Genomic DNA, 71,115 nt, shown 5'->3' with positions numbered 1-71,115 from the left:
AGCAATTTGCAGAACCAGAACTGGAATGTAGGTTTCTCTGATCACATAGCTTATGCTCTTTCCTCAGGCCATGTTACTGTATCTTTCTCACTTTTGGTATCAACTAGTTCTACTACTTATTCTCATTTAATAAGGTTTAGACAGCTATGAATAGAAGGGAACTTTCTTAATCTGATATGTATCTACCCAAATCCTAAAACAGCATATCATCTCTAATGTGCAACTTCACAAAAATGTCCTTTATTTTATTTATTTATTTATTTATTTATCCTTTAAAATGACCAACAGGGCACCCACTCTCACTGCATCTGTTCAACAAGGTACTGGCAATCCTGGCCAATGCAATGAAGCAAGAAAAAGTAATGAATTAGTAGCAATTGGAAAGGAGGAAAAAAACATAACATAAACAGAGAATACAAGCCAATCTATTGACTAAGGGACTAATGGATTGAAAAGCCCACACATACACGGGAATTTGGGGATTGGTGAAAAAAGAGAGTGAGCCCGGCAACATGATGTGATGTTGGGAGAAATTACGTTTTTATAATTCTCATTGAACACAGAAATAAATTCCAAACAGATTAAATTCTTACATCTAAAACTTGATAAAACTGTTAGAAGAAAAAAAATAAAAGAATATCTTTATGTCTTTGGGATGGGAAAGAATTTAAGATAAGATCCTTAAAAAAAACTCATTCAGATTTGTAAAGTTGACTGTAAAGATTTACATAGATGACTGTAACAAGGATAAAAATTACGTATGATGAGAAATGCCATAAAATTTAAAGGCATGCAGTAAATAGGGAAGAGGCAGGAAATAATAAATATAAGAGTAGAAGTTAATGTAACAGAAAACAAGCATGAAAGAGACATGCTTGACAAAATTAAAAGTTAGTTCTTTGACTGTTATAACCCTCTGGTAAGGACGATAAGAAAGGGAGAGAGAGGAGTGAGGTAAGGGAGAGGGAGGAAGGAAGAGAGAGAAGGAGGGGAATGTAGTCAGTCCCAGGAGTGAAAATGGGGCATTACTATAGATCATACAGATGTTAACATGATGAAAAGAGAATATCATGAACAGCTTTGCCAATATAAGATGTAAAATTTAGAAGAAATGGAAACTACCTGGAAAATGTAACTTATCAAAGCTGAGTAAGAATAGGACACCAGGAGGGGCGCCTGGGTGGCTTAGTCGGTTAAGCGTCCGACTTTCGCTTAGGTCATGATCTCGCGGTTCGTGGGTTCGAGCCCCGCGTCGGGCTCTGTGCTGACCGCCAGCTCAGAGCCTGGAGCCTGTTTCAGTCTGTGACTCCCTCTCTCTCTGACCCTCCCCTGCTCACGCTGTCTCTCTCTCTCTCCCTCCTAGAAATAAATAAAACATTAAAAAAAAAAAAAAAGAATAGGACACCAGGAATCCCCAAACCATAAAAGATACCGAATTTGTGATTTAAAAAAAAAAAAAAAAAACTTCCTATAATGAAAACTTTAGATCTACATGATTTCACAAGCAGTATCTGCCAAATATTCAAGGGAAATAATTTCCATCTTACACAAGCTTTTCTAGAGACATAGGAAAAGAAGGTATACTTCCCAACTCCTTTTCTGAAGCCAGCATACCCTCAATGACAAAACTCTAGCTAGGTTAACATGAAGAAGGAAAACATAGATCATTCTCACTTATGAATTGTAGATACAAAAATCCCAAACAAAACTTTGGCAAATGAAATGATGCACCATCGCCAGATTAGTTTTATTCCAGGAATGGAGAATTCAATTAATATTAGAAAATATAAACTAGAAAGAAAAATAAACAAATGAACCTGCACTTACTTTGAAAACCTTTGTGGCTGGCATGAGGGAGATGAGAGAGGAGGATTATTGTGTACGATGACTTTCACTATCACTAACGGAATCTCTGCTATCTGTTGGCTCCATGGGATCTTTTTCTTTTTGTGCAGCTTAACAAGAAACCTATCCAGTGACACTTGCTTTTGCTTCCTTTTGAGGATTTCCCGGAAATATGATATTGCATTGATGTTCACCCACAATCCCTCAGCGAGTGCGCGAGAGGAACCATTGGCTCAGTTGTGATCATGTGACATTTGGCATCACGTACTCACATTGTGAAACATTGCTTGCGTATCAAGTTAAAATTTATTAGAAATGTTTGCTTGTCTTGAGGAACACTCGCAGAACAAGTTACTCGCAATCAAGGTTTTACTGTATTTTCTAATTTCCACTGTAATTTCTTTAGATGGTTTATTTTCTTAAATTTCTAATACATGGAAATTTTCTAATGATCTTTTTGTAATCGATTTATAGTTTACTTCCACTCTGATCGGAAGACATATTCATATAATTTCAATATTTTGAAATTTGTTGAGATTTGCTTCATGACCCAGCCCATGATTAATTTTGGTCAGTGTTCCACATGCACTTAAAAAGAGTATATATTTTCCAGTTGTTGGGTGTAGTGTACTATATACGTCAAATAGATCAACTTTGTTGATCATACTGATACAGTCTTTTGTATCCTTCCTGACCTTCTGTCTGCCTGTCCTAAGAGTTACTGAGAGGTATTGTGATCTCTAACCTTTCAGATGAGTCATTTATTTGGATCTGAATTCTTTTCAACAATGTTTGATTATTTTCAGAGTTCACAATGGCACCTTTTTGAATTAAATTTCTTCTTAGATATTTTTACATTTTGATGTTATTTTAAAGTAATTATTTTCTTAATTTCATTTTCAGATTGTTCATCTGAAGTGTATGGAAATACAGGTGATTTTCATATACTGACCTTGTATCCTCAACCTTGCTGAACTCATTCAGTAGTTTTAATAGCTGTGTGTGTGTGTTCTTAGAAATTTTCTAAATACAAGATCATGTTATTTGTGAATAGAGATAATTTTGTTTCTTTCCATTTCAGATATCCTTTTTTATTTTTTAATTTTTTTTCTTAAATAGTTTATTGTCAAGGTTGTTTCCATATAACATCCAGTGCTCATCCCAACAAGTGCCCTCCCCCATGCCCAGATGTCCTTTTTAAAACAAAAATTGTTATTGGGGTGTCTGGGTGGCTCAGTTGGCTAAGTGCCTGACTTTGGCTTAGGTCATGATTTTGCCGTTGCTGAGTTTGAGCCCCATGTTGGGCTTTGTGCTGACAGCTCAGAGCCTGGAGCCTATTTCAGATTCTATGTCTTCCTCTATCTCTCTGCCCCTCTCTCACTCATGCTCTCTCTCTCTCTCTCTCTCAAAAATAAACAGTTAAAAAAAAAAAATCTTATAAAAAAGTTGTTACCTAGTTGCCTTGGCTGGAACCTTTAGTACAATGTTGAATACAAGTGATGAGAACAGACATCCCTATCTCGTTCATCTAACTGATGGGGAGAACATCCCATCCAGCTTTTCACCATGAAATATGAGGTCATCTGTGGGTTGTGCATGTTTGCCCTTTACTGGGTTGAGGAAGTTGCCTTTTATTCCTAGTTTGTTGATTTTTTTAAAAAAATTAATGTTTATTTATTTTTGATAGAGTGTGAGCAGGGGAGGGGCGGAGAGAGATAGGGAGACACAGACTCCGAAGCAGGATCCAGACTCTGAGCTGTCAGCACAGAGTCCAACGCGGGGCTCGAACTCACAAACCACAAGATCATTACCTGAGCTGGAGTCAGATGCTTAACTGACTGAGCCACCAAGGCGCCCCTTTTGAGTATTTTTATAATGAAAGGGTTTTTGATTTTATCAAATGCTTTTTATGTATCTCTTGGGAGGATCATGTGTTTTTCTTTTTGTTATGTTTTTGATATGGTTTATTACATTAATTGATCTCTGGATACTCAAAAAAAATTTGCATGGGATAAATCCCACTTGGTCATGGTGTATGGTGCTTTTTATGTGCTACTGGATTCAGTTTGGTAGTATTTTGTTGACGACTTTCATGTTCATATTCATGTGCTATGTTTGTCTGTGTTTTTGTCTTTGTGATGTCCTTGCCTGGCTTTGATTATCAGGGAACTTTTGTGATCACTAGTTTAATCTGTTTACTTGTGATAGGTAGTTTCAAATACCTGCTCAGGTCATGATCTCACGGTTCGTGGGTTCGAGCCCCGTGTCGGGCTCTGTACTGACAGCCAGCTCAGAGCCTGGAGCCTGCTTCAGATTCTGTGTCTCCCTCTCTCTCTGACCCTCCCCGGCTCATGCTGTCTCTCTCTCTTTAAGCAATAAATTAAAAAAACATTTAAAAAATCCCCATCTCTCTGCATTTTGATTAGAACATTTAATCCATTCACACTAAAAATAATTTTATGTCTTTTATTTTATTTTGAGACAGAGAACGAGTGAGGAAGGGGCAGAGAGAGAGGGAGACACAGAATCTGAAGAAGGCTCCAGGCTCTGAGCTATCAGCACAGAGCCGGATGCATGGCTCGAACCCACGGACTGTGAGATTGTGACCTGAGCCAAAGTCCTATGCTTCACAGACTGAGCCACCCAGGCACCCCTTAATCCATTCACATTTAATTGTATTAATATAGTTAGATTTATGCTTGCTAGTTTACTTTTTGTTTTCTATATTTCTCATCTCTTTTTTGTTCCTCTCTTTCTCCTTTACTCCTTTCTTTTGCATTAATTAATTTCCAATGTAACATCTTATTAAAAATTTATATAATGTTTGTTTATTTATTTGTTTATAGAGAATCCCAGGCAGGCTCTGCGCTGTCAGCACTTCCTCATATGTTACATGAGGGATTTGGACCTGGTGGTGGACCCATGTTATTTTCAGTCTGCTTAGTGTTGTTTGCACTGGGTTGATAGATTCCCTACCTAGTGCCTGCTATCCCTTGCAATAAGAGTAAGTGAAATATTGGGAATATGACCCAGGAAAGGCAATTTCAAATGATTCCCTGGGATTCATTTGTTCAGGCTAGGAGGAAGTGACTCTCTTTCCATCCTGGCTGCTAAGCTGGGTGGATGAATATTAAATATTTTCATCATCTTATGGAAAAGAGCCATTTGTACCAGATGAGAACAAAGCCAGGGGAAGAGGAATAGACATGAGAGAATTTGAGAGAGTAAGAATCTTGGTGACATTATGCCCTTTAATTCTTGATTCCTAAAGCTCGGCCTTGGAGGAATCTAGAACACTTCTCAACTATAGGATCACTCAACTTCTATTTTTGGTTTAAACTAATGTATTAGATTCTAAGCCCTTGTAAAGAAAGTTCTTCACTATTATGTAGAGCACACTAGAGAGAGCCCAGACCAATCTCACCTCTTTGATCTACTCTCTGTATCCACGAATCTCCTTGAATTTCAGTTTCCTCATCTCTACATTACAGACAAGCATCCTAATATTCAATTGCTATGCAGGTAAGTACAGTAATGGGGCAAAGTACTTGGATATGATAGATGCCTGATAAATGGTAGTGTTATAGTATTTCCAATTTAATAATTCCTCATGCTGCGTATTTCTTAGAGTTTAGAGGGCAACTTAAGTAGCAAACACTAAGAAAAATTAAGGTTTGGAAGTAGAGGAGTTGATGCAATTACATTTCAACAGTCTGTGGATATGCTACCTTTATCACCTGGAAGCCTTTAGGACAGTGCCGACTTTAACCAAAGTGACTTGACAAAATGTTCTCTTTCCAGAGGTGGAGTTGGACTTAGAAAATATGGACATGCAATGGTGACAACCCATACTCTCTACATCTCTGCATTCCTCTAGAGCAGAATTTTCATCTGATTCATTTCCTGATGAGATGATGTCTCTCCGGAGCACATGCTCAGCACAATTCCTTGTTCTCATCCAATAGGAAAGAGAATGCATCAGTGCCCAGATTTCTCTACAAGTCTGTCCATTTCTTGTAGACACCTAAATTGGCTTAAGCCAGTCCCATATTTGAGTCAACCACTGCTAGGGGACATGACCTTACCTTAATTGGTTTACTCTAGCTATCCAGTGTGGGTTGAATGGTTAGAAGTCAAAAGAAATCATCCTCACCACTCAGTTTCCCTTCCTGTAAAATACTTAGCTCACAGGTTGCTGAGAGAATTAAACAAGATCACATGCATATAATACTCAATAATATTTGGCATATTGTAACTGTTCAAGGAAGGGAGGATATTATAACTGAAATAATATATCATAAAAGGGGTAGAGGAGACATACTCACCGAACAGACACCTGGGTGCCCAGACCTGCCTGGAACTCCATGTCAGGTTTCCCCTCCTTGAACTTCACATAGTAGTAGGTGCCAGCATCTGCATGAGAGATTTCACTGATGTGGATGGAAAAGTCTGTTTTGCCAGCTTCGGTGGTGCATCCAATTTCTTTTACTCTGGGAAAGAGACCTCCCTTGAAATTGTAGATTAATTCCTGGCTTGGTCCAGTTCCCTTGAACCATAAGACAGATCCTTTCGGGATCGAATCTGGTACACTGCAGCTCAAGGTGATTGTGTCTCCCGTTGATACAGTCTCTGTCATTTCAGCTTGTTGCACCTGGACTATCTCATGCTTGCCTCCTGCAAAGAAACTCAAGATCATTTCCTGTTTCCCTTGCTCTGGCCAAGGCAGGATGGGAGAAATTGGATCCAGATCGTATTTGGGCCTCACTGATTAATTCTTTTAATGACATGTGTGAGCAAACACACACTCTGAGTTTAGAGAGGCCTCTGCAAGTGGTGGAAGCTCTCGACCTCACTGACTGAGGGGGGTCAGTTCAGAGGATCAGATGTATCACCTCCCCAGTTCTGTGTCTCAGCCCCTAACCAAGGTAACAGGACAGGAGGAAGAGGACTGGGACTATAAATTGATAGTGTTCACGGAGAGAGACGAATCCCTCCCCAAAATAAATGCCAAAGATCACATTTGGAGATGGGTCCAAGTACACTCTGCCCACCTCATACTTATACTGCATTTGGGATTGACCTTCATCTCTTTTATTTATTTATTTATTTATTTAGTTAGTTAGTTAATATTTTAGTTAGTTAATATGTAGTGCAGTATTGGTTTCAGAAGTAGAATTCATTGGGGGCGCCTGGGTGGCTCAGTCGGCTAAGCATCCAACTTCAGCTCAGGTCATGATCTCATGGTTCGTGGGTTTGAGTCCCGCATCAGGCTCTGTGCCGATGGCTCAGAGCCTGGAGCCTGCTTCACATTCCGTGTCTCCCTCTCTCTCTGCCCCTCCCCTGCTCATGCTCTGTGTCTGTCTGTCGAAAATAAATAAATGTTAAAAAAATGTTTAAAAAAAAAAGAAGTAGAAGTCAGTGGTCATCACTTCCGTACAACAGCCAGTGCTCATCACAACCAATGCCCTTCTTAGAACCCATCACCCATCTCCCACCCACCTCCCTCCATCAACCTTCAGGTTTTCTCTATCATTCAGTCTACCTTGTGGTTTGTTTCCCTTTCTTCTCTTTCCTTTCCCCTTCCCCGTATGTTAATTTGTTTTGTTTCTCAAATTCCACATATGAGTGAAATTGACTCATTTCACTTAGCATAATACATTCTAGCTGCATCCACGTTGTTGCAAATGACAAGATTTCTTTCTTTCTTTCTTTTTTTTTTTTTTTTTTTGATGGCCGAGTGATATCCCATTGTCTATATACACCACATCATCTTTCTCCATACATCAGTTTGTGGACATTTGGGCTCTCTCCATAGTTAGGCTATTACTGATAGTGCTGTTATAAACACGGGGGTGCATGTACCCCTTCAAATCTGTATTTTTGTATCCTTTGGGTAAATGCCAGATAGTGCAACTGCTGGATCGGGGGTAGTTCTATTTTTAGTTTTTTGAGGAACCTCAATACTGTTCTCCAGAGTGGCTGTACCAGTTTGCATTTCCACCAACAGTGTAAGAGTGGTCCCTCATTTCTATTTACTCGCCAACACCCCAAGTTGTTTCTTGTGTTGTTAATTTTAGTCATTCTGACAGGTGGGAGGTGGTATCTCATTGTGGTTTTGATTTGTATTTCCCTGATGATGAGTGATGTTGAGTATTTTTCATGTGTCTATTAGCCATCTGGATGTCTTCTTTGGAAAAGTGTCTATTCAAGTCTTCTGCCCACTTCTTAACTGGGTTGTTTGTTTTTTGAGTGTTGAGTTTGATAAGTTCTTTATAGATTTTGGATACTAACCCTTTACCAGGTATGTCATTTGCAAATATCTTCTCCCATTCCATAGGCTGCCTTTTTGTTTTGTTGTTTCCTTATCTCTGCAGATTTTTATCTTGATGAAATCCCAATAGTTTATGTTTCCTTTTGTTTCCCTTGCCTTTGGTAACATGTGTAGTAAAAAGTTGCTACAGTTGAGGTCAAAGAGGTTGCTGCCTTTGTTCTTTTCTAGGATTTTGATGGTTTCCTGACACACCTTTAGGTCTTTCATCCATTTTGAGTTTGTTTTGTGTATGGTGTAAGAAAGTGGTCCAGTTTCATTCTTCTGCATGTCACCATGCAGTTTTCCCAATGCCATTTGTTGAAGAGGCTTTTTTCCATTGAATTTTCTTTCCTGCTTTGTCGAAGATGAGTTGACCGTATAGTTATGGGTCCATTTCTGGGTTTTCTATTCTGTTCCATTGATCCATGTATCTGTTTTTGTGCCTGTACCATACTGTCTTGATGATTACAGCTTTGTAATAGAGCTTGAAATCCAGAATTGTGATACCTCCAGTTTTGTTTTTCTTTTTCAGGATTGCTTTGGCTATTCAGGGTCTTTTATGGTTCCATATAAATTTTGGGATTTTTGATCTAGCTTTGTGAAGAATGCTGGTGGTATTTTGATAAGGATTGCATTAAATATGTAGATTGCTTTGAGTAGTATAGACATTTTAGCAATATTAGTTCTTCCACCCACGACCATGGAATGTTTTCCCATTTCTTTTTGTCCTCTTCAATACCTTTCAATGCTATGAAACTTGAAGTCGACCAAGAAAAAATTTGGGAAACTCCTAGACACATGGAGGTTAAAGAACATCCCACTAAAGAATGAAAGGGTTAACCAGGAAATTAAAGAAGAACTTTTTAAAAAGCCCATAGAAGCCAATGAAAATGAAGACATGACAGTACACACCTTTTGGGATATAGCAAAGGCAGTCCTAAGTGGAAAGTATATTGCAATTCAGGTTTATTTCAAGAGACAAGAAAGATCCCAAATACATAATCTAGCCTTACACCTAAAGGAGCTAGGAAAAGAAGAGCAAATAAAGCCTAATGCCAGCAGAAGAAGGGAAATAATAAAGATTAGAGCAGAAATAAATGATATAGAAACAAACAAAAAAACAACAACCCAGTACAGTAGATCAATGAAACTAAGAGATGGTTCTTTGAAAGAATAAACAAAATTGGTAAATCCCTAGCCAGACTTATCAAAAAGAGAGACCCTAAATAAATAAAACCATGAATGAAAGAGGAGAGATCACCACCAATGCCACAAAAATACAAACGATTATAAGAGGATACTATGAAAAATTATATGCCAACAAACTGGACAATTGGGAAGAAGTGGACAAATTCCTAGACACTACCAAAACTGAAACAGGAAGAAATAGAAAATTTAAACAGGCCCATTGCCAGCAAAGAAATTAAATCAGTTATCAACAATCTCCCAACAAACAAGTCCTGGGCCAGATGGCTTCCCAGGGGAATGCTATCAGACATTTAAAGAAGAGTTAATACCTATTCTTCTCAAACTGTTGCAAAAAGAAATGTGAGGAAAGCTTCCAAACTCATTCTATGAAGCCAACATTACCTTGATTCCAAACCAGATAAAATCCCCAGTAAAAAAAAAAATTACAGGCCATTATCTTTGATGAACCTGGATGCTAAAATTCTCAACAAGATACTAGCAAATAGAATTCAATAATATGTTAAAAGAATTGTTCGCCATAATCAAGTGGGATTTATTTCTGGGCTGCAGGGCTTATTCAATATTTGCAAATCAATCAATGTGATACACCGCATTAATAAAAGAAAGGATAAGAACCATATGATCTTGTCAATAGATGCAGTAAAGGCATTTGACAAAATACAGCATGCATTATTAAAACCTCAACAAATTAGGGGCAGGTGGAACATACCTCAACATCAGAAAGACCATATATACAGAAGACCCGGAGCTATTATCATCCTCAATGGTGAAAAACTGAGGGCTCTTCCCTTATGGTCAGGAATGAGACAAGGATGCCAACTCTCACCATTATTATATAACAAAACACTAGAAGTCTTAGGTTCAGCAATCAGACAATAATATATATTTATATAAAGGCCATACAAATTAGCAAGGAAGAAGTCAAACTTTCACTATTTGCAGATGCATAGTACTCTGTAGGAAACCAGAAAGACTCCACCAAAAAATTGCTAGAACTAATACATGAATTCAGTGAAATTACAGGATATAAAATCAATGTGCAGAAATCTGTTGCATTTCTATACACCAATAACAATGCAGCAGAAAAAGACATCAGGGAAATGATTCCATTTACAATTGCATGAAACACAATAAGATACCTAGGAATAAACCTAACTACAGAGGTGAAAAATCTCTACTCTAAAAACTATAGAAGACCTATGAGAGATACTGAGGAGGATATCTCTTTACTGAAGGGTGAACAGCCACTGAATTTGTGGAGATATTAGTGCTGACAAGTGTGGAGAAAGGGGTAGTCAAGAGAGAGCAAACCTAAAGAATTGGGGGAGCATTTAGGTTTACTATATGTGCCTGCTGGCAGGGTATGGTGCCACTGCTTATCACTCAAGATAGAAGAGAGAGACAGTTTCCTCTTCTCAACAAAAGAGAGTAGAGCCTCAAGGGACCTTGTCAATTTTGGGGGGGGACCTTGTCAATTTTGAAGGGGCCATGACTGACCCCCAACACCCATGACCATCAACATCACTACCACATGTTGTGTCAGGTCCTGGTAGTATCTCTCCTTTCAGGTTGACAAACCATCAAAATCGCTAAGGTGAAGGTGAAGGTTAGAGAGACGAGGGAACTCTCTGGCTGGTGAGGCTGGGAGAGAAAGCAGGTAAGCTGCCTACACACACAGTTTCTAGCTTGAGGGAAATATGTAAAATTTCCACGGCCAGTTGGATGGCATAGAATGTGGGTGGACTTGAGGAGAACATTACTGGGGAAGACTGGCTTCCCTAGCAGAGCAGATGGATACCCTAATCTCACTGTATTTAATGGACTTGACTCAGAGAGTAGGAAGGAGCCAGAAACACTGGTTGTCCTCAGAGAATAAGAGAACAGCAGAGCTGAGGGTAGACCAGGGCAGAGCAGAGAAAGATCAAGTGTCAGGACAGTCACTCAACCTCTCCAGGACAGCTTTTCCAAACAAGACTTGGGAGTGGGTGACACACAAGGACCCTCCTCTTGGTCTCCTGGTTCCCCAGAAGCCATAGCAGGAGACCCCACTCATTAATTCACTTCCTGTGGGAGGAGTGATGTCTTGACTGCATTGTCCAGCCTGCCACCAGGCCCCAGTGACATTCCAGTTAGAAATGGGTGAGTGGAATTGTGCAGGCTTGTAGAGGTTGCCTCCTGTGGATCCCTTTGTTTTGGCTCAAGAGATTTTGGGCTAAGGGGGCAAACTTTGTGCTGTGTTGAGATTTTATCCCGGGTCTAGAAGATAAGATGTGGCTGCAAGGGTCAGTGAATGGAAATTGGGTCTCAAAGCATAGGTTAAAAGAGACTCAGTGGATTACTCTCTTCCCAGGAATATCCCCCAAACCTAGAAAAGCCAGTCATCCATCTAGCTCTTAGTTTTCTCACTTTTGCATCATGCAGTGCACACCTGTAGTTGGGCTTTGCCTACCTGATGTCTTATGTGGGAGTTTCCCTTGCCAAATGTCACCAGTTCTTTTTTGGAGCTAACTGTCAGGGAATTGCACGGCCTGTCAACATGACTTGATTCAATATTAGGCACAGGACTGTAGAATGGTTGATCAGTAGGGCCATCTGTAGAATACTAGCCTACAGGGTTGTTTGTGGATGGAGGGCCACTGTATCCAGCAGGCAATAATGATTTGGTGCCTGTTGTATGTTTTTAAAAGTTGAGCGAAATAAGTCAGGCAGAGAAGGACAGCTACCATATGTTTGCACGTATAGGAGGATTAGGAGGAACTTAATGGAGGACCGTGGGGGAGAAGAAGGGGGGAAATAGCGGGGGAGAGGGAGGGAGGCAAACCATGAGAGACCCTTGAATGTTGAGAACAAATGGAGGACTCATGGGTATGGGGGGAAGGAGGTGATGGGCATTGAGGAGTGCACTTGTGGGGATGAGCACTGGGTGTTATATGGAAACCAACTTGACAATAAACGATTAAAAAAAAAAGTTGATCTCTACAAACCCAGATGTGTGTCAGACTGTATCATCATTTACATATGCGTGGGTGTCTGAACCAGTCATATTCTCATCAGGTTGCTGGTTTCATAATTTGACACAGTAGTAAGTGCCAGAATATCCAAGCAGCACGTCACTGATGCAGATGGACTAGTCTGTTTGGTTGGCCATTGTGTTTTCCACTTGGGTTACTCTGGGGAGGTGGCTTCCATCGAAGCTCTAGATTGTCATTCTTGCCCTTTCTCCCAGAACCACAAGATATTTGCTGCTGGGGAGTAGAGTAGACATGTTGCAGTCAAGAGTTACAGCATCTCCCGTGTTGACAAACACAAACTACTCAGTCAAGTTCACCTGGAGCTCTTCACCTGAAACTCCTGGAAAGAAACTTAGAATCACATACCCTATTTTAGCCCAAGGTAGTCTGAGGTTCTTGTACTACAGCAAGGTGGGGTCTCATTACATACTCTTTCAGCAACATGTACTGGCACCTACTGTATGAAAATTACAAATTTCGTTGCCATAGGGATGGAGGGAAGGAAACCAGCATGCAGAGAGGAGGATGGCACTTTCCTTCTGCATCAGGATATGAGGATGGACTGGAACGTGGTGGGCACTAAATAAACATATTTTCAATGAATAGAAGAATAGAATTTTATTAAACAGAAAATTTAAAATGGAATTTGAGGCGGATTTTCATTTATATCCCAGAATTAGGTATAAGACCCCAAGCCAGGGACAGTGTGCTGACAGTCCACATACTGAGTTCAAAGAATGACCTGCTGATGGAGGCATCTCCCATTTTCAGTTCTTCATGGTACAAAAGCCAACTCATTCAAGTCTACTCCACTAAACATGGAGGCATGCATTTTCAATGAAGTTGGTATTTTCCCTAATGAGTGAAAATTGGTTCTTTGGGTGTTAAAACTTTTTAGATAGTATGGTGGTTTGCATTTCAAAAAATTCAACCCTCCCCAACAAAAATCTTATTCTTTAGTAATTCGTTGTTCTTACCATGTTTTCTAAGGTAAGCAACACTGACATTGAGTTCACAATGTTCTGAAGACCTCTGAGGGGAGCAAGTGTGAAAAAAAACAGTGTGGTAAACTTTGAAATAAAGGGGAGCAAGAGAGAGAGGAGGAAGGGCAGGGTCCATGGAGAGAATCACCCTTCATTTATTTCTTGGGGGCTGACAAATAGTTGCTCCTGTGGAGTTAGAAATTTGGCTTCTAGGGGCGCCTGGGTGGCTTAGTCGGTTAAGCGTCCGACTTTCGCTTGGGTCATGACCTCGCGGTTCGTGGGTTCGAGCCCCGCGTCGGGCTCTGTGCTGACTGCCAGCTCAGAGCCTGGAGCCTGTTTCAGTCCGTGGCTCCCTCTCTCTCTGACCCTCCCCTGCTCACGCTGTCTCTCTCTCCTAGAAATGGATAAAACATAAAAAAATTAAAAAAAAAAATACGTCAATTGCAATGCCCAATAGAAATATAAAAAAAAAAAAAAAAAAAAGAAATTTGGCTTCTATTCCTAACAGTGGGTGAACTGTGAACTTGTAGACAGCTAAATGGCATTAAGACATGAAGAAAGGGGCACCAAGGAGCTGACCAAGCCAAAATCGGGGTGGCATGATTAGCCTGCCTGCCTTTTTGGGCCTAACAGGACTCATGAATGATATCCCTGGGGTAGTAGACAGCCAGGAAGGAGAATGGGAGTGAAACTGCTTGGGAAGCTCAGCTTTCTGAAATCTCACAGTATTTCCTGATGTGAATTTGAAAAGGAGGGTACAAGAGAGGTTTGCTGAGAGAACAAAGAGAACCGCATTATTGGGTTTGGTGGTCTCAGTTCAGACCCCACAAATACTGGGGAATGTGAAATTTTTATAAGTGGAACCCAGCTCCCTTTGCCTGGGATCCAAGAAGCAAGGTTTAAGGGTAGGTGATAAACAGAACTGCGTCTTAATTCTGGTATCCCCCAAATACAGCTTAAGGCTATGACAGGAGACCATAACCACTCATTGACGTCCAATGTGGGGAATATGGTCCCAGACTGTGTGGCCCCTCAGGTCCCTGCTTGCAATCCCAGTCACACTCCAGTCCATAGTGGGAGATAAGTGTAGGCCTGGAAAGACTCATTTTGCTTAGGGGTAGAATGACCTCCCTTTTGTGGAGGAGATAAAGGGGGTCTGGGGACAAACCTCATCTTTGCTGAGACTCTTTTCTGGATCAGCCAGAAGCTAAGGTTTTGGCCATCAGAGTCAGCAAATGGGAGGTGACTTAGGCATGGCAGACACAATAGACACCCTCGTCCCTCACATTGCTTGAGTCAGAGAACCTCCATGGAGAAGTTTCTAGGGCAGGGCCCTCTTATTGTGTATCTATTCCTCCCTTCAATTAGGTCAATATTTGCATCCAAAATTTAGAGATCTGATGTGTGGTGAATAAATATTTTTATATACTTTTGGTTGAGTCAACCTTTTTATTATTACCTAATGTCCTTTTTGTTAGTTGTATCAGATTTTTTATTTAGAGTCTATTTTATCTGATATCAGAATAGCCACTTATGCTTTCTTTTGGTTATCATTTGCATAGAACATCTTTTTCCCTTTCACTTTCAGCCTATGTTTTTAGATGTAACATGAGCCTTTTATAGATAGCTTATAGTTGGATCCACATTGAACAGAAAATCAGTTAGCCAATTTATATCTTTATTAGGAAGTTTAATCCATTTACATTCAAAGTAGTTACTAATAGGGAAGGACTTAAGCGTAGTCATTTTGTTCATTGTTTCCTGCATGGCTTGTACATTTTTTGCCCTTTCCTGTCTTACTGCCTTCTTTTGTTTTTCATTGATTTTGTAGTGGCATCCTTTGATTTATTTTTCATTTTGTTTTGTCTATATTTATAGACCTTTCCCTTGTGGTTACCATTGCAAAAATACCTTAAAGTTAGAGCAATGTATTTTTTTTAAATGTTAAGAATTTTTAAATTTATTTTTGAGAAACAGAAGGAGCAGGAGAGGATCAGAGTGAAGGAGATACAGAATCTGAAGCAGGCTCCAGGCTTTGAGCTAGCTGTCAGCACAGAGCCCGACATGGGGCTGGAACCCACGAATCCTGAGATCGTGACCTGAGCCAAAGTCGGACGCTTAACTGACTGAGCCACCCAGGCGCCCCATAACAATGTATTTTAAATTGATAACTTGAATTGCATACAGAAATGCCACCACTTACATTTCTGTCACCCCGACTTTGTTACTAATGTCACAGATTACAAGTTTATATATCGTATACTCATTATAGATTTATAGCTTTTTATGTTTTTCTCACTTAAATTGTATACAAGAATTGAAAGTGAACTTATGCACCAAAATTACAATAATACAGATTACTATATTTGTACATGTACTTTCCTTTACTGGAGAACTTTATATTTTTGTATAGCTTTATTTTGCTGTCTAGTATCTTTTCTTCAAAAAATTTTTTAAAAATATTTTTAATGTTTATTTATTTTTGAGAAAGAGAGAGGCAGAGAGAGAGGCACAGAATCTGAAACAGGCTCTAGGCTCTGAGCTGTCAGCACAGAGCCTGATGCAGGGTTCAAACCCACAGACCATGAGATCATGACCTGAGCCGAAGTCCGACACTTAACTGACTGAGCCACCCACGTGCCCCTCTTTTTAAAAAAAAAATTTCAAAGTTTATTTATTTTTGAGAGAGAGAGACAGAGTGAGCGGGGAAAGGGCAGAGAGAGGGAGACATAGAATCTGAAGCAGGCTCCAGGCTCTGAGCTGTCAGCACAGAGCCCCATGCGAGGCTGGAACTCACAAACTGTGAGATCCTGACCTGAGCTGAAGTTGGACCCTCAACCGACTGAGCCACCCAGGCGCTTCTGCTGTCCATTTTCTTTTCATTTAAACTTGAAGGATTCCCTTTAGCATTCTTACAGGGCAACTCTAGTGGTAATGCACTCTTTCTACTTTTGTTTAACTGGGGAAGTCTCAATATCTCTTTCGTTTTTGAGGGACAGTTTTGTTGGATATACTGTTTTTGGTTGACAGATTTTTTTCTTTCAGCAATCAGAATATATCATCCTAGTGCCTTCTGGGTTGCATGGATTCATCCAAGAAATTCACGAATAATCTTACAAAAGCTTCCTTGTATGTAATGAGTTGCTATTCTCTTGATGCTTTCAAGGTCCTCTCTTTGTCTTTGACTTTCAGTTGATTGATTATAATGTTTCTCCTTGTGGGTATTTTTGGATTTATTTTAGTTGGAGTTATTTTAACTTATATGTCAGTTTATTTCCTCAGATTTGGAAAGATTTGGGGCCATCTCCCCCCTTACTCCCAACTAAGTGGTCTGCTTCTTTCTCTCTCACTTCTCGTTCTGGGATTCCTATAATGTGTATATTGATCTGTTTGATGATAACATAAATGTCTTAGGTTGTCTGCACTTTCTCTACTCTTTTTTCTTTTGTGACTCAATGATTCCAAATGAATTGTGTTCAGGTTCTCTGATTGTTTTTCCTACCTGATCAAGTCTGTTGTTTAACCTCTCTGGTAAATATTCAGTTCACTATTGTATTTTTCAGGTCCAGAATTTGTTAGGTTCTTTATTATCGTTTCTTTTTTGTTGATAATCTCATTTTTCTCATATGCTGTTTTCGTTTCTTTTTTTAAAATTTGTTTTCTTGATTTCATTTCATTGGTTATCTGTGTTCTCTTGTAGTGCACTGAGTAGCTGTAACATAGTTGTTTTGAGTTAGTTGGCAGGAAGTCCAGCAATCTGAGTTTCTTTAGGGGTGGACTTCTGGAGTTTTATATTTTTTCATTTCATTGGGCCATGGTTTCCTGGTTCTTTGTATGCCCTTTGCTCTTTTTGTGAGATTTTGGCATCTGAAAAACCATGTTTGCATCCTCCCCCAAATTCGTATGTTGAAATTCTACTCCCCAAAGGTGATGATATTAGTAGGTGGAGCTTTCAGGAGGTGCTTAGGTCATGAGAGTGGACCCCTTATGAATGAGATTAGCACCTTATAAAAGAGACCCTGTAGAGCTCCCTAATCCCTTTTGCCATGTTAAGCTACAATGAGAAATTTCGTGATCCAGAAAGAGCCCTCACCTGACCATGCTAGTGCCATAATCTTGAACTTCCAGCCTCCAGAATTGTAGGAAATAAATTTCTATTATTTATAGACTACTCAGTCTGTGGTATTTTGCTATCACAGTGTAAGATAACCACCATTTTGGGGACTGGCTTAATGCAGGAGAATACCTTCCTCAAGTTAGCCTGGCAAGTAGTTCTGGGACCTTTCAAGCGTTTTGGGGGGGAGGGGAATGTAACTTCTCTGGGCTTGTGTATGGTTTTTTCTAGCGGTCTCAAATTCTCTAAGCAGTTTGCCTTTTCTTCTCAGGAGATGACAATCTCTTAACCCCCCCTGGTGTCTTCTTGAGGAACTGCATCACGTGTGTAGCTCTAATAAGCCACTTGAATGGTCTCTGTTTTCAGCACTTCTAAACTGCACTGCTGTCCCTTTTAGTGCTCTGAATCAGATGAGAGGGAAACCATCCGCTTGGACAGCCCCCAGACAATCCAGAGTGTTTGATGTATGATCTGTTCTATTTCCTTCCTGATGGTGAAGCGTGTATGGGAGGTTTCCTCCTTCATTGTGCCACCATACCAGCCTGGGGTAGGGTATGAGTGTACAGACCCTCGCAAACTTTCGTACAGCTTCCACTGGAATCCCTTCCTGGTTTTCCATTGGCCTGGGGCTGCTGCTTCTCACCTGGTTTCTATAACGTTCTTACCAAGGTATTGTGGCCCATAGACAGTTGCTGTTTGGTTGTGTCCATGGGAAAGGAAGGGTTGGGGACTTCCTAGTCTGTTCATCTTGCTGATGTCACTGCTCTAAATGATTGAAAGAAAAATAATTTTCACCAGTATCACTGGGAGTAGAACCACAGAGCTCCTCACATTGTCATACCACCCACGTAGGATTATTTCTGTTGTAAACCCTGGAGTGTGTGACAGTTACAGCAACCACAGCAAACTTATCCTCAGCTCAGCATTTCAAAACTGTGTGTATATGTGCTTTTTATTTATTATGTAGAAATGGTAGAAATGAATACATTTCTGACTCTTTGGCTTTTAATAGGGAGATTGAACTCATTCACAATATTCTTTTTTCCTAAATCATCTTTATGCACATCTATAGCCCCTCTTGAACTAGAATCTTCTTATTAGGAAGAAGATAAAACCTTTAACCCAAGGATTATGGGAGTAAGAGATCTGAGTTCTATTAACCATTGCCTGTGTGGCTTTAGGTAAGCCTAGTCTCTGGGTCTCAACTTCTTTTTTTAAATTTTTAAAAAATGTTTTATTTATTTTTTTGAGAGAGACAGACAGCATGGGCAGAGGAGGGTCAGAAAGAGAGGGAGACACAGAATCAGAAGCAGGCTCCAGGCTCTGAGCTAGCTGTCAGCACAGAGCCTGACGTGGGGCTCGAACCCACGAACCATGAGATCATGACCTAAGCCGAAGTCGGATGCTCAACCGACTGAGCCACCCAGGCGCCCCTCAACTTCTTCATATGTTAATGAAGGGCTTGGACCTTGGGATGGACGTACATTGTTTTTAGTCTGTTGAATATTCATTTCATTGGGTTGATGGATTCCCTACGTAGCACCTCCTCACCTTTGTAATAATGAGTGAGTGAAAGGCATAAGCCGGGCGATTTCAAATGATTCTCTGGGATTCATTTGTGGAAGCTGGGAAGAAGAAACTCTCTTCCCATCCTGACTCCTTAAGATGATGTAATGAATGTCAACATTTTTGATACTTACCTCTTCCATTATATAGATAAGGCCTGTGTGCATCAAGAGAGACAAAGCCAGGCAGAGATGAATAGAAATGAGAGAATTTAAAAGAGTAAGAAACATGGTGGCACTGAGTCCTTATTCCTAAAGCTTTGCCTTGGGTGCTGCGAGGAACCTAGAATGCTTCTCAGCTACAGGACCCCTTTAAAATAATGTTTTAGGTTTGTATCTCTTGTAAGGAAAGGCTCTTCACTCACACGTAAAGTGAAGAGAGAGAGCCCAGACCAACGTCACCTCTTTCTACTACTACCTGTACCCCTGATTCCTCTTGAGCCTCAGTTTTCTCATCGATACAAAATGAAAATATTTCTTACACTCAAGTTGCTAGGTAGGTAAATACAATAATATGGGAAAGGTAGACGCTTGGTATATAGAAGATGCCAACAAATAGGGTTGTAATGTCACCAATTTAATCATTTCTCACTCTGGGTATTGCTCAGAGTTCAGCGATTATGACAAAATAGAAAAATAAAATTAAGAAGTAAGGCTTTAGGAACAGCAAAAAACATGATTTGAAATTGTACTTTAGTGCCCTGTGGATGTGGAAACTTTATCACCTGGCATCCCTTAGGATAGTGACTTTGAGCAAACTGGCTTAACAAGGAGATGTTTTTTCTCCCATAACATGGAGGTCCAGAAGTGGGGTTAGAACCAGGAATGGTATGGCCGCGCCATGTTGTCAACCCACATTCTTTACATCTTTGAACTTCTCTAGAGCAGATTTTTCCTCAGCTTGGTTCCCCTCATGGTCATAAGATGTCTCTCTGGAGCACCTGGGCCAAAATGATTGCTTGTTCCTAGCCAACAGGAAAAAGAATTGCATTAGTTTCCCAGGTTTCTCTGCAAACCTGTTCTTTTCTCTTAGGTACCCAACCTGGCTTAAGACAGGCTCATATTTGAGTTAATCACTGGTAGAGAGTCATGAAATTAACCTTAATTGGGTTAGTCTAGCTATTGGGGATGGGTTGAATATTGGGATGTCACCCAAAATATCCTGCATCACTCAATTGACCTTTCTGAGTCTGTTTCTCTTCCAGGAAAACACTTAATTCACAATTGCTGAGAGCATGACAGAACAATGTATTCTGCACCTTCAATAATATTTAGCATAATCTAGTTGTTCAATGAATAGAGGACTTGGTTAACTGAGACAGCAGCCCATAACAGGGACAGACAGGAAGAGACAAACTTACTGGTCACAAACACCTTGGTGCCTGGACCTGCCTGGAACTCCATGTCAGGTTTCCCCTCCTTGAACTTCACGCAGTAGTAGGTGCCAGCGTCTGCATGAGAGATTTCACTGATGCGGATGGAAAAGTCTGTTTTGCCAGCTTTGGTGGTGCGTCCAATTTCTTTTACTCTGTGAAAGAGACCTCCCTTGAAACTGTAGATTAATTTCCGGCTTGGCCCAGTTCCCTTGAACCATAAGACAGGTCCTTGCGGTAATGAATCTGGTACACTGCAGCTCAAGGTGATTGTGTCTCCAGTTGATACAGTCTGTGTCATCTCTGCTTGTTGCACCTGGGATGTTTCACGTGAGGATCCTGCAGAGAGACTCAAATCATTTCCTGCTTCCCACGCTCTGGCCTAGACAGGATGGGAGAACTTGGATCTAGATCTTGGTTGGACCTCATTCATTAGTTCTTTTAATGACACATGTGAGAACACACTGACTGAGTTTAGAGAGACCTCTGCAAGTGGTGGAAGCTCCCGATCTCATTGACTGAGGCGGGGGGGGGGGGTTGTCAGTGCAGAGGATCAGATGTATCCCCAGTTCCGTGTCTCAGGCCCTGACCAGGTAACAGGACAGGGAAGAAGACTGAGATTATGAATTGATAGTGTTCACGGAGAGAGACGAATCCCTCCCCGATCTAAATGCCAAAGATCACTCAATACATTTGGAGATGGGTCCAAGTACCCTCTGCCCACCTCACACTTACAGTGAGTTTGAGATTGATCTTCCTCTTTTTTCTGAAGGGTGAACAGCCACTGAATGTGTGGAGATATTAGTGCTGACAGGTGTGGAGAAAGGGGTAGTCAAGAGAGAGCAAACCTAAAGAATCAGGGGGCATTTAGGATTAATGTATGTGCCTGCAGGCAGGGTATGGTGCCACTGCTTATCGCTCAAGACAGAAGAGAGAGACAGTTTCCTCTTCTCAACAAAAGAGAGTAGAGCCTCAAGGGACCTTGTCAATTTTTTTGGGGGGGGACCTTGTCAATTTTGAAGGGGCCATGACTGACCCTCAACACTCATGACCATCAACATCACTACGACATGTTGTGTCAGGTCCTGGTAGTATCTCTCCTTTCAGGTTGGCAAACCATCAAAATCGCTAATGGGGTAAGGTGCAGGTTAGAGAGACAAGGGAACTCTGGCTGGTGAGGCTGGGAGAGAAAGCAGGTAAGCTGCCTACACACACAGTTTCTAGCTTGAGGGAAATATGTAAAATTTCCACGGCCAGTTGGATGGCATAGAATGTGGGTGGACTTGAGGAGAACATTACTGGGGAAGACTGGCTTCCCTAGCAGAGCAGATGGATACCCTAATCTCACTGTATTTAATGGACTTGACTCAGAGAGTAGGAAGGAGCCAGAAACACTGGTTGTCCTCAGAGAATAAGAGAACAGCAGAGCTGAGGGTAGACCAGGGAAGGGTCAAGTGTCAGGAGAGTGACTTGACCCCTCCAGGGCAGCTTTTCCAAACAAGACCTGGGAGTGAGTGACACACAGTAACCTTCCCATTGGTCTCCAGGTTCCCCAGAAGCCATAGTAGGAGACTACTCTCCCTCGAGGACTTCCTGTGTGGGGAATGAAGTCCCTGACTGCATTGTGATGGCTGCTCAGGGACCTGCCACCAGGTCCCAATGACATTCCTGTTAGAAATGGGCGAGTGGAATTGTGCAGGCTTGTAGAGGTTCAGGAGATATTAGGCTGGGGGCTAACTTCAACCGTGTTGAAATTCCATCCAAATCTAGAAGCTAATATGTAGTTACAACTGTTTGCGACTGATGCTTAGAGTCATGATATCAGCCACAATAGACACAAAGCATATTCTTGAGCTCAAGTTTGTCACTAAACCTCAGAAAGGCCACTCAGACTTCTAAGCCCATTTCACCAAGTGTTTGGACCACGAAGTGAACACATGTAGTTGCATTTTATCTATTGAATATCTTTTTATTTTGGAGTATCTCTGTGTTCAGGTTTTGGTGGCTGGGCCATCAGTGAAGGACCTGGTCTCTCACATGGCTTGATTCAATAGTGGGCACAAGACCCCAGACTGACAGAAGGGCCATGTGTAGAATCGCAGCCTACAGGGCTATTTGTGGATGAAGGGACACAGTATCCAGCGTGTAGTGATGATTTGGTACATGTTTCAGATATTGAAGAATTTAGTTTTACAAACCCAGGGGAATGAAGTTGTCAGACCGTACTCACCATTCACAGACACATAGGTGCCTGAGCCAGATACATACGCCATGTCAGGGTGCCCTATTGTTAACTTCACACAGTAATAGGTGCCCCCATCCTTGGGTGACACATCATTGATGCGGATGGAATAGTCTGTTTGATTGACCTCTGTTTTTCCCACTTGGTTTACTCGGGGGAAGTGGCTTCCATTGAAACTGTAGATTAATCGTCGTTCTGGCCCATTCTCCCTGAACCACAAGACAGGCCCTCCTGGGGAGGGAGCAGACACGTTGCAGCCCAGTGTTAAGATGTCTCCAGCTCTGACTGACACTGAACTCTCAGGCTGGTTCACCTGGAACTCTTCACCTGAAGTTCCTGGAAAGAAACTTTGCATCATTTCTCATGTTGTCTTGGCCCAAGATGTTCTGAGGGTCTGGTTCTAGGTCAAGGTGGAGTCTCATTACATACTCTTTTAGCGTCATGTATGACATACTGACACCAAAGTATGACAATTACAACTTGGGTTCCCATATGGGATGAGGGGAAGGGGACCGATGTACAGAAAGGGGGCAGATACATTCTTTCTGCATCACGATATGAGGATGGGCTGGAGCATAGTAGGCTCCAACAAACAAGGGAGCTTTCTTTTTTTTTTTTTTTTACAAATAGTTTATTGTCAAATTAGTTTCCACATAACACTCAGTGCTCATCCCCACAAGTGTCCTCCTCCATGCCCCTCCCCCCTCCCCCCCACATCCATCAGTCCTCAGTTTTTGTCAGCATTCAAGAGTCTCTCATGGTTTGCCTCTCTTCCTTTCCCCCACCATTTCCGCCCTTCTTCTCCCCCTTGTTCCTCCGTCAAGTTCCTCCTAATACTCCTATATGTGCAAACATATGATATTTGTCCTTCTCTGCCTGACTTATTTCTCTTAGCTTAACACCCTCAAGTTCTATCCATGTTTCTACATATGTCCAGATTTCATTTTTTCTCATTGCCATGTAGTATTCCATGGTATAGATAAACCACATCTTCTTGATCCATTCATCCGCTGATGGACACTTAGGCTCTTTCCATGTTTTAGCTATTGTGGAGAGTGCTGCTATGAACATTGGGGTACGTGTGCTCCTATGCATCAGCATTTCTGTATCCCTAAACAAGGGAGCTTTCTGAATAACAAATGACCACAAACCTAGTGGCTTAAGAAAATACATATTATTTCATAGTTCGTGTGATCCCGGATTGAGGCACAGCTTAGCCTATCTGTAATGCACAGAGGGAAGATGATGTGAAGTCACAGGGAAGATGCCATGTACACTGTGAAGACCATCTGAGGCTACCAGAGGTTAGGAGTGAGGCCTGGAACAGATTCCACCTCATAGTTTATAGCATCTCTATTTATAATTGCTGAGCTTGAAAGTAAACCAGGGTGACCTTCAGTAGTTAAATGGATAAAGTAATTGTGGTACATCCAGTCAGTAGAATATTATCCAGTGCTAAAAGGAATGACCTTTCAAGGCCTGAAAAGACATGAAAGAACCTTAAAAGCTTATCATTAATGCAGGAAAAGCCTTCAGACTACATGACTCCAATCAAATGACATCCTGGAAAAGGCAAAACTATGGAGACTGTAAATATATCAGCGATTGTCAGGGGTTAGGGTGGAAAAACGTAAATAGAGCACGGAGGAGTTTTAGGGTAGTGAAACTATTCAGTAAAATACTAGAATGGTGGATATTACTATACATTTGTCCAAACCCATAGACTATACACTACTAAGAGTAAACCATAATGGACACTATGGACTTTGGGTGTTAATGACATATCAGTGCAGGTTCATTGTTTGTAATATATGTAACACCCTGGTGGAAGATGTTGATAATGGGAGAGGATGTGATGTGTGGGAGCAGGGGATAGTAAGGGAAATCTCTGTACCTTCTGCTCCATGTTGGTGTGAACTTAAACCTGCTTTAAAATATGAACTCTGTTTATAAATAAAAGTCATTTCTGTATCAAAGATCGTCTAGATTTTCTTCTATGATATCTTCTAGGAATTTTGTAGTTTTGTGTTTTACATTATTTTTATGAAGGCTGTATCTAGAATCTTTTTTTCTTTTTTTTTTGCACATGGATGTCCAGATCTCTAATTGTTACAGCAATATTAGTTGAAAAGATTATCTTTGTTCCTTTCCAAAAGATCAGTTGGCTGTATTTATGTGAGTTTCTTTCTGGGCTTCCTATTCTATTACATTGTTCGGTGTGTCTATTCTCTCACCAATGCCATTGTTTCTATTACTGGAACTTTCTAGTAAGTCTTGTAGTAGAATAGTGTCAGTCCTCTCACATGTTCTTCTCCAGTGTTGAGTTGGCTATTCTGGGTCTTTAACCTCTCCATGTACACTTTAGAGTCAGTTTGTCAATATCTGTACTTTGCTGGTATTTTGACTGGAATTGCATTTATCCATAGATCAAATTGGGAAGAACTGATATCTTGGCAATATTGAGTCTTCCTATCCATGAACATAGAATGTATCTCTATTTTTTCTTGATTGCTTTGTTCAGTTCTCTAGCTTTCTTTATATAGATCTTGTATATAGATCTTCCCATATTATATGAAATTTGTACCTAAGTATTTCTCTCTTTTTTGGGGTGCTAATATAAATGGTCATGTGTGTTTTTAGTGGATGGGAATATACTGATTTTTGAGTGTTTCCTTGCTGAAGTCACTTACTATCCTGAGTTTTTTTGTTTTTGTATTTTTTTTAGTAGATCCTTTGGGATTTGCTATGTAGACAATCATGTAATCTGTAAACAAGGAAGTTTTATTTTTTCCTTTTCAATTTACATTCTTTTCCTTTCCCTTCCTTCCCTTCTTTTCCCTTCCTTTCTTCCTGTCCCTCTTTCTGCTACAGCTTTCAGTACTATTTTGTTTTTTGTTGTTTTTTTTTTTTTTTACAAATAGTTTATTGTCAAATTAGTTTCTACATAACACTCAGTGCTCATCCCCAAAGTGCCCTCCTCCATGCCCATCCCCCCTCCCCCCCACATCCATCAGTCCTCAGTTTTTGTCAGCATTCAAGAGTCTCTCATGGTTTGCCTCTCTCCCTTTCCCCCACCATTTCCGCCCTTCTTCTCCCCCTTGTTCCTCCGTCAAGTTCCTCCTAATCCTCCTATACGTGCAAACATATGATATTTGTCCTTCTCTGCCTGACTTATTTCGCTCAGCATAACACCCTCAAGGTCCATCCATGTTGCTACACATGGCCAGATTTCATTCTTTCTCATTTCAGTACTATTTTGAATACGAGTTGTGAGAATGGACATCCTTATCTTAGGAAATACATATACAGTCTTTCACCATTAAGTATAATGATAACTGTGGGTTTTTTTGTAGATGTTCTTCATCAAATAGAGTAAGTTCCCTGCTATTTATAGTTTGCTGAGAGTTTTCATCATGAATGGATTTTGGATTTGTGAAATATTTATTGTGCATCAATTGATATCATCATGCAATTTTTCTTCCTTAACCTACTTTGATGTGATGGATGACAATGACTGATTTTCAAAAGTTGAAACAGCTCTGCATGCCTCGAATAAATCCTACTTAGCCATGGTATATAATTTTATGCATTGTGAAATTCTATATGCCAACATTCTGTTGAGGATTCTTGCATTTAGATTCATGAGAAATATTGGTCTGTAGTTTTCTATTTTATGTAAAGCCTATCTGGTTTTGCTATCAAGATAATAATAACTTCATCAAATGAATAGGGAAGTGTTTCCCCCTCTTCTATTTTCTGGAAGACATTGTATAAAATTGGTATTAATTTCTCTTTAAACGTTTACTAACATTCTCCAGTGGACCTGGGGGTCTCATATATGTCACTCTTTCCTATCCAAGTTTTTTTCCTCTTCCTTATATTCAGGTAATGGTCTTGGCTTCCTTTTTCATGTGATCTGAACCCCTGAAGCCATGTGCTCTGGCCTTGGGACTGAAACCTCTGCTAAGATGAACCAATGGCCTTGGGGAAGAGACTTCACATATTTGCTTAGCTTTTTCAGCAAGCAGAGGCAGAACTGTCCAGCCCTGTTTTTTTTTAAAATATTTTTATTTATTTCTAGGAGAGAGAGAGAGAGAGACAGCTTGAGCAGGGGAGGGTCAGAGAGAGAGGGAGATACAGACTCTGAAATAGGCTCCAGGCTCTGAGCTGGCAGTCAGCACAGAGCCCGATGCGGGGCTCGAACCCACGAACCGTGAGATCATGACCTAAGCGAAAGTCGGACGCTTAACCAACTAAGCCACCCAGGCGCCCCAAGTCCAGCCCTGTTGTTGAACCTTCAAGTTTCAGCTTCCATCAGTGACCCAGAGAGACTTCTTTCTAGTGACCACTTGTGGTTAAATTCCATAAGCATGCATGCCTCTGCAAATTTCTAACAGTGATTATCTTTGGATGGGAGGACTGTGCTTTCTTTCCTTGCTTTATAATTTCATGTTTTCCAACATATTTTTCTCCATTGAGAGGTAGCATCTGCGTAGTGGTAATACGTGTAAAACTCAGGTTCTCTGATCCTAGGGGCTAAGGGATGAGAACTCTCATATGTGATGTGCTGAGCCCTATGACCATGGGGGTGTAGCCATTACCTGAACAAAAGGGCGTGGAACAGACATGACCACTGGGAGACTTTGTGAGCTGGGAGCCTTTCCAATCTAGTTTTAAAAATTCTGGCTGGGACAAAAAAACCCTCCCTCAAGAAATTCTGGGGTAATAGGTGAGAAGAATACAGTAAACAGGCCTAGGGGAGCCCCCACAAAACACATCTGAGGTTCCACTCACGTGTGAATCCCAGAAGCAGAGTCAGCAGGAGGGAGGGCAGAGGTGGGTGTGGTGGAGAGGAAGGGACAGGCATCCTCATGGCCCCTGGAGCCTTCTCTGTCTGAGTGTTGTCCTGAGAGGCCTGCTCTGAGGAGAGAAGACACTCCCTGCTTCCATGATGTCAGAGGAAGGGGATTGTGATGAGAGGAAAGACCATAGGACTTTTTTTGTTTGGTTGTTTTTGAGATTTGTTGGCTCAATCTGTTGAACAGACAAGGTGGCTATAAGCTGAGAAATGGCTGGCAATGCCTGGGGTTTCCAGAGTTAAGAGCATGAAACCCACAGACTTGTGCTCATTCCTGAGCCTCGTCCCATCTGAGGTTCTCCCCAGCCTGCACCCCTGCCACTTTTGAGGTCCCAGAGACATGGTGTGGGAAGGAGGTTAGAGTTTTGGAGATTGTGAAGATTTGTCCTTTAGAAGATGGAGGGGGCTACAAGGAAGACAGGCTGGGGCAACGCTCTCCAAGAGGGAAAGCAATACACCTAGACACACACCTGGGAAGCGGAGGGCTGTCTTGCTGTCTGTGCTGGGTCTTGGGTCAGCTCTGGAGGAAAGGAGTGGAGGGACACAAGAAACACTTTCAGAAAGAGAGAAGCAGCAGCATGTTTGCTTCCTTCTCTCTCACCTCTGGAATGGGCTCTACCCAAGCACACAGATTGTCTCCAGGGAGTCTCAACCCACACTCAGCCGTTGACCCTTTAATGTCCAGGAATCCATATTCACTGACTGCTAGGGGTATTTCACTATTGTTTCCTTGTGAGCCCCACCTCCTCTTAAAGATCAACAGGATGTTAAGGCCAAGAGAGGTGTTAGAACAAGAGGAGAATGCGGAGGGGGATGGAAGTGCCTGTATGAGGTGGTAAGACTCCCTGTCCTTTGTGATGTCACCATTGTATCACATTGTTCCAGAATGATGAATTCCTTCCTGGGAGACCATCCATGGTTCCTGTTGAGGACAGAACAGGATCTTCATTTTCCAGCATCTAAACCTTCTGTTTACCTCCGGTGGACTTCACACTTTACGTCAGACTCTAAGCTCTTCATTGACTAGGATTTGTAGTGCCTTGATGGTCAAGAGCACTGGATTCACAACCAGATGCAGTCAAGGTTCCAATCCTGAATCCGCTTTTTGGTGGCTCCCCTATACATCCTTTGACTTTGAAATTTTCATTTGTATAGCTCAAATATTCAAAACTGCCTGAACCTGGGCATTCTCTTATCCCCCTCGACCCTGTTCAGTATGTGGTACATCCTCTACCCATTTGGTCAAACCACAAAGGGATCCATGTTCTACACCTTCACTTGTCTACTCTTGTCTGCCTCCTACAGGCCCTGTTTTACCTCCTAAATACCTGTTGAATCTATTTGTCCATCTTCATCATCATCTCTTGCCTAAATGAAAACTATGACTTCCTAATAGGCTACCTCCATCTTGTTTTACCCAGTCTAAGCTCTACATTCTCCTTCATCCATGGTGGTCTTCTACAACACAGATCTGATTATATCCCTTTTTTTGCATAAACAGGTTTGTGGTTTCCCATTGCTCTTGTGTAGTCAGAGTGTTTGGTATATGATATGCAGTATGTGGTACATGGCATATGGTATATGGTATGTGGTATATGGCATATTGTATATGGTTTGTGGTATGTGGTGTATGGTATATGGGTTGTAGTGTACGGTATATGGTATGTGATAATGTAAACAATCCATCCTTCCATAACTGGCTTGGCCCCTGGGGACAAAGGATCCCACCTTTTCTGGCACCGACAACAGCCTCTTTGTTCCACGTGGGGTACCTTGGGAAATAGGTATTGATATGAATATTAACAAGCAGGTTATTTTCAGGGAGTACTTTTAGGATCAAACCCATGGAAGGGAGAAGGGAGTAGGAATGTTTAGAAGAAGTTGAACTGCGTTGAGGCCCCAGTGAAGATTCAGTGGATCTTCTGTGTGATCTGGTGCTAGGACGATAGCTCAGAGTTATCCTGCGCTGGGGTGGGAGGGCTGGGCCTTCACACCCCCATGTTGAGGAGCCATTGGATGTGGCAGGTCCCAGGTGTGACTTTGGGTGTGGTAGCTCTTCTCAGCTAAGGCCATTCCAGAGAGGGTGACAGCTGAGGGCCACCTCCTGAGGCCACAGCATCCACCATGTATAGAGCTTGGGCTCAGCACATGGATTAACTGCCTTCTCTATTGAGGTCCTTAGAACCACTCCGCCTCACCTAGGGGCCCAGAGTTCTCTGACCACCCGTGAACTAACCTGGGCTTTACCACTTGGAAGAGTTTAGGATGAATGTCCTGGGGGACTGAGAAGCAGCTCCTTCTCAGATCTCTGAGCCCCTGTTTCTGGAATGACTCTGGCAGAGGACAGAGGAAAGAGGAAAAGACATCCCAGACCTGAAATGGGATAAACACAAAGTCTCCCCACCACTTACATCTTTGCAGTTTTCCCCAAGGGGCTGCAAGAGGCAGAGATCAAGTCGAGGACAAGCCGTTGAGGTGGGTTTTTTTTTAATGGACTTAATTTTTTGAAACATTTTACAGGTTAGAGGAACTTGTGACAATCATACACAGCTTCAGTACACAGCTGCACACTGTTTCTTCCTTATTAACTTCTCACGGTAGTGTAGTGGATCTGTTATAATTAATGAACCCATATTGGTACATTATTATTAAACAAAGTCCGTAGTTCATTTAGGTTTCATCTTAGCTTAGGCTGCTATAAGAAAACACCTTACACTGGATGCCCTGTACACCAGGAACTTACTTCTCACAGTTCTGGAGGCTGGACGTTGAGATCAGGTTGCTAGGAGACGATATTGTGATTAGAACACTCTTTCCATTTGTAGAGTGCCCACTACAGGATTCTCACGGGGTGCAGTGGGTGAGCTGTCTGTCTGGTATTTTTCAGAAGGGCACTGATCTCATTCTTGAGGACTCTACACTCAGGACCTAATTATCTTTCAAATACCCACCTCCAGATCCAACCACCCTGGGAATTAAATTTCAACACCTGAACTTTGGAGACACACAAACATTCAGTCCAGAGGAGATTTCCTTAGTTTCTAACCATATGTCCATGCAGGATCCCACATTACACTTTCTTGTCATGTCTCTTTAGGGGCAGTTTCTTAGACTTTGCTTGTTCCTGATGGTCTGGAAGTTTTTAGGAGCGCTGCTTGGATATATTGTGGAATATCCCTCTTTGCAGTTTGTCCAATACTTTTCTCTCATGTGATGGACTTGGGGAGGAAGCTCAAAGAGGAAAAGTGCCATTTTCATCACATTACATCCAGGGTGCACAATGTCGCTGCAGTTTATGACTGCTGGTGAAACCATGATCACCGGACTGAGCTTTATTTATTTGTCGGCTGTCTCCACTGGAAACATTCTGTCCTCTTTGGCAGGGAGTCACGGCAAGCAGCTCACACTTCAGGAATGGGGAGTTAGGCGTTCTCTCCCTAGAGTGAAGTATCTGCATACATTATCTGAGACTTTTTTTTTTTTTAATGTTTTATTTGAGAGAGAAAGAGACAGAGTACGAGTACGAGCGGGAGAGGGTCAGAGAGAAAGGGAGACACGGAATCCGAAGCAGGCTCCAGGTTCAGAGCCACCAGCACAAAGTCCGACGTGGGGCTCAAACTCGCGAGCCACAGATCATGACCTGAGCCGAAGTTGGGCGCTTAACCGACTGAGCCACCTAGGTGCCCCATGATGTAGTTTTTAAACACAAAGAAGACAGAGTAATATTTAATCACATGGTTTTAGATACATGTACCAGCTGATTAGAGAAAGAAAACTTTTAAAATCTGACATCTAGTAGAAACTGATGTCTTCAGTGAAGTATTTACTAATTTATTTACTTTGTAATGTGATGGCTAAGACATGGTAGTCATTGTTCTGAGACCTGAGGACACAGAGGCCCTTCTCTGTCAGAGTTGACATCCTACTTGAGGAAGAGGCAGTTCTCACTTTGTAAGTAAGGTGTTGATGTGCACAAATGTCAGTTGCCACAGGTTAGTTAAATAGCATCAGCCCCCCAACACATGGTTCAAATTTGATTTACCGTGGGGAGTTTACCACGAACAATCGCATGAAGTATACACTTAGCTGCCAGGTCTTCTTTCATCCACAGATCCCTACGCAACTACAGATGCACATGACATAAGTAAGCATCATGTCTCTCAAAGCCTGTAGGGGAGATCACTGTGACTCAGGTACTCAGTTTCCCACAACAGCAGAGCAGGTGATCGTGTAATCTGGTCTCCCAGCGACGAACCCGGGTGACATTGTACAACAGCAAATAACTGCAGAAAGGGGATGGGCACAAAGTAGGAAGTGCAGTGGAGAAACAAGAAGAGATGAGGCTGGAAGGGAAGTTCAAATGGAATGTGAGTGGGGTACGTGAAGGCACAGAGACCTTCATGGGAATGCTGCCGGGGATACTGTTCCCAGAGTCTAGATATGCAGGCAGAGGAGAGGAGTGAACATAAATTTACCACGTCACTGAGGAAAGTGTCGGGGGGGAGGGGCGCGGGGAGGGTGACAATGTCCCGGAGGAAGTGATGCCAGAAAATATTCACCTTAATGTCAAGATTTCACAGCATTGGAAATGCAAAGGGCAGAATGTTGGAAGGTGATCCCCATTGAGGGAGGAGGGAGATAATCCAGACACTTGCTCTATATCGTCAACTGTGCGGTCAGAGGAAAGCAAGCCCTCTGTAAACTACTACTTTTTTTTTTTTTAATGTTTTATTTATTTCTGAGAGAGACAGAAACAGAGAGAGAGAGAGAGACAGAGACAGAGACAGCATGAGCAGGGGAGGGTCAGAGAGAGAGGGAGATACAGAATCTGAAATAAGCTCCAGGCTCTGAGCTGTTGGCACAGAGCCTGACGCGGGGCTCGAACCCACGAACTGTGAGATCATGACCTGAGCTGAAGTCAGATGCTTAACTGACTGAGCCACCCAGGCGCCCCTGTAAACTACTCTTGATAAGTCTTTACAGACAAGTAAAAACTCTTCCCTTTTCAAAGTTTCTTTCTTTTTTTTTTTTTTTTTTTTACAAATAGTTTATTGTCGAGTTGGTTTCCATGTAACACCCAGTGCTCATCCCCACAAGTGCCCTCCTCCATGCCCATCCTCCCCTCCCCCCCACACCCATCAGTCCTCAGTTTGTTCTCAGCATTCAAGAGTCTCTCATGGTTTGCCTCTCTCCCTTTCCCCCTCCATTTCTGGCTACACATGGCCAGATTTCATTCTTTCTCATTGCCATGTAGTATTCCATCGTATAGATGAACCACATCTTCTTGATCCACTCGTCCACATGGAAAGAGCCTAAGTGCCCTTTTCAAAGTTTCTAATGTTTCAAATGACCGTATACCAAATGAATAATAGTTTTACTGTTTTTTCATGTCCCTATATATTTGTAACTGACAGCGGGAGGGTTTCCAATGTGTTGAAAAAAGTTTTTTAGGGACACAGAAAATTGTTATTCTTCCCACTGATTATTGAGCTCCTTCCCATGGTTTCAGCTGCACTGTCATTGCTTTGGTCCTCTGAGCTCTGTCTCCATTTATCATGTCAGCTGATCTTAAGTTTTAGGGAAACAATTCAATTTGGGGATGAGCTGTGAAAACAGAGTGAGAGAGTGGAATTGATATATTATGTGGGTGGTTTATGGAAGGTGCTTTATTTTATTTATTTATTTTTTTAAAATGTACCTCTATTTTTATTATGCTAAATAAACCCTTTAGCATATTATAAAATACATGTTATAATAATAGGTTCCCATTTACCAAGTTAATACATAAAATGTTAACAATTTTCTATAATACTCAAGACATGAAAAGGTAGAGATATGATGAATAAAGTCTTGGTTTTATTATTATTGTGGCTGTTATCTCCATCTCAGAATTTATGGTACTTTTCTCAGGAACAGCAGCCTGTTTAAGAAAGTGGATCCTATCTGCCATGAACAAAACAATCATTTCTAATCCATGTCTAGATTTCTTTTTTTTTTTTTTTACAAATAGTTTATTGTCAAATTAGTTTCTACATAACACTCAGTGCTAATCCCCATAAGTGTTCCTCCCTGCCCCTCCCCCCCTCCCCCCCACATCCATCAGTCCTCAGTTTTTGTCAGCATTCAAGAGTCTCTCATGGTTTGCCTCTCTCCCTTTCCCCCACCATTTCCGCCCTTCTTCTCCCCTGGAAGGTGCTTTAAATAAAATGACATATCAGCAGATCCTGAAAGAGGGAGAGCCTGAGGCATGCACATCTGTGGGGGGAAGAAGCAGAGGAGGGATACAGTTTGACTTCCACTTCCATAGGATTACTGTGGCTGACACCGGACAGCCTGTTAGGGATGTAGTAATGGTCCAGGAAGGGATGCTGGTGGCCAGGACCAGGGGGAGCAGCCCGGGAGTGAGCAGATTCTAGATGGAGTTCACGGAGCCTTTCGGGAATTTTTCAAGCTAGTTGTTCAACTGTTGGCAGCTTGAAATTGACCATATTGGGAGTGTAGACACCACAGATGTGGACAAGGACCACAAATGAGGCTTCTTTTTCTTTCCGAGCATGGATTATTTAACATTTTCCATCTCACCACTGGATAGAGCATTATGGAGGTGGACTTGAACATGGGATATAAAAGGAAATCAGGGAAGGGTCCAGGTTTCTGGACTGCCAGCACATGTACATGAGAAGGAGGGATCGGGACAGATGAAGGTGACAGAAAGCCAGTGTTCCCATCGCAGGGAGGAGGAAAACTTCTCTCTGATTTAAGAATAGGACATGTAGGCAAGAGAAAGGAGAATGCTTTCTCTTTTTCATTCCCAGATGGGATTCATTTGCATTCAGGAGGCATTGGAGAACCTCATCCAGGCTGGGGAGTCTGGGGGTTGGCAGCAATGACACATGAAAGCATGCCCTTAAGTGTGAAGTTCATGGCCATGGTTCCCAGGAAATGGATGAGAGATAGCCTGGACATGAACATGTGACTTGTTTCTCACATTCTAGGGAGATATCCGTGTGTATGTCTCCGGAGACATTCCCATGCCCCCTGCTCAGGCCCAGGTATGAAGACCCAGCCCTGGGGGCGTCAAGGACGGTGAGAAGGAGCAGCAGGAACTGTGGCAGGTGGGTCTCTGGGGAAGCAGGCATTTGGGGCAGAGTTGTGGAAGCTTCTAGGTGTTCCTTGTCTTAGGCTGGGCCCCTCATGGAAGGAAGGAGGCAGCAGAGACTGAGGGTGGCATGTAGCAGGGGAGGAAGGAAGGAGCTGTGGACCCATGGTCACATTTTATGATCTGCTCACCATTCCAGAAATGTTCTCCATGTGTCTCCTATGTCCTCGGTGCTGTTTTCTTCCCAGGACACCTGTTGTGAGGGGACAGGCAGCCTCTGACATGGACTCTGCCTCCTCAGCCTTCCTCCCTAGGTCCTGATCCCCCTTCCTGACCCCACCATTCTGTCCCCCAGAGGGTCAGAGCAGGAGCTGTCCCCAGAGCAGCCAGCGGGCACCCATCAGCATTCCTCTGTGGCCTCTTTGTGCCCAAAGAATCTAGAGATGGTCTCCAAGGGGTTTCCCACCCAGCTGCCCTCATTCAGCCTCAGCCATTTCCTTACCAGAAGCCCTAGGACTCTGTTTGTCCTTTGACAGCCCTTGCCCCAACACAGTTCGTGAGGACCCCACACTCTTTCTGGGAGTTGGGAACCTCTCAGAGGGATCCCTGAGGCTCCAGAGGGTACGAAGGGAGGTGCGTCACCTGCTCTTACTCCAGGTGGGTGCTGACCCTGTGTGACTACTGGGCCGCCCCTCCTGCTGACCTGGCTCCTTCTGGAACTGACCTTGCCATGCCCTCCTCATCCATAACATAACACAGTCAATCCCTTGCTTCCTGTGGACATAGATGACAGAGGCACTGATGAGGAGCAGCAGCTTGGGGCCCAGGCAGAGAGCCACCAGGAGTGGAGTGGACAGTTCTTGACCTGGAAATGAAGGGACAGGACGCACCATCAGAGAAGGATCCAGGAGTCCACTCCTATGGGCCTCCACTTACTCCATCTAAGGAGACATGGACCCATCAATGCTCTGAGAGCTCATGACTCTCCCTGCTAGAGGCGAGAGGCAGATCTCAGGGTAAGAAGTACCTCATCTCCCTCACCCCTTCCCAGGCTACCAGGTGTCCTTCCTGAGGGAAGGGGTGGAGACATGAGAACTCAACAACATGCAAGTGAGCTTTACTGACTTGGTCGCCACACCCAATGGGGTGGGTCTTATAAATTTTATGACGAGGGAACAGGCTCATAGTTTACAGAAGGTCAAAGATGACTGGGAAATCCTTCACTGCTGTCCCGTAGGACAACTCTGAGATTTTGTCTCTGGACCAGGACATGTCCAACCTCTCAGGGTCATAGGGATGAATGGCAGCCGGCCCCTAGTGCAGTGAGGACTGTGTCATGGTGAGTGAGGTGCAAGGCTGCCTTGCTTGTTTCACACACGGGTGTCCATGACCCCGTGTTCTCACGTGCTGAGGGCACTCCTGCTGGCTGGATAACACCTGAGGGAGGCAAGGAAATTCTCAGGAGGGGTTTCAAACATCACCCAGCCCACCCGGCCCCCAGTGCCAACAACAGGTAGGACACCTTTCTGTTGGACATAGACCATTGTATCTGGAGGCACGGCTTCAAATTCTTTGCCTTTTCATAATGATTGATTTTGCTCTTAGATTTACATCAAGAAATTCAAGTAAGTGGTGCCTGGGTGGCTCAGTCGGTTCAGTGTACGACTTTGGCTCATGTCATGATCTCATGGTTCATGGGTTCGAGCCACGCAATGAGCTCTGTACGGACAGCTAGCTTGGAGCCTGGAGCCTGCTTTGGATTCTGTGTCTCCCTCTCTGTCTGCCCACCCGCCATGCACATTCTGTCTGTCTGTCTCTCTCAAAAATAACTAAAGATTAAAAAACTTAAAAATATTTCAAAAAATTGAAATATATGGGATAATCTTAGAGGTAGGAGCAGAGACCCACCATTTTTACCCCTGCTGTGTTGGAGGACAGCAGCTCTCTGCTAGGTGGCCCTTAGCAGTTTTTCTCAGTTGAAAGAGCTGCATTGCCCATGTTTGCACCTGCTTCTAGAAGGGAGGGGCCTGGAAAAAGAGCGGGTACAGAGGTTTCACCCCTCCACCACATTTCAAAAAAGTAAAAAATGGCATCCAGCTTGCCTGTTCTCTGTCCAAGTAGGATTATTCTGGGTTACATTGTTCAATGTCTTCCTTTGCCAGTCTTGCCTCCTTCCCTGTCTCACACGCGTGTGCATGGGGCAGCACACCACAGGGAGCTTGCCCCGTCTCACATAACTTAGAGGCTGCTTCCCAAGGCAGTTGACCTGTGGCGTTTGTCTGGGAGGGGTCTGGAAACCCAGCTCTCATGTGCAGATACAGACCTGCTCTCTGGCCAAGCGGTCCCCAGCCTGGTGGGGGGTGGGGCAGGGGTAGGTCCCAGCTTGCCCTGCGCTTGTCAAGCTAGAACCTCACATTGGTGACCTGGGTGGAGTCAGTAGAGAAGCAGGGTACCCTGGTCATCTGGAAATAAACTGGTCATTATCATAACTACAGGATTGAGTGGCTGTTGCTGGGTATCAGTCCATCGGAGAAAGACAACGCAAAAAGAAACCAATAGATCTCACATGAAAAGTTCTGGGTGAAAGTCAAAGGAATCCCAGGCAAGACTGTAGACTCTTCCCTCCTAGAGCCAGAGAGCAGAAAAAGCTCAGGACATAAGTGGGTCCATCATCCTCAAAGGAGCATCAGTGCTACAGAGAAGATTGACCTCTCAGCTTCAGCGCACCTGCTTTGCCAAAATCGGGCCCAGGGAGGGAAATTTGAGATACAGATACTGAGATATGGGACAGGGACTTTGGGGACAAGGCATTCAAAGCCCTCAGGGCACTTGTGTCTGCTGAGGACAAGGCAGCAGCTTAGTTACCGGTCCCTGAATACAGCTTCTGAACACAAAGCAAAGGCAATAAAAGGACGGTAAATTCTATGGAGCACTGGCTGTCAGTGACCCCTGAAGAGCAATCCCATCTTGCAAAATCTTTGGGAGACAAAAGGGAAATACCGCACAATCCGGAAGACTCTGAAAGGTGGAGGAGGAAGGCAGGCAGTTAAGTGTCAACAGACTGGAGTAAGAACAGAGTTTAAGTATCCTGGCTTCTATTTTTTGGAATAGGTTGAGAAGAATAGGTATTAGTTCTGTTTTAGATGTCTGGTAGACTTCCCCAGGGAAGCCATCTGGCCTGCAGCAATTTCTTACTTGACACAACCCCAAAGGCAAGGGAATGAAGAGCAAAATGAACTACTGGGACCTCATCAAGATAAAAAAACTTCTCACAGCAAAGGAAACAATCAGTAAAACTAATAGGCAACCGACGGAATGGGAAAACATAGTTGCAAATGACATATCAGATAAAGGGCTAGTACCCAAAATCTATAAGGAACTCACCAAACTCCACACCCGAAAAACAAATAATCCAGTGAAGAAATGGGAAGATGACACAAACAGACCTTCTCCAAAGAGGACATCCAGATGGCCAACAGACACATGAAACGATGCTCAGCATCCCTCCTCATCACGGAAATACAAATCAAAACCACACTGAGATACCACCTCACTCCAGTCAGAGTGGCTAAAATGAATAAATCAGGAGACTATAGATGCTGGAGAGGATGTGGAGAAACGGGCACCCTCCTACACAGTTGGTGGGAATGTAAGCTGGTGCAGCCCCTCTGGAAAACAGTGTGAAGGTTCCTCAAAAAATGAATAGAACTCCTCTATAACCCAGCAGTAGCACTGCTAGGAATTTACCCAAGGGATATAGGAGTGCTGATGCATAGGAGCACATGTACTCCAATGTTCATAGCAGCACTCTCAACAATAGCCAAAACATGGAAAGAACCTAAGTGCCCATCCACTGAAGAATGGATCAAGAAGATGTGGTATATTTGTACAATGGAGTACTACATGGCAATGAGAAAGAATGAAATCTGGCCATGTGTAGCAACATGGATGGAACTAGAGGGTGTTATGCTGAGTGAAATAAGTCAGACAGAGAAGGACAGATACCATATGTTTGCACATACAGGTGGATTAGGAGGAAGCTAATGGAGGACCATGAGGGAGAAGAAGGGGAAAAATATTTGGGGAGAGGGAGCCAAACCATGAGAGACTCTTGAATGCTGAGAACAAACTAAGGGCTGATGGGGGTGGATGGGAGGGGAAGGGGGGTGATAGGCATGGGGAAGGGCACTTTTTGGGATGAGCACTGGGTGTTATATGTAAACCAAGTTTACAAGAAACTATTTAAGAAAAAAAAAAGTACCCTGGCTTCATGTTCCTGAATCCCAGGAAACAGAAGAATGCCAAGGTGTGACATTTGAACAAAGAAAAATCCAGCATCAATAATCTCAATCCAGTGAAGCCATCCAGTGAGGAAATGGGGGAACCAAATGAGACTCTTAAATACAGAGAACAAACTGAGGGTTGTTGGAGGGAAGGTGGGTGGGGAGATGAGTTAAGTGGTAATGGGCATTAAGGAGGGAACCTTTTGGGATAGGCATTGGTGTCATAGGTAAGAGGCACATCACTGGGTTCTACTCCTGAAGCCAAGACTACACTGTATTTAACTAACTTGAATTTAAAACAAACAAACAAATACTGGGCAGAAGACACTAATAGACATTTTTCCAAAGAAGACATCCAGATGACTAACAGACACATGAAAAAATGCTCAACATCACTCATCATCAAGAAAAACAAATCAAATCCTTGGTGAGAAACCACCTCACGCTGTCAGAATGGCTAAAATTAACAATGCATGTAACAACAGGTGTTGGCGAGGATGCAGAGAAAGGGGAACACTCTGGCACTGTTGGTGGGAATGCAAACCTGGTGCAGCCACCCTGGAAAACAGTATGGAGTTTTCTTAAAAAGTTAAAAACTGAACTACCCTATGATCCAGGATTGTACTACTAGGTATTTGCCCAAAGTATACCAAATACAGATTCAAAGGGATACATGCACCCCAGAGTTTATAACAACGTTATCAACAATAGGAAAACAATGGAAAGAGCCCCAATGTCCATTGACTGGTGAATGGGTAAAGAAGTCGTGGAATCCATATACAATGGAATATTACTTGGCAATCAGAAAGAAAGAGTCTTGCCATTTGCAACAATGTGATGGAGCTAGAGTGTATTATGCTAAGGGGAATAAGTCCGTCAGAGAGAGATACCATATGATTTCACTTGTATATGGAATTTAAGAAGCAAAGCAAATGCTCCTATGGGAAGAGGGGAAGAGAGAGGGAACAAACCATAAGAGACTCTTAATGGTAGAGAATAACCTAAGGGTTGATGCAAGGAGGTTTGTGGGGGTAAGCTAAGAGGGTGATGGGTATCAAGGAGGGCACCACTGTTAACCACTGGATATTATAGGAAGTGATGAATCACTGAATTCTACTTCTGAAACCAATACTACACTGTATGTTAACTAACTAGAATTTAAATTAAAAAAAAAATCTCAGTTCCAATGTCAAAAAACGAGGAGCAAAATCAATTCAAAGGAAGTGAAAGAATAAAAGGAAAAAAGCAATGAAATTGAAGACAGAAACAATTGAGAAAATCACGGACACAAAAGTGGGTTCTTTGAAAATATTAATAAAATGGAAAATCTTCTAGCAATTTTGACAATGAGAAAAAGAGAAATAACACAAGAATGAAACAGCATATCACTACAGACCCTACAGACCCCAACAGGCTATCGGGGTAGTATTATGAGCAACTCTGTGGGCAGAAATTTGACAACGCAGAGAAAATGGAGCAGAATCCTCAACAGCACAACTGGCCCCAAGAATCCTATATAAAATGATGAATTTGAGTAGCCACTCAGATTCTTTTCCAGTCACTGAAAGAACTGTGGAGCTTAGGTGGTTTCACAGGAAAGTTCTTCCAAGCATTGACAGATGAACTAAAACTGAGTTAGGGACCCAAAATGAAGTTACAGGAGAAATTTTCAAAAATCTGAATATAGACTCCATTTTAGATGGTAGTAGGAAATTATTTTATGATGTGTGTAATGGTATTGGTTTTGTAGAAAAGCCAGTGTCATTACTCACATGACCACACACATGGACTCCATTGGCAACTGGATGTGTATCTGTGACTAAGCCATTAGTGGACACAATTCTGCAACTTCTGTATACCTCTAGTTTTAAAAGAAGTTATTTGTTCTTCTCTTCTTATCTATACTTTCCCGGCTGGAGGGGCATGGACACTGAGTGACCCATTGTTGTCCCAGCAATGATGGTGATGTCATAGTGCATATAGAAGGAACATAGGCCTTTGAAACGTCTTTTGGAGCAAAGACTCCTTGGATCCTGGCTCTGCCTCCTCCTGATGCTACATGAGAGAGAAATAAGGTATACTTTGGTCATGAAAAGGGGACTCTGTAGGTCCTAGGGACAATGTCCAGATACTATATCTGATACATGTACAGGCTTGTGGTCCCTGTCCTCAGAGACTCTCTCTCTCTCTCTCTCTCTCTCTCTCTCTCACTGTCTCTGTCTCTCTGAAAATAAATAAAAAACTTTAAAACGAGAGCTTTCTGTATAAAAGCAGAAAAGCAAATCCTCCAGGTCCTCTGGACTTTACTCCAGAATTTGAGAGTGTTGGATGCAGACGTTTGCTGTGGTGACAATGGAATGTTCTGAAGGAATATAGATTAGACAGGTGAGAAAGATTGGGAGGAGGGGATGGCTGGCCTGGCATGGCAACTTTTCACTGTCAGGTAAAGGAACAGGAGACAGACAGTAGCAACAAGATCCCTCTCCAATTTCCCTCCCTCTATTCTTTCTTTCTCTTACCAGTGGTCATTCTTGGAGTGTGGGCTTTGCGGGAAGGCACCTCACAGCAAATTTCACTTTCATGTCTATAGATATCTAGATTATTCTCCAATGAGCATGACTAACTACTTTTACCATGAAAAAAGAAAATATAAAAGTTAAATGCCAGTTAGTTGGCATCAAACCTCACCAGAGTTTCCATCTGTGCACTGGTCTTTTGTGCGGCCAGAGGTCTTGAGTTTACGGCTTTTGGTGACTGCCCGCTGCCCATCGTGCTGCACCTGGCAGGTGAGCACCACCTCCTCTGTGTGGGCAGATACGTTCACCAGGAGCCAGCTCGTCCAGCTATAGGTCCCATCCTTGCTCTCTATGAGGCTCAAGGCTGTCTCTGTTTTGCATACGTTTCCGTTCTCCAACCAGGTCACCTGGAGGCGCTGAGGGTAGAACTTTTTTGCTTGGCAAGTGACCTTCACCTGGTCCTCTGTCACAGGTTGCTGGGCAAATTCCAAGGAGGATGGAACTGAAACAGCACAGAGCAGAAGCTCTGACCCCATGGAACAGACACATCACAGGGGAGGGGCTCGTGAACTTAGCTCCCCCCAGACAGCAAGGGAATTACCCAGAACAGTGCTAGGCATGCAGTGGGTGATCAAAGAGTGAGGGTAGTCTTTGCATGGGAATGAAATCCCTAGCACACTGCCCAGTACACAGTAGGTGCTCAAGGACTGGTAGCTCCCATTAGGGTAATAATGAGTGAAATCCAGATTCGGGGTCCCTGGCATGCAGTTGGAATAGAATAACTAGCAAAATACATGAAATCACCAAGCTCACACTGGTTGGATTACAGTAGGTGCTCAATAATGGAACGGCTATAGGAAAGTAAATGAAACTACCTAGCACAGTGCTTGGCACGTGGTAGGGGTTCACCTGGAATCTGCCATATAAAACAGTAGGAGGTGACTCTGGATGCCCGGTGATGGGGAGGGTCTGTCAGGAGTCAGGATCCAGGGGGTGGAAGGCTGCGAGCACAGAGTGGGGAAGGGGCAGGCTGGGAGGCTTGGGGGCCAGGCGTGGGCTTGGGCTGGGGGTGACGGGCATCTACCTCGCAGGGTGTCGGACAGGTTGGCCGTCCCACGAAGGGGAGGGCCCCCCTGCAGCGTCTCGTGGGCCACCTCGCAGATGAGCTGGGAGCGGACGTCCCCCGGGGCCAGCACCAGCGTGGCGCTGCTGGAGACGCTGTAGGAAGCGCTGTCTCCCTCTGGGTCCACGGTGGTCCGGGAGGCTGGCAGCTCGTTCCCGTTTTTGAACCATTTCAGGGTGACGCTTCTGGGGGAGAAGCCGTGGGACTCGCAGGTGAAGTTCACTGGCTGCTGGGGCGCGACCCTGGCCGTGGGGCCCGACACCACGGGGGGAGAGGGTTTGGCTACGAGAGGAGCATTTATGAAGGGTAAGCACGACCGTGGTCATCGTCCCCAACGACAGGTGTGTGACACTGTGCAGAATGTCACACGGATTCTTTTTCAGCCCTTCTGATAGTGCTGGGAGGGCGGGGTCAGAGATTGACCAGGAGTCGGGGGCAGGGCCCACGGGCAATTCCAGCCTGAGTTCCAGGTCCCCGTTGTCGTCCCTGCCAGGGGACTTCCCACCCATGTGGGCACAGGAAGGACATTTCTGGTGGGTGTCACTCTTGGTCTCCACTGTTCTGAGCTGCCTTCCCAGACACCGTATGGAAGTCAGAGAGCATGTGTGGCAGTCAGCACAGAGGTGGAGACAGACAGGGCCCCCATCCCCATGACAGCCGTAACCAGGTGGCCAGCTGCCTGGAGGTATAGACGTGACACAGCCCAGTGCCCACTGTGAGGTGGGACAGCAGGCCTTTCTCCTTCCGGATGGGAGTGAGTGGCAAACAATGCAGACAGTTTTACTTTGAATTTAACACTGAAAATGCTCCTCAAACCAAAATTAATTTATACCAGGATTTCTTTTCAAGTAATTATGGATTTACTCAGTTTTTCACTCTTTCCAAAAATATTCCATAGGGTCTAGTTGTGTCATCCCTGAATCTGAGAGAGAGAGTGAAGGGTTGTTATTCTGAATCTGCGTTCTTCTCTTGGGTCAGTGTTGGGTTGAAAACCAAGATCACTGAGTGCTATGATATCAGTGGTGGTTAAGTTCTTCAATGTGAAATAATTTCAAGGCAGAGACACCGGTCTATGGAGCAGGCAGAAGCGCTCCTTTGTTTTGGACACACACACATCAGTGACTTGAAAGGGAGGGAATTTCACCTTTAGAAGGTCCGATAAAGTGTCTCCAAATTGTCACTTATTACCCAACACTTTCTATAACAGTCGGCAGAGGGCACATTTATACATACGTGTATTTGTGAATACTTTACTTCCTGTCTTAATCTCAGCGAACATTCTGTGGACATAGGTAGGAGGTGTCACATGAGTAAGTCAAGTCATGAAAACGCCAGCAGTCTTGACACCGCTGGTAGAGACAAAGTGCTGTTATTGGTTTATTCAGTGTCCTGGGCCCCCGGTGCTAGGCTGAACCATCCTACCTCTCAGCTCCTTCATCCCGCGCCTGCACTGTGCTGGGGTTTCTGCTGTGTCCCCACCATTCATGAGACACTGACCATGTGCCAAGCCCTGCTGTAAGCTCCTTACATGCATTCACACACTCAGTCCCTGCAGGGGCTCTGTGGGCCGTGTGGTCACAGATAGACAAGGACTCTGGGCCCAATGTGGGGATGACTCATCGAGGTCATAGAGTCAGGAAGGCAGAGTTGGTTGGGAGCCTAGTGAGTAGGATCAGCCACACTCAGTTGTTGCGTGTGGACACTCAAGAATCACCTACCTCCCACATCCGGGGCTTTCTGGGCCTTCTCTGCAATCCTCGGACCCCTGACCAGCAGCCTGATTATCACCGTGGCACAGATGGGACAGGGAGGACCTGAGAGACACTGAGACTAGCCCAGGATCGGACAGGTCTGGGAGGGGCACCCAGGGTTCACTGAGGGTCTGTCCTCTCACATGGTTCACTGTGTCCCCCTAACGTCCTTCAAGGCCGGAGTGATGACTCACGTTCTACAGGTGAGGAAACGGAGCCCAGCAAAGGGAGCCGGGTCACAGCCTTGAGGAAACCCTGGATTTGGGCCACTTCTTATGTGTAAGGGATGCAGACAGAGCACCTCAATTCTTTCCTTCTCTCCTAGGAGGAGTCTGTGATTATCACCATTTTCAGATGAGGAGACTGAGTCTGAGAGAAACAAGGGGCTGCTTCTCTCACTGGACTGCATCCCAGGGGGCTTCTGGTGGCCTCCAGCCCTCTCGTCACAACAGAACAAGTGCTCCATTTTCTAGAGCCAACAGTGACTGCCACCCTCCTTTTCCCTCTGGGACTCTCCACTGCAGGCAGTTCTGGGAAGGGTCCCTGCAGGTGCCCAGGACTGCGGACCCTGTAGCAATAGAGGAGGTGTGGAGCCCGGACGGCTGAGTCTAGAGAATGAACCCTTGCTCATGGGGCTCTAGACGCTCTCTATGAATGGCCTCCTTGTTATCCTCAGTCTGCAGAGCCAGGAACAGGGTGCATGGGTGGTGGGGCTGGGTTTGTGGCAACCCCTCTGCTCTGCCCAGGCCCCCTCCCAAGGCTGCTCAGCTAAGGAACAACATCCCACAACAGGAAATGACTCCAGCTGCTCTTCCATGCTCCAGGATCAGGCCCAATACAACCTGAGACGTTTGCGTGTCTGTCTGATCCGGGGTGTAATGCTAGCCCTGCCTCCTCCAAGGACTCGGTTTTATTAACACTTATTGCTCAAGAATAGAACAAAGCAAGATTTTCAAGGAGAGGCTTGCAGCTGTCTCCCACTTTGACCAGAACAGTGCCGTGACTTCAGTGTCCCCACCTGTAAAAGGGGCAGAAATGGCCCCTCCCCACTGGTGATTTGAGAAAATGCCATGATGAAGACACAGCGTGTGGCCTGAGGCCCTCCCTGGTCCCTCTGTCTCCATCCGTTATCTTCCAGGGCATCATCTGGGTGGGCAGACAATACAGATCTGCCTGGCGGTGGAGCCGCATACAGCTGTGGTGACCAGGCAAGGGACATACCACTGGGACCTTCTGTAATACCTGCATAATCAGGATCAAGCCACCTTTCCTCCCTATGTCTGGGGGTATGAGGAGACTCAGTTGCTACTGTTAGAGTCAGTCCCTAATTCACAGGAACATTTTCCGACCATACCCTCAGCGAATGACCAACATCTGGCATCTCTTCTACCAGGGGCGGCAGAGTAACCAGGGCTTCTGTGTCCCTTCTCCCTGTGATATCCTGGCTGTTTATAAGGAAATTCATCTCCCCCTCCCTGCGCTGGGTGCATTTGTCCTCACAGGAGGGAGGGGAACGTAAGCTTCATGAGTGAGGAGGCCTTGCGTGTTTTGTTTCCTGTTCCTCCCACAGCACCCACAGCAGAGCCTGCACGCAGTAGGTGCTTAGTAAGTGCTGAGTAAAGGGAACACTGGCCACATTGATGTGAGTGCTGACTGGGGGCAGAAGTGAGGTGAGGCCTTGTGACTGAGCGAGTCACTCAGACTTTCAGTCCCTCATTCTGGAACCAGAGGGCTGGTCAGATTGTAGAAGGGAAGAGATGGGAACTGCTGACTGAGGTTCCAGATCTTGTCACTGTTTTTCAGCCGTGAGGCCTTGAACAAATAGCACAACCTCTCCAGGCCTCAACTTCCCTGATCCAAGGAAGGGGCTGATTCAGGGGCACTCATAACAGCACCTTATCTGTATCTGTTGCTCAGACAGTGGAGGGCATCCTTATTGACTTGTCATCACATCTAGGGAACGAAGGAGGCCCACACCACACTCACCACTCATGATGACCTGGGTGCCTGATCCAGACTTAAGCTGCACACGAGGGGTCCCTTTCAGGAACTTCACACAGAAGTAGGTTCCCATGTCTGCTGGGGTGATGTTGCTGATGCGGATGGAAAAGTCCATGTTGTTTCTCCTTGTGATGTCTGCAACATTTCTTACTCGAGACGGTGGGTGGTATCCTGCTCTGAAACTGAAGATTAACTTCCGGTCTGGCCCTGTCCCCCTGAACCACTCAACCATCTCAATGGGGAGCAGGGAGGTTATGATGCAGCGCAGAGTGACAGTCTCTCCGGCTTCCAAGGCCACCAACTTCTCAGGCTGGATCACCTGTAGCTCTGCCACACCTGCCACACCTGGTGGGAACAGAAAGCAGGTGTTTCTCATCCTTGTGCGATTCTGTCTGTTTTTCAAGTGTTTATCCGCAACAGCTTTCACTGACCGAGTGCACACCGTGAGTGAGCCTTGAGCTCAGCACGCTGCATGTATACGGCAGGTAACCCACACGATGAGCCTGGAACACGGGACCCTATTACAGCTGAGGACACTAAACCACAGAGAGATTGAGTGAAATGGCACCCGGCAGGAGGGAGTGCCTCAGCCCTCTCTGAAAGCCCCGTGCTTCCCCAAATAACTCTGCATGTCTACCGTCTGGCCCCTTCTGGTGTTACACTTTCTGAACCCCTGCATCATTGGGACCATAAGACTTCTTTAGACCATTGTGTGTGAGTTACAGTGATGGATGGATTAGTTTTCTGGGCTGGGCATTTAACTTCCAGAACCTTCTATGGATGGACAGCATTTAACTTCCAGAACCTTCTATGGATGGACTTCCTGCTCCACAAGCACATGCATGTTCCATCAGCCTGGATAACTGAGTGGCAGAGTTGGGCCGAGCTTTCAACACACCATAAACATGTACTTGAATGAGAAGTAAAGCATTCAAAAAGAGGGTGACTCTCTGAGAGCAAACGTGTTCAGTGCACGTTTCACATAGAGGGGATGTGATGTGAAGACATAAGAAATAAGGGAAGCATTTTCAAATATCCCATGTGTGTGTACCCACAAGTGTGTGTACCTTTCCTCATGTGCACTCATACGTGTACACCTGTACATACACCAGTGCATTGCCAAGTATAATATAAAGTATGGCCTAGCATGCATTACATGAAATTGTAATACATTTTAAAGCTCAGCAAAGATTTGCTACATAAGAAACATCCAACACATCAGTAAGCAAAGTTTGGGAGTACACATGGCTGAATTGGAAATCTGAAGACCTCAGAGAATGATAAGAGATGCCTCTTCTTCTGTTTCCCATTTGGTATTTTAGATGTTCCTGCAGTTAGTCTCCACTGAGAAACCAAACCACATTACACAGTTAAAAGAAGGAACGTGGAGCTGAGTGGCCTGGACATGAACCCCAGCACCTGCACTGACTTAAGTAGCCGACATTTGGCCACTAACTCTCTCTGCCTGAATTTCTCTATCTGCTGATCAGGAGTAACAGTCCTAGCTATCAAGCAGGGGTGTCGTGAGGATTAGATCATTTAATACGTACACTTGTCCTTGTGGCAGATTGAAGCATCCCCTGTCTGGCTACCGCTGGTAACCAGCTGCAGGTGATGGATCCAAAGAGGAAATGCTCATATTCCTGATTTCATGCTCTCAGATGACACCCAGTCGTTGGCCTTCTGTGGCAGCCCTGGCAGCACACCTGGGCTTACCTGGAGGCCCCTAATGTCCAGTACAGGGGGAGGTTGAGGGGCAGGAAAGGGATTGTACCCCAAGGCAATGCTTACCTGTGAGTCCCATCAGCACAGCCAGCAGCAGGTAAGGAGGCAGTTGGGGCCCGGAGGTGGGGCCCAACATTGTAGAGGCCTGGGACTCTCTCTGTGCAAATGTGCATCCTGGGGAGAATGGACTTCTGTTCTATAGAGAGGAAAGCCTGCCTCCTCCCATGGTTAAGAGGAAGTGCCTATGATGGGGTGACGGGGCTGTGAGGCACCAATCTGCTTCTAGATTGTGAAATATAAGTCAGGCAGAGAAGGCCTCACTTGGTGAGGGGTCCTCTTACATTTCAGAGAGAGTGGAGCAGCCCAGGAGAAATACTGCTTCCTCCCTGCATGGGCCTCTCTCCCCTCCTGTGGGCTTCCTCCCTCTTGAGGCCTCAGGTTTGGTATAGAGATTACAGAAGTCAAATGAATCAGTGTTTTCTTTTATAGATTGTGCTTCCTGTGTCTTATCTAAAATGTCTCTGCTCACCCAATACCATTAAATTCAGTTTTTTTCCTACAGTTTCTTCTAGAAGTTTTACAGTTTTAGCCTTAAATTTAAGTCTGATCCATTGATCATATTAAATTTGTTCTTAGTATTTTTGTGTATATTGTACAATAACATTACTATAAGGTAATAAAATTTTTCACAATAACAAATTTTGTGTGTGGTACAAGGAAACACTCAAGATTTTTCTTCTTTTCTTCCTCCTCTTTTCCTCTTTCACCTTCTCCTTCTATTCTCCTCCTCCTCCTCTTCCTCCTCCTTCTTTCTATGTATGAAGATCTAATTGTTTCAACACCATTTGTTGAAAAGGCCTTTTCACATTGAGTTGCGTTGGTACCTTTTTCAAACATCACTTGACCAAATACGTGTCATGTATGGGTCCAATTCTTTTTTTTTTTTCCTACCAGGACAAATTTTATTTTTAAAGTATTTAAATTTTTATTTTTAGGGTTGACATACAAGGCTATAATATTTTTTGGTGCACAACATAGTAATTTAACAATTCTATGCATTATGCAACACTCATCATGGCAGATATAGTCACTATCTGTCACTATACAGCATTATTCAAGTAGTGTTGACTCTATTTCCCTGTGCTGTACATTTATCCCTGGGATTTATAGTAAAAGGTAGGGTTTTTTTTTTCCAAAGCTTTATTAAATTCTAGTTAGTTAACATACAGTGCACGATTGGTTTCAGGAGTAGAATTCAGTAATTCATCAATTCCATTCAACCCCCAGGGCTTATCATAACAAGTGCCTTCCTTAATACCAAAAACCCATGTAGCCCACCCCAACCCACCTTCCTTCAACAACCTTGTGTTTGTTCTTTATCATTAAGAGTCTCTCATGGTTTAATTCCCTCTCTCTTTCTTTTATCCTTCCTCCTATATATGTTCATCACTATTATTTCTTAATTCTACATATGGGTGAAATCCTATGGTGTTTGTCTTTCTCTGACTTTCTTTTGCTTAGTATGATACACTTCATCCACATCATTGCAAATGACAAGATTTAATTCATTTTGATCACTGAGTGTGTGTGTGTGTGTGATCTTTTTTTGCTTATATTTGCCATTTATTGTATCAAGTATTTACAATTAATATTGAAGGATTTAACACAAATACAGGCTCCCTACCAGTTTATCAATCCCAGAAATGATAAAGGCTGATGGAATAGAGGAGAAATTATTTTCATATATATGTATGTAATGTATAGTTATTACAATGTTGAATCGTTTATTACTCAAAAACAGTTACTGAACTCCTTCTATACCTAGACCATGTACTAGATTAACAGATACACAGAGATAAATTGAAAAAGTTCTATTCTAGGGGCGCCTGGGTGGCTTAGTCGGTTAAGCGTCCGACTTTCGCTTAGGTTATGATCTCGCAGTTCGTGGGTTCGAGCCCCGCGTCGGGCTCTGTGCTGACTGCCAGCTCGGAGCCTGTTTCAGTCTGTGACTCCCTCTCTCTCTGACCCTCCCCTGCTCACTCTCTCTCTCTCCTAGAAATAAATAAGACATTAAGAAAAATATTTTTTTTTAAAAAAAGAAAAAGTTCTATTCTATTCTCCAAAAGAATCACAACCAAAGGACATACTTCCAAGATATACCATTATATTTCTCTATTGGCTCTTTGTCAGTTTTCAAGCAACCTCATCATCCCTGGAGAAGTGGCATATACACGATGACAGAGGTAGACAAATAGATTCAGCCATATGTTTGGCTCAAATGTGGATAGAATCTCCCCACATAGCAGATAGAGCCACCAAGTCTGAGGAAGGTGAAGACTGGGACACTGTCACTGTAGTGGGAACTGACACAGCCCAGAGAAAGCAGACAATTACTACAGGAAGTCCACGGTGGGAGTCAGGGAGCTCCTTGAAAATAGTCATCTGCCCAGGGGCTGCCTCAAAGGAGGATTCAGGTACTTGTTAACAGGTTCTTCCATAGGTAAATGCGTGGCTGAATGAGAGTGTGCATTGAGTGAGTGAATGCTTGATGCATGATTGGATGGGAGAATGCATGGATGAAAGAATGAATGGGATCGATGAAAGTCTCAAAATCTTGCTCTCTCTTTTTTTCCACTTTGGCCATGAAAGATGCAAAGATGAATATTAAATACCATTTAAGAACCTACAAGTCAGTTGACTCACTCAATGAATTGATAATTCTAAGATTTTAAGATTCACAGACTCTACATCTTTTTGACTCCAAGATACTGAGATTTTACATAGGAAGGATCTTCAGTCTGGAGAGGTTCAGTAATCTGCCCAAGGTCACAAGGGACAAAACTGGGATTATGACAGACACAGCTTATTTTACTGTCATGCGAATTGGACACCCCAATCCAAGGGTATATGCATTTATGATTCCTGGCTCCTGAAATTATGGTGTAACGACTTCCAGAGCTCTTTTCACGTGGATTTTCAACTGTGCAGTAGAATGTGTTCATAATGAGGAAAAACTGCAAGATAAATTTTATAAGATGTTATATATTTCAGTAGAGTTCATATGAAGACACAGTATGATACAATCTAATACCAAACCAAAGGCAAGGGGATCTGACTGTGTTCCCTACACTGGCCCCACAGCCAAATGCAGGAGAATGGCAGGTAAGCCACCTGTACTCACATTTTCCGGGTTGAAGGAAATATGTAAATGTTCCATGGCCAATGGATGGCATGGAATATGGCTGGACTTGAAGAGAACATTACTGAGGAAACTAGTTTTCCAGAAGACAGATGGATACTCTAATCACACTGTACTTGATAAAATTAATGCAGGAGTGGCAAGAAGCAGGAAACACTGGTAGTCCTCAGAGAGTAAGAGAAGAGCATAGCTGAGGGTAGACCAGGGCAGGGCATGGAAAGATCAAGTGCCAGGAGAGAGACTCAACCCCTCCAGGACAAGTAATCTGAAGGAGACCTGGGAGTGGGTGACTCACAGGAACCTTTCTGCTGGTTTCTTGGTTCCCCAGAAGTCATAGTAGTAGACCATAGGCACTCATGTATTTTCTGTGTGGGGAACGATGTCTTCACTGCATTGTGTTGACTCTTCAGGGAGCTGTCACCAGGCCCCAATGACATTCTAGTTAGAAATGAGTGAGTGGAATTTTGAGGGCTTGTAGAGGTTCTATCTGTCTGTGGATCCCTTTGCTTTGTCCCAGGAGATATTAGACTTGGGGCTAACATTCCTCATGTTGAGATTCCATCCCTATCCAGAGGCTCTTATGGGGCCACAGTGTCTGTGACTTATGTTTGGAGACAGGAAGTACTTCAAAAAGACACACTGCATATTCTTGAGCTCAGGTTTGTCCTTAAACCTCAGAAAGACCAGACAGACTTGTAGGCTCAGTTTAACAACTTTTTGGACTGTTCAGTGCACACATGCAGTTATATTTAACCTATTGAGTGTCTTTTGATTTGGAGTTTTTCTTATCCTGTGTTCAGGTTTCGTAGCTGGGTCATCAGATGGTCTGTCACATGGCCTGATTCAATATTGGGCAAAGGGCCCTAGACAGACAGAAGGGCCATGTGTAGAATCCCAGCCTACAGGGTTGTTTGTAGCTGAAGGGGCTCGGTATCCAGTGTGTACTGATAATTCGGTACATGTTTCCAATTTTGAAAAATTTAGTTTTACTTACCAAGGTGATGGACATTGTCCGGCTATACTCACCTTTCACAGAAATAAGGAGCTTGAAGCAGATACATACGGCACCTCAGGATGCCCTAATGTTAAATTCACACAGGAATAGCTGCCCATGTCCTTGGGTGACACGTCACTGATGAGGATGGAATCGTCTGTTTGGTTGACCTCTGTGTTTTCCACTTGGTTTTATTGGGGGAAGTGGCTTCTGGAAGAAGGGGGTGGAGGAACTCAAGAAATGCTCTCAGAAAGTGATGGAACCAGCATGCGACTCTGACCATGTCACACTAGAGTGGGCTCTTCTCACACACAATGGCTGTGTCCAGAGTCTCTCTGTCCACACAAAACTGATGACCCTTAATGTCCGCGAGTCCATTGTCATGCACTTAATGCTAGGGCTATTTTGCAACAGATTCCTTGTGAGCCCTGCCTGTTCTTAGGGATCTACAGGATATAGAAGTCAGGAGGAGTGTGAGAGCAAGAGGAGAATGCAGAGCAGGCCCAAACTGCCTAGAGAAGATGACAAGACTCCCCGCTTTCAGTGATGTCACCATTTTATCACATTCTTCTGGAAAGATGAAATCCATCCTCTGAAGCCATCCATGGCCCCTGCTGAGGGTGGAACAGAATCTTACCTCCAGTTTCCAGCATCCCTCCTGTGTTCCCACCTCTACGGGACTTCACACCTTCCATCAGACTCTAAACTCTTCAGAAACTGGGTGTTTTAGTGCCTTGCTGGTCAACAGCACTGGATTTGTAACCAGATGCAATCAAGATTCTAATCCTGAATCCACTTCTTGGTGACGACGTGCATATCCTTTGACTTTGAAATTTTCATTTGTATAGTTCAAATATTCAAAACTGAGTTCATAGTCTGCACTTGGACATTCTCTTGCCCCCTTCGACTCTGTTCAGTATGTGGCATATCCTCTATACATCTGATCAACCAAGAAGAGGCCCTTGTTCTGCATCCTCACTTGTCCACTCTTGCCTGCACCCTAGAGGCCTGGTTAATTTGACCTCCTAAATACCTGTTGATTCCATTTCTCTACCTCCATCACCATCTTTTGCCTGGACAAAAATTATTGCTTCCTAATAGCCTGGTGTAAGCTCTACTTTCTCCTCTATCCAAAGTCATCTTCTACCACACAGATCTTATTATACCTCTTTTTGCATAAACAATTAGTGGTTTCTAATTGCTTTTATATACTCAGAGTTTTTGGTATATGATATAGGGTATATGGTGTATGGCATATGGTATGTGGTATATGGTATATGCATGTGGAATATGGTATGTGGTATATGGTATATGGAATGTGGAATATGGTATGTGGTATATGGTATATAGAATGTGGTATGCAGTATATGTATATGGTATGTGGCAGTGTAAACAATCCATTCTTCCATGACTGGCTTGGCCCCTAGAGACAAAAGGATCTCTTCTTTTATCTGGTACTGACCACAGTCTCTTGTTCCACATTGGGTTCCCTGGGAAATGGATGTTGAGATGAATATTAACAAGCAAGTGATTTTGAGGGAGTACTTTTAGGATCAAACCTGTGGAAGGGAGAAGAAGGGAAAAGATTGTTTAGAAGAAGTTGAGCTGCAGTGAGGTCTCAATGATAACCTCAGATGATCTCCCATGTGGTCTGGAGCTAGGATGTTACCAGGCATGACCTTGGGCACGGTGACTCTCCTCAGCTGAGGCCATCCCAAAGAGGGTGACAGCTGAGGGCCACCTCCTGAGACCTGGTACATCACAGCATCCACCATGCTCTGCAGAGCACCTTCCAGCTGTTCCTTGGGCTCAGGACAGGATTAACTGCTCCCCATTTGAGGTCTGAAAACTACCCCCAGGGGATCAGAGTTCTCTGTTCACCCTTGGACTAACCTGGGCTTTCATAATTGAAAATATTTGGGATGCCTATCATGGGGACTGAGAAGCAGCTCCTGGGATCCCTGAGTGCCTGGCTCTGGAGTGAGCTCTGGCAGAGGACAGGAAGGAGAAGGAACCACAAACCTGAAGTGAGATAAAACCTGAATAATAACACCAAATCTCCCCGCCATTCATTACCTTGCATTTTCCCCCAAGGGGGTGCAAGAGGCAGAGATTCAGCTGAGCACAAGATGTTGAAATTTTTTCTTAATAGATTTAATTTTGTGAAACAGTTTTACATTTAGAAAAAATTGCGACAGTCATACAGCGTCCCAATATAGCCATGCGCCCAGTTTCTCGTCTTATTAATGTCTTACGGTATATGGTACATTTGTTATAAATAATGAATCAACATTGGTTCATGATCAGTAAGCAAAGTTCATAATTCATAAGATTTGGTCTTGGCTTGGGCTGTTGTAAGAAAACACCCAAAACTGGATGCCTTACACAACAGGAACCAATTCCTAAAGTACTGGATCCTGGAAGTCTAAGATCAAGGTGCCAGGATATTGGGGTTGTGATGTTTCTTTACCACAATAGCAAAGTGGGTAGTTTTGTTGTCTCCTGGTCTCCCTGTGATGAGCCTGGGTGACATTGCATAAAAGTGGGAAAATGGTGAAAATGAATGGGCACCAAGCTGAAAGTGTGCAGGTGAATCGTGAAAAGATGAGGCTAGAGGTAAAGTTCAAACTGAATGTGAGTGGGGTTCATGAAGCAATGGCAACTTTCATGAAAATGCTGCCAGGGATATGGTTTCCAGAGTCTAGATATGCAGGCAGAGGAGCAGAGTGAAAGCAAACCTATCACGTACCTGAGGATGGTGTGGGGACGGGGGAGGGGGCGTAAGGAGAGTGAAAATGTCCCAGAAGAAGTGACATCAGAAAATATTCACAAATATGTTGTTCACAGCATTAGAAGTACAATAATGTTGGAAGCTGATCCCAATTGAGAAACAAATGAGATAATGGAGAACTTGTTTTATTGTAAACTGTGCAGTTACAAGAAGGCAAGCACTCTGCAAACTTCTCTAGATCAGTCTTTAAAAAAATAAAGCACTTTACATCTCAAGGTTTCCTTTCTTTAATTTAAAAAATTTTTTAATGTTACTTCTTTTATTTTCTTTAAGAGACAGAGAGCAAACCAGGGAGGAACAGAGGGAGGGGGAGAGAGGAATCCCAAGCAGCCTCTGTGCTCTCCAGGCAGAGCCCAGCAAAGGGCTTGAAACCATGAACTGTGAGATCATGACCTGAGCCCAATCAGGAGGTGGATGAGCCACCAAGGCACCTCACCCTGCCTTTCACCCTTTCTAATGTTTCAAATGACCATTTACCAAGTGAATCATACTATTACTGTCTTTTCATGTCTGTATCCATTCATAACTGGCAGTTGGAGGGTATCCAGTATGTTGAACTAAGATTCTAAAGTTCACAGAAAAGTTGTTACTTTTCCCTCAGATTATTCTGATCACTTCACATGGTTTCAGATGCATCGTCATTGCTTCGGTCCTTCACCACCGTGCAGACAAGCACTGTCTCCATTTATCATGTCGGCCGATCTTAACTTCCAGGGAAAGAATTCAGTTCAGGTATGAGCTGTGGGAATACAGAGTGAGAGACAGGAATTGCTATTTTATGTGGGTGGTTAATGGAAGGTGTATTTAATAGAGTGACATGTGGGGAAAGCTTGAAAGAGGGAGAGACTGAGGCATGCACATCTGTAGTGGGAAGAAGCAGAGGAGGGATACATTTGACTTCCACTTCCCTAATATCACTGTGGCTGACACTGTAGAGCCTTTAGAGACATAGCAATGGTCCAGGAAGGGATGCTGGTGCCTGTGACTGGGGAGCAGCCCAGGAGTGAGCAGAGTGCAGGTTCTGGTTGTAGCTCACTGGTGTGCAGGAGGAAGCTTGCACTCACACATGAGAGCTTTTCAGGAATTTTTCAAGCTAGTTATTCAACTGTTGGCAGCTTGAAATTGGCCACATTAGGAGTATCGACACCACAGAAGTCGGCAAGAACCACAAAGCAGTCTTTTACTTTCCAAGCATAGAATGTTTAACACTGTCTGGTTACTGGACATACATTATGAAAGCAGAATTAAATATAGGATATAAAGAAGGAAATCAAGGAAGGTTCCTGACTTCTGGACTGCCAGCATGTGTACATGAGCAGAGGGCCAAAAAGGATGAAGGTGACAGTAGAGTTAGTGTTCCCATCACAGGGAGAGGAGGAAATCTTCTCTCTGGGTTTGAGGAGTAGGACAGGTAGGCAAAGAGGATGTGAGTCCTTTATTTTCCCTTCAATCCAGGAGAGGATTCATTTGTATTCAAGATGGATTGAAGCACCTTACCAAGGCTAGGGAGTCTGGGGGTTGGCAGCAATAACCCATGAGAGCATGGACTTGAATGTGTAGTTCGTGACCACAGTCCCCAGGAAATAGATGAGAGATAGCCTGGTACATGAACTTGTGACTTGTTTCTCACATTCTAGGAAGATATCCATGTGTATGTCTCTAGAGACATTCCCATGGCCTCTGCGCAGGCCCAGGTATGTAGCCCAGCTCTGGGGCATCAAGGATGGTGAGAAGGAGCAGCAGGAACTGTGGCAGATGGGTCTCTGGGGAAGAAAGCATTTGGAGCAGTGTTGTAGAAGCTTCTAGGTGTTTTCTGTTTTAGTCTGGGCCTCTCATGGAAGGAAGAAGGCAGCAGAGACTGAGGGTGGCAGGTAGCAGGGGAGGAAGGAAGGAGCTATGGACCCATGTTCACATTTCATGATCTGCCTTCCATTCCAGAAATATTCTCCATGTGTCTCTTACAACCTCAGTGCTATTTTCCTCCCAGAACACCTGTTGTTAGAGAGTAGGAAGCCCCTTACATGCACTATGCCTCCTCAGCCTTCCTCCCTAGGTCCCTATCCCCCTTCCTAACCCCTTCAATCATCCCACAGAGGGTCAGAGTGGAAATTGTCCCCAGGGCAGCCAGCACACACTCGTCAGCTTTCCTCTAACTGCGGATTCCTTGTGCCCAAATAATCTAGAGATGGTCTCCAGGGGGTTTCCCACCCAGCTGTCGCTTATTCAGCCCACTCCCTTCCCAGAAGCTGTAGGTATCTCCGTACATCCTTTCAAAGCCCCTGACCCCATCCACCTCTTACAGAATCCAGTAGTCTTTCTGGAAGTTGGGATCCTCTCAGAGGGATTCCTGAGGCTCCAGAGGATATGAAGGGAGGTGTGTCACCTGGTCTTTACCCCAGGTGGGCGCTGACCCTGTGTGACCTGTAGGCTGCCCCTCCCGCTGACCTGGGTCCTTCTGGGATGGACCTTGCCCTGCCCTCCTTGTCCATAATCCACAGTCAATCCATTGCTTCCTGTGGACATAGATGGCAGAGACAGTGACGAGCAGCAGCAGCTTGGGGCCCAGGAAGAGAACCACCAGGAGTGGAGTGGACAGTTCTCGATCTGGAAATGAAGGGACAGGACAGAACATTAGAGAGAGATCCATGAGTCCACTCTGGAGGTCTGGGGCCTCCACTTACTCTATCTGAGGAGACCTGTACCAATCAATGCTTGAAGCTCACGAATCCCCCCCATGGAAGGCTCCAGGCAGACGTCAGGGTAAGAGATAATTCGTCTCCCTCATCCCTTCTCAGGCTATCAGGTGTCCTTCCTAAGGGAAGGGGTGGAGACCTGAGCACTCAGTAACATGTATGTGAGCTTTACTGACTTGGTCCCCACACCTTATGGTGCAAGACTTCCATCCTCTTTCAGATGAGGGACCAGGCTCATAGTTTACAGAGGGCCACAAGGTGAGTGGGGAATCCCTCACTGCTGTCCCTTAGGATGAATCTGAGACCGTGTGTGTGGACCGGGATAAGTCCATCCTCTCAGGGTCATAGGGACGAATGTCAGTGTGTCCTCAAGTAGAGTGAGGACAGTGTCATGGTGACATCACACAGTGCATGAATTCCTTTCCTTGTTCTGCATGTGAGCCTCTACGACCCCAAGTTATTGTGCTGAGGGAGCCCTCAGGGTAGCCTGTCCTCACAAGATCTGCTGGTCATAAAACACCCTGGTAGGAACGGATATGAGGTCTAAATGTGGGAGGGGCTTCAAACACCATCCAGACCACCAGGATCCCAGTGCCAAAATCAGGTACTCTCCTGTTGCACATAGGTCATTGGATCTGGAGGGACAGCTTCAGATTCTTTGCCTTTTTACAAGGACTGGATTTTCCTCTTAGATTTACATCAAGAAATTCAAACACATTTTGAAATACATGGAATATTCTTAGAGAAAGGAGCAAAAGCCCAACATTTTTACCCCTGGAATGTTGGAGCTCAGCAGCTCTCAGCTGGGTGGCCCTCTGGACTTTTTCTCAGTTGAAAGAGCTGCATTTCACATGTTTGCACCTGCTTCTAGAGGGTGGTGTGCAGCAGAAGACTGGAAGAAGTTGGTGTACAAAGGTTTTGCCCCTCTGCTCTATTTAAATAACTCAAAAATGACATCCAGTTTGCCTGTTTTCTGTGCAAGTGTGACTTTTCTGTGTTGCATTGTGTTCAATATCTCCCTTTGCCACTGTTGCCTCCTTCCTTTGAATCAGGCACCTCACCACACTGAGCTTTCTCCCTTCTCATATGATTTAGAGTCTGCTTCCCAACTCAGGTGACCTGTGGAGTTTGTCTGTGAGGGGTCTGGAAACCCAGTCTCATGTGCAGGTACAGACCTGGGTCTCAGTCCGCTGGCTGGCAAGAGGTCCCCTGTCTGGTGGGCAGAGGAAGAGGGGAAGGTCCCAGCTTGCTATGGTCACTGCTAACACCAACCAGCAGTGACCTGGGATGGATTAAGTGGATGATGGGAGTGCCTGGTAATCTGGAAATCAGTTGGTCATTATAAGAACTTTGGGGTGGACGACAGTTGCTGAGCATCAACCATTCAGAGAAAGACTATGAAAAACTAAGACCTACTGATCTCTTTTTTTTTTTTTTAATGTTTTATTTATTTCTAGGAGAGAGAGAGAGAGACAGCGTGAGCAGGGGAGGGTCAGAGAGAGAGGGAGTCACAGACTGAAACAGGCTCCAGGCTCCGAGCTGGCAGTCAGCACAGAGCCCGACGCGGGGCTCGAACCCACGAACCGCGAGATCATGACCCAAGCGAAAGTCGGACGCCCAACCGACTAAGCCACCCAGGCGCCCCGACCTACTGATCTCTTGAAAGGTCTAGTGTGAAAGAGGACTTCTGGGCAACAGTGTGGACTCACACTTATCAGATCCAGAAGGCAGAAAAAGCTGAGGACGTAATTAGGCCCAACATAATTATAAGAGTATCGGGATTCAAAGAGGATTGAACTCTCAGCTTCATTGCACCTGCCCTGCCACAATAGGGCTTCAATGGGGAAACATAGAAGATAGATACTGAGATGTGGGATGGGGACTTTGGGGATAAGGCATTCAAAGCCCTTGGGGTACTTAGGTCTGGTGAGGACAAGGCAGGAACTTAGCTCTGAATACAGCTTCTGAATGCAAAGAGAATGCAATAAAAGGAGAGTAAATTCTATGGAAACATGGCTCTCAGAAGTCCTTGAAGAGCAATCCCAAACTGCAAAATCTCTGGGAGACAGAAGAGGAAAATCACCAAATCCAAAGCACAATCCCTTATGCCACTGCCGGTCCTCACGAGCCGCAGGAAAGGGCAGGCAAAGAGGACAAGGGCAGCAAGCCAAGTAGCCTGAGAGTTTTTTTAGAAATCCCACTGCCAATATGAAATCCTGCTTAAATGAGAATATATTAGAAATGTGTCCTGCACGTCAGGACACAGATCATAAAAAATAGTTTCAAAGTATGCCTGACTTAAGATGGTTGGCCCAGATCTCCCAGAGCCCATGAATATTTGGTCCCTTTCATGGCAAGGTAGACTGTGTGGTAACTAGCTATGGTCTGGAGTGGGTCATTCTCTTGGGTGCTCAAAATGGAGCCAATGTAATCACAGAGAACTTTATAAGTGAAGGAGGGAGGCAGAGGAGTGGGTGCAGGAGGCATATTGACCGCAGCAGAGGGTAGTCTGGAAGAGGACCCTAGGAGTGGAACAGCAAGGACACAACTCTACCATAGTTCCCCCAGAGGGAATGCAGCCTGCCAACTCATCGTAGACTTTTGGCCTCTAGAAATGAAAGGAAAAAGAATGTGTGTTGTTTTAAGCCACTACGTGTTTGCTAATTATCACAGCAGCAATAGGAACCTGATACAGGAAGGCAGGGGCATTTTAAAAAGACAGATGTGCATAAAGGAAGTCGGAATGATTTAAAATGCATAAGTTTGGGGGAAAGGAAAAAAGATGGAAGAGGTGCTGTTTCCAAGTTGAGTGGTGAACGGAAGAAGGAAAACCAGGACAGGCAAACTTAGCATCCTGAAAGAAGAACCTGAATGATCTGAGGACTCAGAACTCTCTCCTCCAAATGCCCAAACCAGCTATCCAACCTCAGTAACATAGCTGGTTATTCTAGACTGAGAAATCAGATGTTTATTAAAGTAGAAGTATAATAAAATACCTCCAAACCATAAACATGAACAAAAAGATGTGCATTCTTATTCCAACTCATTGGACCACTGATAGCAGTGACTAGAGCCCTGTGATGCTCAGTAGAGGGTCTGGCATCCTGGTGCAGCAGGGCCACGGTGGCATTCAGCCCTCCAACCCAGAGAACCCTATACTCATTTCCAGTCTTAGCACACTAGCAAACCTGCTAGTTCAGGAACACTGGAAGCACCAGGAGTAACATCCCTAGTATGAGCTCCAGTGCAAGGCCAAAGACGAAAATCCTAGCCCAATCCAGTCCAGAAGAGGAGGTGTTGATGTGTCTCTTCCTGCTCTCCTGGTTCAGTACAAGACTGACTCCTGAAAATGACATGAGGTCCAAGAATAGGAGGACTCTGAAAGGTGGAAGTGGGAGGCAGGCAGGCTGGACGCCTGCAGTCTGGAAGAATACAGCACCAGATATCCCCGGCTCCATCTACTGACTCCCCAAGCACAGAGGTAAGTCCAGGTGTGGCATTCAAACAAAGAAGGACTAGTATCGATAATCCTAGTCCCATTTCACAAAATGAGGAGGAGCAAAATAAACCCAAATCAAGCAAAATGGGGATGAAAAGAGGAGAGAAAACAATGGAATTGAAAACAAACAATAGAGAAATTTTTTTAAAAAACCACAAAAGTGACTTTGTGGAAATAATGAATAAAATTGAAAGAATTCTAGAAATTCTGACAAGGAAAAAAAGTGAAATATTTCCAATTTCAGGAAAGAAATAGGATATCACTACAGACCCTACAGATATTATCAAGGTAATATTATGAACACTTTATGTGTAGAAATTGGACAACTCAGAGAAAATAGACCAGCTTCCTTAAAAGCACAACCTGTCACAGGCATCCAACATGAAATGAATATTTGAGTGGCCATAGCTATTCAGATTTTCTTCTTATAAAAAAAAAAAAAAAAAGGATTGTGGAGTTCCTTGTGGTTTCACAGGAAGGTTTCTCAAAGCATTTAGAGATGAAATAAAACCACGTTTGGTGCACAAAATAAAGTCTTAGGAGACATTTTGCAAAATTTGAATATAGGTTCCATTTTACCTGATAGTAGAGAGTTACTGTTACTTTTACAAAGTGTGTAATGGTATTGGTTTTGTAGAAAAACCAAAGTCCTTAATCACATGACTACACAATTATTGGATGCATTTGCAACTGGATGTGCATCCATGACAAAGTCATTATTGGACACAATCATGCAATACCTCTAGTTTTAAGAGAAGTTGTTCTCCCCTCCCTATCTCTACTCTCCTAGTAGGCGGGTTATGGACACTCGATGACCCAGTGTGGACCAAGCAATGAGGACTAAGTCCTAGGGTATGTTGGAAGCAAATGGGCCTTTGAAAAAACTTCTGGAGCAAAAACTCCTGGAAACATGGTTCAAACTCCTCTTGACGTTACATGAGAGAGAAATACGATATGAATTGGTCATAGAAAGGGGACTCTCTAGGTCCTTGGGTAATGCCCAGCTGTTATATCTAACACATATTTGTTCTAGAGGCTGGTGGTCCCTGTCCTCACGGATCAGGCATCCCTTGGCTAGTTTAGCCCATCAGCTGGACTAAGGGCAGGACATCTTCACCATCTGTCCCCCATTGCTCCCTGAGTCCCTTCTGTAAAATTACAAGCTCCCAGGGTGGTTGAAGTAGGAAGAAATCAGAAACGAACTGTAATTGGCATCAAATAAATGTATAGTGAGTAATCTTGATTATTGCTGATCTATTGTCATAAAGCAGGGGACAAAAGTGGCTTGTGCTATGAGCACCCAAGGTCACCTGGGAGCCTAGTCCAGACTCAAAACTCCATCCTCAGAGTTCTCTTCCAGAATTTGACAGGTGCTGGGGTGATAGAAAGGTAGAAGAGGGCTAGATTTTAGGCCCAGGTGAGAAAGAATAGAAAGAGGGAGTGGCTGGACTGTCGAGTGAAGGCACAGGAGGCAGGATGCTAGCAACAGAATCATCTCCCTCAAGCTGTTCTTTCTTTCTCTAATGCATGTTTATGTCAAAAGATCTAAAAAGATATGTACCCAAATCGTATCAATGGTCACTCTTGGAGCAGGATCTTTGGGGAGGGAAGCTCATATCAAAATTCTACTTTTTAACTATAGACTTCTAGTTTATTTTATTATAGGCATGAATTACTGCTTCTAACATGAGAAAAGAAAATAAAATATGTGAAGTGCTTGGTCAGTTGGCATGTTGGCCTCACCATGGGTTGCAAGTATTTCCTGGTCCTTCTGCTGGGCAGAGACCATGAGGGTATGGTTTTTGGTGACCGCGGGCTGCCCGTCATGCTGCACCTGGCAGGTGAGAACCACATTTTCCGTGTGGGCGGATACGTTCACCAGGAGCCAGCTCATCCAGTTAAAGGTCCCATCCTTGTTCTCTATGAGGTTCAAGGCCGAGGAGGCCGTTTCTGTTCGTGACACATTTCCATTCTCCAACCAGGTCAGCTGGAGGTGCTGGGGGTAGAACTTCTTTACTTGGCAAGTGACCTTCACCAGGTCCCCTGTCGTGGGTTGTTGCTGGGCAACCTCCACGGTGGGTGGAACTGAAACAACACAGAGCAGAACCTCTGTCCTCATGAAACAGACACATCACTGGGGAGGGGCTCGAGATCTTAGTTCCCCCCACACAGCAAGGGAATCACCCAGAACTAGGCATGCAGCGGGTACTCAAACAGTGAGGGTAGTGTTTGCATGTGTATGAAATCCCTAACATACTGTCCAGTACACAGTAGGTGTTAAAGGACTGGTAATGAGTGAAATCAAGATACAGAGCCCTGGTCATGAGTTGGAATAGAATAACTGGCAAAATACATGAAATCACCAAGCACACAGTGGTTGGATTACAGTAGGTGCTCAATTAGTGGAATGGCTAGGGGTAGGTAAATCAAATATCTAGCACAGTGCTTGGTGTGTGGTAGGGGTTCACCTGGAATCTGCCATATAAAACAGTAGGAGGTGACTGTGACTCTGGGTGCCCGGTGATGGGGAGGGTCTGTCAGGAATCAGGATCCAGGGGGTGGAAGGCTGGGAGCACAGAGTGGGGGAGGGGCAGGCTGGGAGGCTTGGGGGCCCGGCGTGGGCTTGGGCTGGGGGTGACGGGCAGATACCTCGCAGGGTGTCGGACAGGTTGGCCGTCCCACGAAGAGGAGGGCCCCCCTGCAGTGTTTCGTGGGCCACCTCGCAGATGAGCTGGGAGCGGACGTCCCCCGGGGCCAGCACCAGCGTGGCGCTGCTGGAGACGCTGTAGGAAGCGCTGTCTCCCTCTGGGTCCACGGTGGTCCGGGAGGCTGGCAGCTCGTTCCCGTTTTTGAACCATTTCAGGGTGACGCTTCTGGGGGAGAAGCCGTGGGACTCGCAGGTGAAGCTCACTGGCTGCTGGGGCGCGACCCTGGCCGTGGGGCCCAACACCACGGGGGGAGAGGGTTTGGCTACGAGAGGAGCATTTATGACGAGTAAGCACGACCGTGGTCATCGTCCCCAACGACAGGTGTGTGACACTGTGCAGAATGTCACACGGATTCTTTTTCAGCCCTTCTGATAGTGCTGGGAGGGCGGGGTCAGAGATTGACCAGGAGTCGGGGGCAGGGCCCACGGGCAATTCCAGCCTGAGTTCCAGGTCCCCGTTGTCGTCCCTGCCAGGGGACTTCCCACCCATTGGGCACAGGAAGGACATTTCTGGTGGATGTCACTCTTGGTCTCCACCGTTCTGAGCTGCCTCCCCAAACTCCTTCCCGCCTCTGGAGAGCGTGTGCAGCAGTAGGTGTAGGGGTGGGGACATGGAGCTAGTGAGACCTGGACCCCCACGACAGCCGTCACCTGGTGCCCAGCCACCTGGAAGTGTGGGGTGACACAGCCCAGTCCCCCCTGTGAGATGGGACAGCCAGCCTTTCTCCTTCCCGTGAGGGAGTGAGAGGCACGCAATGCAGTTTTGCTTTGAATGTAACACTGAAAATGCTTTCAGAACCAAAATAAAGTCAGATCTATCTTCATCCTAAACTTAATTTTGCCTGGATCTCTCTTCAAGAATTTATGAATTTACTCAATTTTTCAATCTTTCCATGAATATTCCATAGGGTCTAATCTACACCATTCTTGAGTCTGAGAGGAAGCATGAAGGGTTGTTTTAGTGATTCTGCTTCTTCTTTTGGGTCAGTGTCAGGTTGAAAACCAAGATCACCGAGTGCTGCGATATCAGTGGTGGTTAAGTTCTTCTGCTTCTTCTTTTTTTAAAAATATACTATCAAGTTTGTTTCCATACAACACCCAGTGCTCATCCCAACAAGTGCCCTCCTCCATGCCCATCACCCATTTCCCCCTCTCCTCACCCCCATCAACCCTCAGTTTGTTCTCAGTATTTCAGAGTCTATTATGGTTTGCCTCTCTCCCTCTCCTTAACTATTTTCCCCCTCCCCCCCTCTCCTATGGTCCTCTATTAAGTTTCACTTGTTCCACATATGAGTTAAAACATATGGTGTCTGTCTTTCTCTGACTGACTTATTCATTTTGCATAATAGCCTCGACTTCCATCCATGTTGCTGCCAATGGCATGATTTCATTCCTTCTTATTGCCAATTTGTATTCTGTTGTATAGATAAACCATATCTTCTTGATCCATTCATCAGTTATGGACATTTAGGCTCTTTCCATGTTTCGGCTATTGTGGAGAGTGCTGCTATGAACATTGGGGTACATGTGTCCCTATGCATCAGCACTCCTGTATCCCTTGGGTAAATTTCTAGCAGTCCTATTGCTGGGTCATAGGGGAGTTTTGTTGTTAATTTTTGAGGAACCTCCACACTGTTTTCCAGAGTGGCTACACTGGTAGTTAAGTTCTTAACTGTGAAATATTTAAAGAACAGAGACACCGGCCAACAGGGCAGGTGGAAGCCCTTCTGTGTCCTGGAAGCACACACATCATTGACTCAAATGGGAGGGCATTTCACTCATAGAAAGTCCTGGTAGGGTGTTTCCAGTGTGTCATTATTTCCCAATACCTTCTGTAATGGTCAGCAGAGGGCACATATTATAGGTATGTGTAATTGTGAATATATAACTTCCTTTTTAAAGCACATCAAACATACTGAGGAAATCAGAAGGAGGTGTCACTAGTGTAAGTCAAGTCGTACAAAGGTCAGCTGTCCAGACACCCCTAGAAGGACAAAGATGTGATTAGATGTATCGAGTGTCTTGTACCCCCGATGCTAGGCTGACCCATCCTACCTCTCAGCTCCTTCATCCCTGTGCCTGCACTGTGCTGGGGGCCCTGGTGCGTCCCAGCATTCAAGAGACATTGACCATGTGCCAAGCTCTGTAGAAAGTGCCTTATGTGCATTCTCTCACTCAGTCCCTGCAGCAGCTCTGTGGGTCGTGTGGTCACAGACAGACAAGGACACAGGGCCCAGTGTGGGATGACTCAGCAGAGGTCATAGAGTCAGGAAGGCAGAGTTGGTTGGGAGCCTAGTGGGTAGGATCAGCCACGCTCTCAGTTGCTGCATGTCGACACTCAAGAATCACCTACCCCCCACATCTGGGGCTTTCTGGACCATCTCTCCAAACCTCAGACCCCTGACCAGCAGCCCGATTATCTCCACGGCACAGATGGGACACGGAGGACCTCAGAGACACTGAGACTAGCCCAGGATCAGACAGGCCTGGGAGGGGCACTCAGGGCTCACTGAGGGTCTGTCCTCTCACACGGCTCACTGTGTCCCCCTAACGTCCTGCCAAGGCTGGTGCAATGATCCCTGTGCTACAGGTGAGGAAATGGAACCCAGAAAAGGGAGCTGTGTCAAAACTGGGAAGGAACATCTGGAATGGGGCCACCTCCTGTATGCCGGTATGCAGACAGAGCCCCTCAGTTCCTTCCAGCTCTCCTAAGAGGAGTCTGCGATTATGACCATTTTACACTGAGGAGACTGAGTCTGAGAGAAACAAGGGGCTGCTTCTCTCCCTGGACTGCATCCCAGGGGGACTTCTGGTGGCCTTCAGCCTTCTCATCACAACAGAACAAGTGCTCAATTTTCTAGAGCCAACAGTGACTGCCACCCTCTTTTTCCCTCTGGGACTCTCCACTGCAGGCAGTTCTGGGAAGGGTCCCTGCAGGTGTCCAGAGCTGCGGACCCTGTAGCAACAGAGGTAATGGATGGAATCTGGAGAGCTGAGTCTAGAAAATGAACTCTTTCTCACAGAACTCCCTGTCATTTTCTGTCTGCAGAGCCTCGAATGGGGTTCCTGGGTTGTGTTTCTGGGATTGTGGGGGCCCCTGCGCTCTCCCCAGGCCCCCACCCCAGGTGCTCAGTGAAAGAGCAACATCCCACAACAGGGAAAGACTCCAGATGCTCTTCCAAACGTACAGCCCTGTCCTCCAGAAACAGGCTCACACTTGGTGAGACGTTTGTGTGTCTGTCTGATCCGGGGTGTAATGCTAGCCCTGTCTCATCTAACGACTTGGTTTTGTTAATGCTTAGTGCTCAAGAACAGAACAATGCAAGATTTTCAAGGAGAGACTTGGGGCTCTCTCCATGTTGACTAGCACAGTGACTGCACAGAGCAGGACTGTGAGTCAGGATGCTCGGGGTTCAATCTTGGCGCCTCTGCCCGGTGAGGTCAGGTGCCCTGGCCTCAGTGACCAACCTGTAAAATGGGCAGAAATAGGCCCTCCCCACTGATGATTTGAGTTGCTGCCATGATGAAAACACAGCGTGTGGCCTGAGGTCCTCCCTGGTCCCTCTGTCTCCATCCGTTCTTATCCAGGGCATCATCTGGGTGGGCAGACGATACAGATCTGCCTGGCGGTGGAGCCTCATACAGCTGTGGTGACCAGGCAAGGGACATACCACTGGGACCTTCTATAATACCTGCACAATCAGGATCAGCCACCTTTCCTCCCTATGTCTGGGGGTATGAGGAGACTCATTTGCTACTGTGAGAGTCAGTCCCTAAATCACAGGAACATTTTCTGACCAGACACACAGGAAGTGACCAACATCTGGCATCTCTTCTACCAGGGGCGGCAGAGTAACCAGGGCTTCTGTGTCCCTTCCCCCTGTGATATCCTGGCTGTTTATAAGGAAGCTCATCTCCCCCTCCCTGTGCTGGGTGCACTTGTCCTCACAGGAGGGAGGGGGACGTAAGCTTCATGAGTGAGGAGGCCTTGCATGTTTTGTTCCCTGCTTCTCCCACAGCACCCAGAGCAGAGCCTGCACACAGCAGGTGCTTAGTAAGTGCTGAGTAGAGAGAACACTGGCCACAAGATGTGAGTGCTGACTGGGGGCAGGGGTGAGATAAGGCCTTGTAACTGGGCAAGTCACTCAGACTTTCAATCCCTCATCCCTGGCCCCAGAGAACTGATAGGATTGGAAAAGGGAAGAACTGGGGAACCAACATACTGGAGTGTAGATTTTCCCACTCTTTTCCAACCGTGGATCATAGAGCAAATAGCACAAGCTCCTTAGGTCTCAATTTCCCTGAACCATGGAAGGGGCTGATTCAGGGGCACCTACCACAGTGCCTGATCCTTATCTGTTGCTCAGACAGTGGAGGGCATTCTTATTGACTTGTTGTCACAACCAGGGGATGAAGGCAGCCCACACCACACTCACCACTCACGGTGACCTGGGTGCCTGGTCCAGACTTAAACTCCGTATCAGGGGTCCCTTTCTGGAACTTCACACAGTAGTAGGTTCCCGTGTCTGCTGGGGTGATATTACTGATGCGGATGGAATAGTCCGTGTTGTTTCTCCTTGTGGCGTCTGCAACATTTATTACTCGAGACGGTGGGTGGTATCCTCCTCGGAAACTGAAGATTAACTCCCGGTCTGGCCCCGTCCCCCTGAACCACTCCACCTTCCCGATGGGGTGCAGGGAGGTCACAGTGCAGCGCAGAGTGGCCGTCTCCTCGGCTGCCACAGACACCGACCTCTCAGGCTGGATCACCTGCAGCTCCGCTTCACCTGCCACACCTGGAGGGAACACAAAGCAGGTGTTTCTCATCCTGTGTGATCCTGTCTGTCTTCCTAGGTGTTTATCCACCACAGCTCTCATCGCCTGCGTGCACACCGTGAGTGAGCCTAAGCTCAGCACACTGCATGTACACGGCATGTAACCCACACGATGAGCCTGGAACACGGGACCCTATTACAGCTGAGGACACTAAACCACAGAGAGATTGAGTGAAGTGGCACCCGGCAGGAGGGAGTGCCTCAGCCCTCTCTGAAAGCCCTGTGCTTCCCCAAATGACTCTGCGTGTCTACTGTCTGGCGCCTTCTGGTGTTACACTTTCTGAACCTTTGCATCAGTAGGACCATGAGACTTCTTTAGACCATTGTGTGTGAGTTACAGTGATGGATTAGTTTTCTGGGCTGTGCATTTAACTTCCAGAACCCTCTATGGATCGACTTTCCTCCTCCACAAGCACATGTACATGCTGGGGTTTGTTCCATCGGCCTGGATAACTGAGTGGCAGAGTTGGGCAGAGCTTTCAACACACAATAAACATGTACTTAAGTGAGAAGTAAAGCATTCTTTGAAAAAACTGCATGGTTTTTCTCATATCATAATCATTTTAGTTTCCGAATGCAATTGCAACACATTATTTAAAACTTTAATGGCTCTGTGTGTGTGACCGTGTGTGTGTGTGTGTGTGTGTACTACATCTGAAACAAAACAGAGCAACATATGTGACAAGTGGCAAAAGAGAGAAGGAAACAAGCCATAATAGACCCTTTATGATAGAGAACAAACTGAGGTGTGGTGTACGGAGGTGGGTGAGGGATGGACTAAATGGGGTGAGTACAAAGGAGAGCACTTGTTCTGATGAGCACTGGGTGTCATATGTCAGTGATGAATCACTAAATTCGACTCCTGAAACCACTATTACACTATGTGTTTGCTATCATGAATTTTTTGTCTCAATATTCTATTTATTAGGATCATGTGAATTTTGTTACACTCTTAAAATCTGATTACTAAGTTTTTATTTGTAAAAGATACAGTGTTTTTTCATTTAGTAATTAATGCAGCTAATGCAGAGATTTGACTAAGATAAACAGTAATAACCAAAATGGAACATTCAGTCAAAGGTGTGCACATACAAATAGCATATGTATATGTCTTCTAATTTAATTCAACAAACATTTATTGAATTTGCTTTATTGCATTTTGATGTAAATATTAAATCTTTTATGCAAAAAAACAATGAAACACATTTCTGCCCCCAAAAAATCACACAAGAGGTCTTTGGGAAAAGAAATAGCTGAATGTAAATTGATCAGACAACAAAGGATGAGATTTTCATTTCTTGGAACTTCCATTAAGAAAGGACTGCTCTCACCATTTCCGCCCTTCTTTGCCTGACTTATTTCGCTCAGCATAACACCCTCAAGGTCCATCCATGTTGCTACACATGGCCAGATTTCATTGTTTCTCATTGCCATGTAGTATTCCATGGTGGGGGAAAGGGAGAGAGGCAAACCATGAGAGACTCTTGAATGCTGACAAAAACTGAGGACGGATGGATGTGGGGGGGAGGGGGGATGGGCATGGAGGAGGACACTTGTGGGGTTGAGCACTGAGTGTTATGTGGAAACTAATTTGACAATAAACTATTTGTAAAAAAAAAAAAAAAAAAGAAAGGACTGCTCTTTATCAAAGATTTTCAATATCAAAAAATATTGAAAGTGCATGTCTTAATATTAAATTATCCTGGTTATTAATAATGACTGTGTTGTTTTGCACTAATGCAGGATTAGTTTTGCACTAATCCTCACTATTTAAATATAGAAGCTGATCAGCATTTCTATATGACAGAAATTTGGATAGTTACTATGAGATCCTTCCTAAAATAATTTGACCCAGTATCATAATGACAATATTCAAAGGTAACTCAGCCTGACAACACTATCTTCTCCTGGTATTAACGGGTATACTTTTTAATTGTCTGATTATCATGAATTTAAATAAAAATTTTAAAACTCTTAATGTCAAAACTGGCAGAAATTTATTTTCTTATAATTCTTGAGTTCAGAAGTCCAAAATTGGTGTGGCTGGGTTGATATCAAGGGTGAGCTGAGCTGCAGTTTTTCTGGAGTTATGGTCTTTGTCTTTTCAAATTCTAGTAACAGCCCATAATTGTTTTCTCATGGTTTACCATCTTCCAGTCATTCCAAATTCTTTCCTCTCTTGTCACCTGTCCTTCTTTAACTTTGACTTCCCTACCTCATTCTTATAAAGACTCTTGCGAATACATTTGGGCCACTTTGATAATCAAAGATATAATCTCCCATTTAATAGTCTTCAGTTAATTACTTCTGCAATATCTATTTTGCCATATAAGACAAACCTATTCACAGGTCCTGGGTGTTATAAATGGACTTCTTTAGGGGGGTGGCA

The 71,115-nt window shown here is 44.4% G+C and overlaps 3 protein-coding genes across 9 annotated transcripts in view; all 3 read right to left on the bottom strand.

Annotated features, from left to right (window-relative positions):
* Positions 1-19,598: 19,598 nt before the first annotated feature.
* On the bottom strand, positions 19,599-28,329 carry LOC120235444 (signal-regulatory protein delta-like). Of its 2 annotated transcripts, XM_039237774.1 has the most exons (6): positions 28,254-28,329; positions 27,981-28,030; positions 27,447-27,686; positions 22,641-22,988; positions 20,399-20,749; positions 19,599-20,002 (listed from the first exon to the last, which is right to left on the bottom strand). In XM_039237774.1, exons 3-6 carry the CDS (start codon positions 27,523-27,525, stop codon positions 19,917-19,919), a joined length of 864 nt encoding a protein of 287 aa, XP_039093705.1. In that variant the 5' UTR covers positions 27,526-27,686; positions 27,981-28,030; positions 28,254-28,329; the 3' UTR covers positions 19,599-19,916. The 2 variants fall into 2 exon arrangements, with proteins under 2 accessions (XP_039093705.1, XP_039093704.1); XM_039237773.1 differs by having other exon boundaries at positions 27,981-28,324.
* A 4,536-nt stretch (positions 28,330-32,865) lies between these two features.
* Positions 32,866-48,296, bottom strand: LOC120235392 (signal-regulatory protein beta-1-like). Its single transcript, XM_039237704.1, has 7 exons — positions 48,075-48,296; positions 46,269-46,628; positions 42,493-42,813; positions 41,581-41,910; positions 35,334-35,474; positions 34,801-34,862; positions 32,866-33,114 (listed from the first exon to the last, which is right to left on the bottom strand). The coding sequence occupies exons 1-7, from the start codon at positions 48,142-48,144 to the stop codon at positions 33,079-33,081; spliced, it is 1,320 nt and encodes a 439-aa protein (XP_039093635.1). The 5' UTR covers positions 48,145-48,296; the 3' UTR covers positions 32,866-33,078.
* Positions 48,297-50,121: 1,825 nt separating this feature from the next.
* Positions 50,122-71,115, bottom strand: part of LOC120235389 (signal-regulatory protein beta-1-like) — a 49,932-nt gene continuing 28,938 nt past the window's right edge. Inside the window, exons 2-8 of one of the 6 annotated variants that reach the window (XM_039237699.1) lie at positions 68,328-68,687; positions 63,834-64,154; positions 62,928-63,269; positions 57,438-57,596; positions 53,664-53,760; positions 51,503-52,408; positions 50,122-51,022 (exon numbers count right to left, since the gene is read on the bottom strand). In XM_039237699.1, the coding sequence (XP_039093630.1) occupies positions 52,393-52,408; positions 53,664-53,760; positions 57,438-57,596; positions 62,928-63,269; positions 63,834-64,154; positions 68,328-68,687 (1,295 nt within the window). In that variant the 3' untranslated portion in view covers positions 50,122-51,022; positions 51,503-52,392. Of the gene's footprint in view, positions 51,023-51,502; positions 52,412-53,663; positions 53,761-55,378; positions 55,732-57,437; positions 57,597-62,927; positions 63,270-63,833; positions 64,155-68,327; positions 68,791-71,115 lie in introns of those variants that run through there. The other 5 variants (XM_039237700.1, XM_039237698.1, XM_039237701.1 and 2 more) reach the window with 5 other exon arrangements.

Source organism: Hyaena hyaena, unplaced genomic scaffold, assembly GCF_003009895.1.
Source record: "Hyaena hyaena isolate Hyena2069 unplaced genomic scaffold, ASM300989v1 scaffold_131, whole genome shotgun sequence".
Classification (NCBI taxonomy): Eukaryota; Metazoa; Chordata; class Mammalia; order Carnivora; family Hyaenidae; genus Hyaena; species Hyaena hyaena.
Note: the sequence above shows the minus strand (reverse complement) of the source record. Positions and strands in the feature narration are given on the sequence as shown.

Bases quoted from the DNA above. Each gene is read 5' to 3' on its own strand.
- LOC120235444 (XM_039237774.1), bottom strand. From the start codon at position 27,525: ATGAGGATGCCTGTCCCTTCCTCTCCACCACACCCACCTCTGCCCTCC. The intron at 22,989-27,446 runs GTGAGTGGAACC...GTTTCTTTCCAG, and splicing joins TCTGCTTCTGGGATTCACAC to GAACTTCAGGTGAAGAGTTC. The intron at 20,750-22,640 runs GTGAGTACGGTC...GTCTCTCTGCAG, and splicing joins CACCTATGTGTCTGTGAATG to GATCCTCACGTGAAACATCC.
- LOC120235392 (XM_039237704.1), bottom strand. From the start codon at position 48,144: ATGTTGGGCCCCACCTCCGGGCCCCAACTGCCTCCTTACCTGCTGCTG. The intron at 41,911-42,492 runs GTAGATGCCCGT...GTGCTGTTTCAG, and splicing joins CCTGTCCGACACCCTGCGAG to TTCCATCCTCCTTGGAATTT. The intron at 33,115-34,800 runs GTGAGCAGATCA...CTGTTTTCACAG, and splicing joins TGGAGAACATTTCTGGAATG to CTCATCCCCAAATTGAATTG.